Source organism: Camelus ferus, chromosome 1 (assembly GCF_009834535.1).
Source record: "Camelus ferus isolate YT-003-E chromosome 1, BCGSAC_Cfer_1.0, whole genome shotgun sequence".
Classification (NCBI taxonomy): domain Eukaryota; kingdom Metazoa; phylum Chordata; class Mammalia; order Artiodactyla; family Camelidae; genus Camelus; species Camelus ferus.
Genome location: NC_045696.1, coordinates 10,577,328 through 10,649,416, shown reverse-complemented (window position 1 = coordinate 10,649,416; position 72,089 = coordinate 10,577,328). Strand labels below are relative to the sequence as shown.

The 72,089-nt window shown below is 46.0% G+C and overlaps 1 long non-coding RNA gene and 1 other non-coding gene across 2 annotated transcripts; one reads left to right on the top strand and one right to left on the bottom strand.

Moving 5' to 3' along the window:
• The first annotated feature begins 43,480 nt into the window (after positions 1-43,480).
• On the top strand, positions 43,481-58,689 carry LOC116665504. The gene is made up of 3 exons (XR_004322273.1): positions 43,481-43,492; positions 58,453-58,457; positions 58,612-58,689. It is a non-coding gene; the product is annotated as an uncharacterized LOC116665504 (long non-coding RNA).
• TRNAA-UGC lies at positions 47,257-47,328 on the bottom strand. Its single transcript has one exon. It is a non-coding gene; the product is annotated as a tRNA-Ala (tRNA).
• Positions 58,690-72,089: the final 13,400 nt, after the last annotated feature.

Here is a 72,089-nt window from a genome sequence, read left to right as displayed (position 1 = left end):
AAATGCCTAACGTCCTTAGGGATGAGATTAAGAGATTTTGTTATAAGTTTACAATAAAATTCTACACAGCCATTTTAAATAATCTGAGTCTGAAATGATCTGAATGATCTGAAATAATAATCTGGGGCTCTAGTTCATTAGATAGATAAATTAGGGAAAGATGTCATAACATATTGTAATTTGTAGAATTTGTGTATAATATGACTTTAAGTATGTCTAATTGTGTGTGTGTATGTGTGTAAAGAAATGTTTGTGGCAATGTTACTGGTGTTTATATCTGGATGGTGAGATTTTGGTTGATTTTTACTTTTTTTATTTCTTGATTGTTTTTAACAATTAACAAGAATTACTTTTACAATCAGAAAAGAAATTCTATTTTTGAAAAATAATCATGTTTTTGAGAGGATTTGATAAACATTTTGGAAGTGATTTTAAGGGCAGAAAATGAGATTTTCAGAGCATAAGGAAATACAATACTCTGAGAAATTCTAGTAACAATAATAGTAGTGATATAGTTAGTAATCATGCTATATTTCTATTTTTTACAGTCTGGTTTAAGCACAGGACCCTTCTCCAGGGAGCTGGAAGTATTTTTAACTTACCCTAATAGGCCTGGAGATAAGGAAAAATACACAGCTAAGAAGGTCTCAAGAGATGGGGTGACTTCTTGGAAGTACACAGTCAAGACATAACCAGGAGCAGACCCATCTCTACTACATAGTTGGGTACCAGTCACCTAGGAAAATATGATGTTCCTCTGGCCTTAGGCAGGTAACACTCAAACACAGCCACTGCTTGGCGATGAGGGAGGTGGTGCACGCATGCGCACACAGACACACGCAGAGACACACACACACACACACACACACACACACACACACACACACAGGAGGACTGCAGTCACCCCGGAAGTTAAGAGTGAGGGGACCACCGTCCTGGCTTCTCTTACTCCCGCCCTCTCCGAAGGCTCTGTGACCGTCCCTGCCAGCCCCTCACCACTGCTGCACCCAGGGCGGGCCGACGGTTGTAATGCCAGCATCTGTGTCCTCACAGAAAGAGCAGGAAGACCAATTGCTGCACACAAAGGCCTGAAGTGCCCGTGTGAAAGGTCAGTAAGTACTGTCATCTGGGCCAGGGAGGGGCCGGGAGGCGGTGCCCAAGAGAACAACAGACCAGGGGCAGGATCTTAACCTCGGCCAGTGGCCTGGGCTGCTGGGGGTGGGGGGAGGGGCAGAGACTCTCAAGTAGGACTTGGGAGTGAGGACAGCCTATGGAATGAGAGGCGCCCCGCCCGGCCCACAGGCCTCCGTGACCCTGCTGGGAGGCGGAAGCTCTCATTCATTCCCCAGGCTGGGCAGGTGGTGGAGTGGCCCAAAAGGAGAGAGGAAGCAGGAGGACCAGCCCCCGGGACACTCCAGGCTCTGAGATGAGGCCCCACCCGTGCTCTTCCTACTGGGGGAAGTCAAGACTGTTCTCTGGGGAACCTCGTGAAACACGGTTTGATGAAATCTGGAACTACTCAACATACTATGTGGTATCGAGTTCAATACCATTTAATACCACATTTGAGTATATAAATAAGGCAAGGAATTAAGAAAAAGAAAACGGAAGCTGAAAATGTAAAATGGAACAAGGGGAAAGAGCTGCTCACTTGCCCAGTCATCTCAGGGAGTCGGGGGCAGGCACCGCCGTCTGTCATTTCCCTTACGACACTCCAGTGTAGCCCAACTCATTGAGCGCTCCAGATCCTTCCTCCCACCATCCTGGGTCCTCCCGCTCCTTCCCATCTCTGTGGATGGAACCACCACCCAAATGACTACGCAAGCCTTCTCAACAACCTTCCCTCACTCACCTTAGAACAAATTTGAAATGATCTCCCTGAGGCATTAAAGTTTCATTAGCCTTTTCCTTGTTTTGAAGAGTAGAAAGGATGCCATTTGTGTCTTAAGGCTTAAGAAAATTCCAGGGCTAATAGCATAGGATATAATTTGAATTTTTAATCAAATGTTTTGCATTTCCATGATAGAGATTCTGTTGGGGCCATTATCCAAGGACCTATCTTGATTTTCCGTCTGACCCAGGATTTATGGTATTTCTTGGATCTTGATTTAAATAGGAGGAGATAATTTATGGAAGACGCTTAAATCACTGTCAGCCCTAGGCCGCCTGGTCTTTTCAGGATATAACCAATGGGCCCTTACAATCTCTGCAAATATTAAACCACATGATAATTACTGAATAAAATCAGTAAGAATTTTTTGAGGTGGAAAAAATGACAAGGAGATACATGAAGTAGAATTCCTGGGGAAGAATAAAGCAAGAACTTTCAGATTTAGGGATTATTTTCATAGGTTTGGGTTTCTTTAAAAAACAAAATCTATCTGAAAAGATGTCACCAGGGCAAAGAGGAAGTAAAAGACATGATCAAGCCTTTCATAGATAGATAAAGAAAAACGTACATGAGGAGGGTGTAGCTCAGTGGCAGGTGGGTGCTTAGCGTGCATGAGGTCCTGGGTTCGGTCCCCAGTACCTCCACTGAATGAATGAATGAATGCATGAATAAATAAATAAGAATAATGTAGATGTCAGCTCTATGATAAATGGACTAAAAGAATAAAATTTACACCCTGCCAGGTTTTTCTTTATTGGGTCTATTGATCTTAAGGGGCTCTGGGCTGAAGACTGATCATTCTCTCAGCTGCAAAGAAAAAAACTCTGTTCCATCTAGACTCAAGCACTCAGTTCCTAAGTTATTGGAAAAGAACTTCAAGAAGAATAAGATTTGGGTATTTTGCCAAGATTTTGTACAAGCATTAGTCTCTTCCTTGAAATTTTTTTCAGAATTAACAGAGAAATAGCCACAATGTCGATATCATCTCCGAATGAGATACGGTCTAGAACCCATCAACCCAAGTTGACGATTCTTCCTTTTTGAAAGAGAATTAGTGTGAGGCAATGTGCTCCGGATTCTTGTTTTCAAATTTCACCTTCACTTCTTACTAGCTCTGTGACGCTGGGCAAGTTACTGAACCTCTCTGAATTTCCATTTCCTCATCTATAAAATGGTTACAGTTAGACCAACATCATAGGTGTATGGTTAGGATCAAGCGGCATCAAATGTAAAAGTACTTGGCATATCGTCAATATTAAATAAATCTTAATTTTCTTCTTAATTTTTTCTTTGATTATAGTATATAAGCTTTAATGATCATCCCTCTTGTAAACATTTTAAGAATAACATTGAAAATTTGCTAAAAGGTGCCCATAATGAAAGGAATCATTTAAAACTTCTACTATTTGCATGAGATTTTGCACATTCACAGCATTTCACAACTGCAGCATGCCCATTCTCTGAGGTCCCGTGGGTTTTCTGTAACCCCCTGCTGGCTTCATAGTTGAGTAAACTGAGGCATGAAGTGACATATAGAAGGTCGTCACCATTAACAACAGAACAGCCACCATGCATGCAGAAGAGCACTCCAGGGAGCCAAACCTATTAGCCAGAATATTGGAACCACTAGCTCCTACATATAAGCAAGACTGGACCAGCAAGAGCCAAGTGAATGCAAGACTGAATCCCAAGGATGTTTTTTTAAGTGATCAGTGGTCTAGCTTTATCATTGGACCAGGATTTATCACAGTCCTACTATGAATCTAAACCTCAGCAATAAACAAGAAAAGCATGCATTATGTCTCATGGAGCTTACATTTTAGCAGGGAAGACAGATATTAAGCAACTAGCTAGACAGTTAATTTTTTACTGAATTCCTATGTGATTAACTACCAAGACAGTGCACACACAGAATGGGGCAATTTCACATGGTCTGGAAGGTCTGGGGGGTGTGCTCTGGGGAAGCTGTGTTTGATGTAAACAATGAAGAATGAGTAGGGCTTAACTAGATAAAGTATGTGTGCTGTGCGGGTGCTGGGAGTAAAAGAGTGTTCCATGCAGAGGGCACAGCCATGCAGAGCCTCGAGGCAGGACGCAGCAGGGAATGCTTGAGGGACTGAGAGTCCCATGGGATGGATTTGAGATGAAGCTGTTGAGGGAGTTAGGTGCATGTCACAGAATGTGCATTTTTATCCCAAAAGTCACGCAGCCACAGTGGCGAAGCCAGAGCAAATTAATGCATCTGAGTACATTGGTCACGGAGAACTGGAACTCACTCCTCCCCAGGATAAAACATATTGGTTGGCTCAATTTTATTTTAGTAAATGGTTGCCCAGTTTAGATGAGCCACTAGTCAAAAAATTATGGCATTGGTGCAACTCGGATGGCCCTTGAGATCATTACGCTAAGTGGGTAAGTCAGAGAGAAAAAGGTGAGTAGTGTATTATCTCACTTATATGTGGAATCTAAAATAAAAACCAACCAACCAAACAAACAAACAAACCAGAACTCAGATACAGAGAAAAAGTTGGTGGTTGCCAGAGGTGGCAGGTGAGTGAAATAGGTGAAGATGGTCAAAAGGTACAAACTTCCAGTTACAAAATAAGTCCTGGGGATGTAATATACAGCATGGTGACTATAGTTAATAATACCACATAATAATAATGTAATGTATATTTGAAAGTTGCTAAGAGAGTAGATCTTAAAGTTCTCATCACAAGGGAAAAAATACGTTAACTATGTGTGGTGACGGACGTTAAGTAGACTTATTGTGATCGTTTTGCAATATATACAAATATCAAATCATTATGTTGTAAACCTGAAACTAATATGTCAATTATATTTCAATTAAAAAAAAAACATTATTAACTACCAGCCCCTTTCCCCCAGTAACTAAACTTTTTTCCGTTCTTGTTCACCTTGAATTCTGTATGTGTAAGTCTAAAGTTAAGCCCATTTTTCAGATGCTCACCATTGAGTAGTAGAGGCCCTAAACATCATGCAGAGCTGACTGTGGAGAACTCAGCTACTCAAACTTTGAGTCCTCAAACTTTGCTGCATATTAGAATATCAGGAGAGCTTCTAAAACTCAGATATCAGGCGCCACCCGAGGCTAATTAAATCAGACTCTTTGTGGGGTGGGAGCCTGGCATTGGTTTTTTTTGTTTGTTTGTTTAACTGAGTAGGTGATTGAACTGTGAAGCCAAATTTGAGAAGCTGTGAACCAAGAGGCCCTTCTAGGTGATTCTATCCTTCTCCCAAGTGGGAGGAAAAAAACAAGTAGCAGTGACAATCCCTTCAAAGGATTCAGGACTTTCTTTTAGCCAAAGAAAAAACAAATAAACGAAGGGCCAATAACCCACAAACCCCACATGTCTCTTCCAGGCTCCGCAATTCCTTTCCGCTGAGGGCATTTCTGGAGGCTGGGACAAGCTGGGCCCGGACAGGTCCTCACTCCCCCAGGCTCTGGTCCATCTTTGAGACCGGCGGGCCGCCGACTGCCTCTCTGGTAGGGGGAGGTGTGAGCTGCGCGCACCAGCAGGCGGCCCGCATCCCCACCGCGAGGAGGAGCCGGGTGAGCCCCGGTTCCCGCGCCCCAGCGCCCGCCACGCAGGTGCATTCGGGCATCTGCACGGTCCCTGCTCCGGGACATCTGGCTGAGCAGCGCCTCCCCCTGCCTACTTCCTCCGCCCGCCCGCCCCTCCCTCCCCACCCTTCCCTTGTTTGGGGCAGTAAGGTCAGAAGTGTTCAACAGTTCGACGTGGGAAGTCTCCCTGAGGAAGTGCCGGGTCATAAATTTCATCCAACAAGAGGTCCCATCAAGCTCAGGCGTTAGGAAACCTCCCAGCCACTAACCGCCAGCGCGGCTGCAGCGCTCAGGCTCCCGGGCGCCAGAGCGCAGGCGGGGCTGGGCTAGGGCCCAGAGCTGATGCAGGGTCCAGGAGCCGAGGGCCATGTTTGTGAGTGCCTGTGTATGCGTGTCCCTCTGCCTCTGAGTATTGGCTGGCTTTCTTACAAACCTTTCTTTCCACACATTGGAAGAGGGTAGTGGAGATTCTTCTTACATCGGACAGGTGTGTTAAACCTCATCTGGATGGTTTCAAGCCTCAAGTTCAGGCCATGTGTTCAGGAAAGAAAATACCTGAATGAGCATAATGATGTTGCATGCTGTATTACATACCTTGCCATCTGAATGTGATGATGGTACCCAGCCGAGGGTTAAAGACAGTTTCTAGTCCCAGCCCTGGCTGTGTGACCCTGAGCCAGTCACTGTCTCTGATCTCCATTCCCCGCTGTGGACCAAGGGAGTTGGAGGGTCAGGTGGGAGATTGCTAGGTCCCCTTGGGGTCTAAGCCTCATGGTCTTTGCCCTCCTCCTCCATGCAGCACCAGCAAGGCAAAGGAAGGGTCACATCACATTCAGCCTCCATCCTCCTGTTGTTTGCTCAAGGAAACCTGCCCTGGGATTGGCACTCTGGCTCTGCTGGACAGCTCGGGGTATCCTGGGGAAACTGATTTGGAGATTCACTCCTGGCACTTCCACTACAGTCATAAAGTAATGCTCCAGTCCCTTGAAGAGTCTGGAGACTCCCAGGGCGATCATACCCATTGCTATGATGTACGCTGTTCTAACATACAACGTAAACTAACTTACTTGAGCCTCACGATGGCCCTTGAGGTAGATACTAAGATTTGCCCAGCTTCACAGACGGGGAAACTGATGTGCAGGAGCCTTAAGTAATTTGCCTAAAATCATACTGCAGTTAAGTGGCAGAGAGGAGACTTGAACCCCTGCAGCCAGTTCCGAAACCTGTACTCCAAGTGGTGAGAGGCACAGAGAGCGACCTCGGACCCTCTGAAGAGACAACACTCTGTCTTGGGGACTGAGTGAGATGTTCGAGGCCTTCAAGAGAACAGGAAACCAGGCCAGGAGAGCAGGCAGGGTGAGGGCCCAGCTGGCTGCCTGGCTGGCCCTGCCGGAGAGGGTGAGTCCTTGGGGCATTACGTCTACTGAAAGTCCTTCGACTCAGATTTTCCATCAGGGCCCAGAAGGACCATTTGGGGACAGCTGACCCCTGGGGGGATCAAAGTTGCCAACCAGAGAAGCTTCACCCTTTAGACAGAAATGAAAAATCCCCTTTAGGGCCTGAATAATTTGGGGAAAAAATTAGAAATATAGGCTAATCCCAGATCTTAGAGCACACCAATGGGACACGTGGCTCATTATCTGTAAATATAAGGAACCCTTAAAAGAATAAGCCATTCTTGTCATGGGTGTTGAGTTTTGAAGGCTTTTGCCTGAAACTTCTGTATTCTTAAGACAAAATAATTCTTTTTGTGGGGTGCAAGGTCAAGACAGAAACCCTTATAAAATCAGAAGCAGCAGCCATATGGCCCGTCGTGTTCCGTGCACACTGACGCTGTTGCCTTGTGCACCATGCACAGGGCTCTATTAATTTGTCTTCTTACACCAAACTTCTGCCAGTTCCTCTGTTTTCTGTCTGCCCAGTCTGTCAGAACTGGCAGGGTTTTGCCCGGTTTATCTGGCAAAATTTGTGCAGATTTATTCCAAGTGGCCAAGCAAATGCAGCTGCCTCTGTGGCCTTCTAATAATTCAGCCACCTTTGAATCTTTAACTGGAAACATCTCCACTCCAAAGAACACCCGCAGTAGGTATCAAGCAGCAATGCCTCTTAAATGGTTCCTTGCAGCACAGAAGGGTAGGACCTCTGGTTGTCCCCATAGAGAAGTGTGGGTGGTGCATCAGCTCATCCCGGGGAGCCCATTTCTATCTGATGTGTGACTGAGTGGCTTCCAACCCTTAAACACTAGTGCATCAGCTTCCCTGCAAAACTGGGAACAGAAGATTCGCCTGAGCCTGTGTTTCCCTGCCTGGAATGTGGGGCAATGTAATTCTAACTGGGGGATGCTTTCTGTATGGAATAATGCTATATGATGACTTGCTAAACACAGAGAAAGAGAGAGGGAAAGAGAGAATGAATAACCGGGAGTAAAAATGCCACAATCTCATGGCCTCCACGCCAAACTGGTGCCGATCCAGTTTCTCCCCAAAATGAATAGTGAAGTTTCTGAATTCACTCTGGCTGCCACTGAAAGCCCCTGCTTTTCCCGTGGCTGCAGGAGGCTCCGGACCGGGTGGGGAGGGGTAGGGGTGGGGAGGAGTGCTGGGCGCTAAGCTCCATCCTGGCTTCACATAAAGGAAGCAAAATCAAAACCCAAGCCTGGAAAAAAAAAAAAACCCACAAAATTTAATTGGCTAGGAAACAGGATTCCTGGGGCCTCTGCTTTCTCAGCTTCCAGAGAAGGATTTAGGCAGGGGCACTTCCCCGCCCTCAGGATAAAAAAAAAAAAAGGATTAAATTCGGGTTTGGTCTGGCCAGAGCAAATTGCATGCAGAGCATACAGTTACTTTGCATATTGCATGTGCTTTCACGGAGAAGGAAGGGGGCGGGGGCAGGATACTAACAAGGAGGAAAAACTAAAAACAACTTGCTGTTTTCATATGGTGGGCGAAAACTGTTTTGTCTCTGTCACTGTGCAGAATGTCAATGGTGGGCACCATGTCGTGACAAGATTTTTTTTTTTTTTGCTTTAAGCTAAACTCACACCCGAGCCGCCGTAGCCCCCGAGGTACTGCAGCTTTAATTGTGTTCAGTATGATCTACCGAACAATATGTCTTGATCAATCTGAATGACCATCCAGCGCCTGGTTCCCCTTGGCATTGCTGCAAAGCCAGCCTCGCTTTAGTGAACCCGTTCAGGAATGTGGGTTAATTCGGCCGACCCTTTTTACCCCCACAGCTCTGTTTTTGTGAGGTTGGCAGAAACTGACACATTTTCTTTTGCTTAATTAAGTTGTTCAGTAGAAGGCTGGTCAAACAGTTGCATCTACGTGGGGAGTCTGCCCATACACAGAAAGCCGTGGGCGTTTCCAACATAAAAAGGGGGATTCTGTTATTGTTTGGGTGTAGACGGGTCATTTTTTCAAAGTTACTGCTGCCTGAGTGACCACAACCCTGCACACAGCCCTGAAAAGACATTAAAGCTGGTTAAATACAACTACCTTGGGTTCTGAAGTGTATTTTAAAAAGAGGGAGCAAGCCAGAGAGAAACCAAACTGTCGCATTTATGTGGCATTTTATTTCTTTCTGGCTTTCCCTTTTAAAAAAAAAAATGGCAAACGGTGGGCTCATTTAAATGAGAGATGCTGTACATTATGAATTACAGCTGGTATGAAGAAACGCTCTTTCCACTTGGTGAAAACTGGTGCCCAGGGAACATGCCTTGGCACTGAGGAGTGGGACCCAGTCACCTGTCTGCCAGGCGTTGGGGCTGTGAAAATCCATCCACGGCCTCCCAGCCGATGACATTCTGGCTTTCATTCCTCGCTGATGTTATGACAACCACAAACAATATCTGTCTCATGGAGATTCAGAGGAAGAGAAGACCCGCCCGATGGGAGGTTTCCCTCATCACATCTCCATCCCTTCTCAAAACTTCCTTTATTTCCAGTTTAAATCATCTTTATCTTTCATATACACATGCCCCGGATTCTGTGGATATCTGGTCCCACTGAGAGTTTTCCTTATTGCACGTATTATGTGATATAATTAACAGGAGATGTGGATGGATCTTGACCTGGGCTTGGGGGTCCTATTTTTAATGATGACATGACCCTGAGTGAGTTCTCCTCTATACCTTCTGGCCTCAGTTTACCCATAACAGCAGATGCCTAGTGCTGGGGACTTAGCAGGCATCTGATGTACCTTTCTGAGCTAGCTTGCCCTCTTTCCCTCTGCGATAAATCAGTCGCTGGAGAACCTCTGTTACCACAATCCCTTGACTTGACACCATCCTGCCGTTTGTTTTCAATACCAAGATGTTTATCAGTTACGCATCCCCAGCTCTAGGTGATCTGTCAGCCTCTTGGTTACGCATCAGGGTTCTGATCCAGGCCGCTCGAAGGATGTCAGTTGTCAGTCTCAGCACAGAGAACTCACGTCTGCTTTAAAAGCCACGCACTCATATCTTCCACCAGGTCCCAGAATAGCAGCTTTGGGAAAGCCCAAAGATACGCTTTTTCCTTTTAGAGAGGGAAAGGACTGGAGGGTCACCTTAAGAGTCTTCACTGGATTTTTTTTTTTTTTTTTTTTTTGCTTCTTTTCATAGACAAGAAAGGATGGGCAACTATTTGATGGATTGAAGTTGCATGAATGGCAAAATGATTCTTTAGGGGGAGAAAAAAACACTTTGGAGTCTAAATTTCTTGGATCAGCAGTCTACACCAACATCAGTTACTTGTTTGTTACGAGCAATGCCTGCTTACTCCCAGAGTGGTTCTAGACACCATGGTCTTGTGTTTAGGCTGTGTATGTTCAGGTGCCCCCCAATACACAAGAAGATGCCCGTATGTCAAAGTCCTTCTAACCTGCAAGCAGAGAGGGTGGGGGCTTTAGAAGTTCTTATTCATGCAACCATTCCCAAGATGACTTGTTCTTCTAGGGGATCAAAGTCCAGCTGCACAAAAAATGCAAAATGCTTTCCCTAGTGCTGGTGGCAGATGTTTAAGGACCACGTAGAACATCGGTGGGCAGTGTCCCTGCCTTACTCCTCTCTCCTGGAACAGCGTTCGTCCACCCGTCCTGCGCTGGTTGGGTCACTTTCCTTACCTTCAAAAAGGCCAAATTCAAAACTACACAGTCCCACATACAATCTTTCCCTAACAACTGACTGGCTGGCCCCAGCATCTCTTGAAGAGAGGGGTTGTCAGAGGCCAGCAGAGGCCTGAGCAGATGGGAGCCGAGATGGCCAGGCCGCCAGTGGATGGGAGAGCTGGGCCGCCTGGCAGTCTTCCCACAGTCTGGAGGTGGTTTGTGTGTGCCTGGCAATTCGGTTCCCACTCGAGGTGGCGGGCTCTCTCCCCCCTTTCCAATTCCCTGACAGCCCGGGCAGATTTTTCTTAAAATCCAGGACACACTACCGTTCAAAGTCGCCAAGTTCCAGCTGCTAGAGAGAGCCGGCCTTTCGCTCTGCTGCCCCAGCACCGACATTATGCCTTTACACCCAGGGAAACAGAAGGCCTTCCTCGAGGCGGGCAAGCCCACAAGAGTTCGGATGCTGCCACTTGGGTCCTGGAGACAGAGGGGAGGACTCACAAGGGCTGGCCCGGAGCCATCCCACTATCCCTGGCACTCACAGTTCCACATGGAGCTCTGCGGCTCTTCAGGACAAAGAGGAGCGTTTTTATCAGCCCAGCGTTCTGCTGACAAATGCATAATCAACTGACAGAAAGCGACCAAGCAGCATTTCAAAACCCCCAGTTACGGGGAGGCCGAGCCCAAGCGGGGATGGTCACTTTCTGCAGGTGTTCGGCCAGTGTCCCTTCATTTGCATGTATTTGCATAGACTGTCAAACAGTTGGCTGACAGAGAGTCTGAGGAGGTCTGGACACAGCCCAAACCTGTCAGTGGCTTTCTCCTTGCCAGTCAAGGTTGGCTTGGGCTGCAATTAAAGCAGGAAACGAAGACTTCTGACATTGCAATATACCCAGCCACAGCTGGGCGAAGTTAAACGGAAGCGTGTGCTTCATTTAGACAGACAAGATGCAGACTGGGGGTGGGTGAGGGGAGAGAAGAAAGAAAGGGAGGTGGATAGCGGTCAATGCTCAGAAAGCAACTTTCTAAATGCATTCTTCAAAAGGAGAGAAATCGGCTGTAATCCTTCTGTGTCGCCGTGCTGTGTTGTTTGTTGTTGTTGTTTGGAGTGAGCAGATTCTCCCACCTCTGCCCCGCCCCGTGGTGTGAGGCCATCAGCTTGTGAAAGGAGCTTGCCAGACACTGCACCTATCCTCAGCCATGGGGCATCATCTCAGGCGGCAGGGAGGGAGGAACCACATCCCGAAACTGCCTTTCCGTAGCCCGCTCTCTCTCATGTAAGGCTCCACTGTACTCTCCGGGGCTGACAAATAGGTGGCAGGACTTGGGAGGGGGTGAGAAAGTTGGAGGAGGCCAGGCACAGGCCTCATGTTGTTCCCCAATCTCGATGCCCGAGGATTACAGATCATATTAGCATACGGATTGCGGTGGGAAAGAAACAAAAATCAGAGCCTTGGCTACTGTAAAAAAGTCGATGGGGGCGGAGAGGGAAGAAAGCCATCAGAAAGGTGGCGGGGGTGGTTTTTAAGAACCCATGAGATTTATATTTGGGGAGGCCTGCATCCTTCTGAGATGTTGTTTCAGATTCTTTAAGCGAGACCTAACAATTTATTAAATACTTCATCTCTCAACAGTGGTGGGCACTAGAGTTTCATGAGCAGGAGACAATAGATTCTGTTTATTCACCAACAATACAGACACTGTTTAGCTCTGGACTGCAAGTGGCTGAGCCATCTGGCTCATATCTCCACAGTAAAACATTGTCTGTGACACAAAAAATGACTACATCCCCAGGACAAACTAGTGTGACCTCTAAATAAAGCCTTCCTCTGAAGCTATGATATCACACAGCACAGGGGACACCAGCACAATTGAATCTGGTCACCAAAAGCCCAAGTGAGATAGGACTATGTAAATGGAATTTTATAGGAGACTTTTTGTCCTCTGTGGCAAACCATCCAGATCCGTCCACAGCACTGAAACATCTTTTTCATTCACCCCCGGGACAACAGTGCGGTTCTATTTGGGGATTGGCAGCCCTCTTTCCCCAGCGCCCGACCCAGGAAGCACACGTCGTGTCCAGAGGCGGCACCTGCAGCCGCTGCTTCCAACAACATTTCACTGATGGGGGCCCCACCTGCACCAGCCTTTTTTTCTGGTATTTCGGAAACAAGCAGCCCTTTCTCCTCCCTGCCAGGGAGAGGGCCCAAGTTTGCCAGCTTCTTCACAAATAGCCGAACAAGTCACTCGCAGCATTGCGCCACCTGAATGCCCGCTTTACTGGGCAAACAAGTGCGCACACACACACACACACACACACACTCACTCCCCATCACCCCATCCAAGAAAGGGGCCGTTTCAATGGAAGACATGTCATTCTCCGGAAAAGACCCAATTCAATCTCCACAACCGAGACACTTGTGCTGCTGCTGGGTGGGAAAATTTCATTACAGAAATTGAGACGCGACGAAAAACAGACCCAAAAGCTGGCTTGGCTTAAGCATTCCACCTGTTCCAACCCCTGTTGGTTTGCTTTTGTTTTTTAAAGAAAGAAACCCCGACCCATTCCTGTGCATGGCACTTCTGCACAGAGAATGCCTCACAAAATAAGATCACTTTGCAGCCAGACTCACCTGAGGGCTAACACACGAAGCGCAGTGATGAAAACACCACGTTTGGGACTAAAGGGAAGAGAGTTGAATTCCTGTGTGAACTTCACCAGCTCTGTCATCCTGGGCAAACCACTTAAACTGTTGGTGCACATTCTCATTTGTAAAAAGAGATAGCATTTTTTTTCCCCACTGGAATTATATTTGGAAAATGTATGATACATATTACCGGGCAGATAGTAAGGGTTTATTTAATCACTGGTAGTTGTGACAGTAGTAATAACAGATAGTGGCAACATCACTTCTGTTACTCCTGGTTAATTTTAGTAGGAAGATAGTTTCCACGGTACCAGTCATCCACTTAAATGCACATTGACTCGATTCTTGATAATAGTGACATTTATTATTAACATTATTTAACATAAACCCAAATAATTTGGCGAAGTTGGATTACCTACTGCACTACTAGTTGGCTTATCCTCTGCCCTATTTCTGAATAGAACTTTCTTCATGCAACATGAAACTGGCCGTAATTTTATAAAAAATTATTCTTGTGACAGTCATGTTTTAAGAAGTAAGAAACCAAATGCACAACTGCCACATGTTAGGTGTAGGGTCACTGGTATTGGTTTGGTACCTTTAAATGATTCTATTTACTTTTGCTTTACTTCCAATTCCATCCCAAGATTCTAATTGCTCGCAATTAATTTTAGAGTAATCTTTGCACTTATGATGGGTTGATTTCTAGAAATGAAGTCATTTGGTTGAAATTATAAATGCTGATTTTTTTTTCTCATAGTTAAGAGGATCCACTCCAGACTCAGAGCCTCAGGTAAAATTCTTCATATTTATTAAATTAAATTAATTTATTAAATTAAATCTACCATATTTAACCAACTATACATTGAGTTCTGGACCCTTTAGTAACAGGTATTAGATCAGTTTAGGAGGCTGTAAGTCTAATTTTGGTTATTATCTTCATGACTCCTCCAGACATTTTCAGTACAAATTTAAAGTGTTCCCAGAATCTCAAAGCTAATGGAAATTTCCATATGGAAAAGCTTTCAACTTTATATCTTTAGAAGAATGTAAAATATTCAGTATATATGCACAAATCTCCACCTCTCTTTGGTTAGGGCTTTTTGGTTTTGTTCTGTTTTTTCATGCTTAAATATAGAAGCCATGGTGTAGGTGGCATTATTCCTATGAATCCTGGTTAACTTCAATAGGAAAACCGTTCCCAGGGTGACAGTCTACCATGCAAACAAACACTGACCCGGGATCACGGGACCCATAGGAAGTCAAGCTAAGGATAAATACAAACACAATTAAATTTATAATATACCTTTGTGATGGGAGCGTAGCATCAAGTCTTCTCATATGCTGTGGGTGGTAACTTTTTTTGAGAATAACTTGACAGCCTCTACCAACATATAAAATGTTTACACCATCTTATCCAGAAATTCCATTTCTGGGACTATATCATACTGAGCTATTCCCTCAAGTGTATGATAACATATGTACAAGGGGGTTGATTATGATAGTACTTGCAAAATTGAAAAATTGGAGCTAATGAAACATTCACCCACAGGGGACTGATGGGGTAACTTACAGTGAACCCAGTGGAAAGGATGAAAGGGAGCCACCCACGTGGCACGCTCTGTATCTGCATCTACATTGACACCACCTACATCGATACATTAAATTATCTAAAAGAACGCACACCAAGCCATTCAGAAAATGAACGATCGTTTTTATCACATGCCCTTTTTAACCAAAACCACATAATCCTTTGTACTTTAAAAAGCAATGCAAGTTAAAAATGTTTCCCAGTAGCAGTTCACTGTCAAGCTGCCGACTCTCCTTGGCCTTGGGGACAGCAACTACACAAGGGGGAAGGGACAGGGAAGCTGGCCAGCAAAACTTCCTGGACGCCCACTAGGAGAGGGGTCAATGCCAAAAGCTGAGGGAGTTACAGCCAAAGAGGAAAAAAAATAAACAATCTCTTTCCCTAAGGGACCTACCGGGCATGATTCTGTGGCTAAAAAAATATATCATGAAGTATGATTTGATTTAACCCAGCTGGAGGGTTTTAATGGCGTGTAATTATTTATTATTGATTCTGTGACAACAGCACAGGTCTGATAATGTAACACTCAGGAGTCCAGGCTCTCGGGTCAGAGTACGGTCAGCTGTCCTGCTTACTAGCTGTGAGACTTTGGTAAGCTACTTAGCATCTCTGGGCCTCAGTTTTCTCCCCTGTACAATGGGGGTAATTGTATTATCTACCTCACAAGGTTAATGTAAAGTACTTAATGCAAAGCCTAGTATCTACCAGTGTACCAGGCATATACCCTTAATTCAAGATTCATAAATCTAGCTATTATTAGTTTTGCTGCTATTATTATTTATTACTATTATTATTACAACTAATTTGGTTATCCATTCACTGCCCTTCACACAGAAAGACAGTGTGACACAGTCCACATTTCTGAGGATGCTCTGGCCACCATTAGTTAGGCATGAGCTTTGAGTTACTCCACCAACGAAGGAACTGGTACTGAACCAGCCGCACACGTTGCCCACATCTCTGATCCACATTTTCAAGGCAGCAGACTGGGGTGGGGGTCTGTGAAACAGAGGCAGGCTCACTTATGAATTCTGGCACAGAAACAGGCAGCTGTTTAACTAACCAAGATGTCATTTGCCCTACAGAAAAAAGAAGGCCTCCTCTGCCCACGGCCAGGCTGCCAGGTGACCCTGACCTACAGGATGGTGTCTCCTGCAAAAGATAAGGGTTTTCCAGCTCAGGAGCCTTTTTGTGGCAAAGCTGAAGCTGGTCTTAGTGATCAGACACTCTTGTTACCCCTGCCTCGCCCTACCAGGTGTGAACCCTAAGATGAATGTCAGGGAGTCCAAATCTACCTGCTTTGCCTGAGGATGGAATGAGGCAGGAAAGCATCAGGAATAGAAACTCACTTGAGTGACCCTGGGGAGAAGAGGCTCAGGGTCTGGAGACACTGAGACACAGACACAGAGGGCTGGGGGTCCCAGGCAGCCAGCCTGCCTTCCTCTCATGGTGTTTCTGCATCTTTCTGGGAACCCACCCCATACTCCTGCCTTCTTACACATGACCTTCACTGGCCACGGAGCCCTGAACCCCAAACCTCACATGCCCTTTTTGCTGCTTTACCTGACTTCACTTGGCTAATTCATGCTTTCAATTCCAAACCCCAAGAGAGCAATTAGAGGGTCCCACTCATCTTTTGCAAGCTAGAAAAACTAGTCAGAAATTTTGGGCTCAGGTCAGGTGGTGTAGACAACGATCACTTAAGCCTATTAGGGGGTTATCCAGTGGACAGGCAATGACTGACAGCTCCTGTAACCAATAAGACCTAAAGAAGAGACTCTTCTCCCTTCTCATTGGTCAGCACAGTGTCTCAAGACCCTGAGCTGACTAGAAGCTGTTCTAGTATTAAGAAGTGCAGGGGCCCAGGGGGCAGGTGTAAACCTTGGTTATCTTTTCTGTAATTAAAATACAATTCTGTTTTTCTGCAATCTAGAATGTACAGGACATTTTTTCCATAGCTATTTTCTTATCAGATGTAACCCATAGCAAGGATGACCCAACAGGTTATTTTTGCGAGATTCTCTGGTTTTTACTGCTCATACCAATGCTTTATGTACGAATAGTTCTTTACCTTTTACAAACGGCTTTCACATCTGTTAATGTGTATGGCTAATGTCCAAGGTGAGGCACAGCCTATTATCTCCATTCTATAGACAAGGAGACTACAGCTCAGAAAGGTTGAGTAATTAGCCCAAAGTCAAACAGCAAGAAAGTGAGACTAGGATTAGAACCTACGTTTTCAGGCCCCGAGATTAGCCTTCCTTACATGTTTTTGAACATTTTGTGGGATATTCAGAAGTACATATTTTTTTTGAATGAACTAGATCTCTCTTTTTCCCTCTCTCTGTTTTCCATTTTGGAAATCTTTCTACCTTAAGGATCATGATAAAGTAAAAAAAAAAAAAAAAAAAAAAGTAAAATTGCTTAACAAATAGGAAAAATTGAGAAAAGATATATGAATCCACCAATGAAACAAAAATCCGCTAGATGGGTCTGTCAGGGAGTGAGAAATGTCCCACATAAATTCTCTCTGTTGAGGGGACACCAGGTCATGGCAGTGGAGGGGGTCACATGTCTCAATCACATGCAGAGTTCAGCGCCCCGGGAGCCCTGTCCCTGCCTCCGCCCCCGCCTGTGTGCAGTGGAGAGGGCTGTGGGGCTCCCTTCCCCGCCGTGTCCCCATTTCCTAGGGGAAGACATCTGCTCCTCTGTGGCCTCTGAGCAGAAGTGGGTGACCCAAGTGACAGGTGGCCAAACTCCTCCTTGGCTAGCAAAAAACAGCTAAAACATCCTGCACGTGGCGACCTCAGTGGGAGTTGCACCCACATTCTTGCTTTCAGCCACATTTTCATGGCTCTGAAACTCATCACTGGGTGACAGTTTGCCAAAGAAAGAGCAAAGTGGGGCCAGCCTTGCCATGTAAACAAACACGTGTGTCTAGGCACGCTTTTCTGAAACACGGTAAAAGGGAAAGGGATTTTCTTATTCTGGAAAACCCTGAAACCATTCAAGGCAAATGACTTGCTCAAGAGCAAGCAGCTAACTGCTGACAGGGGCCAGGCCAAACAGAACCTCTAGATGCTTGGAGCAAAGCCCAGAGCTTTGATGAAGCCAATGCCAAATGATTCACTCACCCCAAATGATGCTGGCCGTTGGCCAATGATACAAGAGCCCAGATGCAGAAACTGTCAGCGGGTCCTCCACTCACCTTTCCAAGACTGGTCGCTAGCACTCAAGAGTCCTTTTTGGAACTCCTTCTGAAGCACGGACCTCACAGGGAAACACCCACAGAGTGAGTAAAAAAATGAACACCAACCAAAAAATAATGAAATCAAGGCACGGTGTCAGGGCTGGGGGTGGGAGGAAGGGGCTTAAAGATGTGTGGGTCAGAATTCATCCCAAACCCCTGTGTGTTGAGTCAGAAGACTTTTATACTGTCCTACACTCCTTAGGGAAGGATGTGGGAGAACGATGAGTGAGCCATGTTGGCAAAGAAATTGCCAAGGAGGGGAGCAAGGACGACAGGATAAACCTCTTTCCCAGCGTCTGGAATTCTGGAAGGTGCTCCTGCCTGGGACAGTGATCTCTGGTTATGAAAAGAGCGTGACAGTCCCTGCTGAAAACAGTCACTGGGATGGCATGATTTTCTGCAGAAACACAGCAGAGAGGCAGAATACCCCTTCCTTCCTCGGAGCATGCAGGGTCTCCCATCTTGAATAGCTATCTGTTTGAGGCAGGCTTTCTACATATAAAAATGTCAGGTGTCAGGGGCAGGGAGGGGCAGGAGTGGGACACCCAGTGCCTGACCTCGCGCACGGCGGGCCCTGGCAACCCCAGCAGGCCCGAGAGTACTCTCCTCACCTGACTTGCTTCAGCGAGGGCGGGACAGTGCCTCCTTGTGTTGGTGGCAAAGTGTCTGTGGTCCAGAACCACGGAAGCCTGTGCCACAGGCCTCGAAGCCACCCAGCCATCTGGTCCTGTGAGCCTGCTTCACCCTGTTCCCAGAGACCAGTGCCATGCAGGCCACCAGGGGCTCCCCCGACATTAGCAAATAAGAAAGTCGAAACTGGGGCAAATTTTTGTCTACTTTCCAGATTCACATTCCACATAGAAACGTAATGCATAAACAGTTCGACTAGTCACAGAGTAACGGCAGAGTTTGCAAACATTCTTTCCTGGTGCACCTCAACGCGACCCAGTGTTGGGGCCGAGAGCAAGCTGAGTCTTTTGCAGTCAGTCTGTCTTCTGAGACCAAATCTGGAGGCAGCCATGTTCAGGGGGAGCACCCAAGGGCTAAGCTTGAAGTCTGGAAGAAGGGGACCCAGGCGATGCCTCTCTGGGAACCCCCCTTTAATAAATCTGATGTTTCCTCCATGAACAGGTAAGTTCAGGTTGCCCAGAATCTGACTTCAGGGTGAGGGAAGCAGGAACCCTGGCTTCTATATAAGATGAATGAGTATTTAAAGCCACTTCCTCAGTACTTTGCCCCCTGGGGATGTGTAACCCAAGTCTGACATGGCTTCGTTTTCACTTTCAGTGGAAGCACATGGTACCACCTGATCCAGCCTCAAGGTCGCTCTGTCCTTCCATTCCTGGTTCTGTGCCTGAGAGGAGACTGGACTGCATACCCCAAGCCCCTACGATCCCCTTCGAGTCTCCCTGCTGCCCCACACCCACCCCATCTGGAAATTACCCAGTCCTTATGGACTTCTCTTTTTATTCATTCACAAAGAATGTAAGATTCCATTTTTTCAAGAACTGAATAGAAGCCCCCTCGTCACCATATCAGGGCGGCTGTTCCACGCCAACTCAGTAATTGCCCTGTTTCTAGTGCCTTTCTTCCCGCCACCAAAACCAACTTAAGCTGATTATCGCCATCTCAAACAACCTCGCTGGGCTGTAGATATATCCATTTAATATGGCCAAGACAAGCAGCCAACTGCTGTTTTCAAAAGACGATCTGACAGATTCTATTCACTTTCAAAGTAGCTCTCCAGGGCTGGAATAATTATCTTTCATTTCCCTCATTCTGACACCTTTCAATGATTTGTTGACATCTGAAGAGTTATGGGCAATCTTAGAAGAGGCAGCTGGACTTCCCACCCCCAAAGACACAAATACAGAAAGGATTCCCATACAGCATCTGAAATAACTCTGTGCTTTGCAAATGGATATCCGAATCTGCATGTTAATAGGGGCACTTTTATCTTCAAATATGACCTCAAAAAGAAAAAGGGGGACAGTTCTCATTTAACTGGTTCGCTGCCAGCTCTAAAGAAAACGCACCTTTCCTTCAAAACCTGGGTTGCCTCCTTTGATCGATGAAAACAAACAAACAAACAAAAAGCCAATATCCTGAGTTTTCAAACATCTGATGTTTGGTGCAGTCTCTGCTGAGGGAGACCAGCAGGAGAAACCCAAGGGAATGGCAAGACGCCTCGACTGTTTTATCTGCTGCCAACGGGGTTTTAAGTGAGCATCACTGGGATAATGACTATTAATAATTTGCACTTCTATAGCCCTTTCTTGAGGGCGTCTCTAAGTGCCTTCCCAACGCACACAAGTCTCAGGCTGCAGGAAGGAGCTGGCCACAGGGATGAGCCTCCTGCCTTGGGTCACAGCTCCAGGTCCTGTCTCAGCACAAGGAGCACAATTTGTTTTAAACCCGGACTAAATGGAGCCAGGGGAGTCTTTAAAAGGTTGTTATATATCATCCACTTATATGAATAGGTCCCGTCACAAGCAGGGTAGATATGCAATGCCAGAGTCCTTGGATTCTCTTCTCTCTCTTCTTGGCTTTCTCCCTCCCACAGTTGGAAAACTTTGGTGGCAATTCTAGTAGTCTGTCAAGCTGAGTGCTTGATAGATTCCAGCAGAGGGGACTAGTGCAGTGAGTGCATAAAGGGCAGGATTCGCCTGCCACAGCTCTCCAGGATAAATACACAAAAAGCAGCAGAAAACGGAAAAGGAACAAGCAGGCTGAAGTTTTCAGCCCAGAGCAGTCAGAGCAAGCCCATCTGGAGCCCTCCACCCTGTTTGGATTACAGAGGTGGCTGGACCAGGGAGGGGCGGCCAGGGAGGACTTGGCAAGGAAACCGGCCCGTGGGGATTGTTTTGTGTTCAGAGGATGCACAGCAGTGAGACTGCTGAATTTGAAGTCTCTTATTTGAGTCTTTCTGCTACCATCAGATCGCCCCCCTCCCCAAAGAGGGAAGCCTCCAAGGACCTGAGAATACAAACATCAGCTGGTCACTTCTCTTCCCCCGCTTCCAGCCACAGTCTCTCAATCAACAGCGCCCCTTACTGGCCAGTGGGCTGTAAACCCACACAGCTCTGGGGCTCCTCCCCAAATCGGCAACTTGGAACATACTTTGTTTCAACTCTGTTAATAGAATTTTGAGCACTAGGGGAAGAGCAGCTCTCAAAATCTGAGTTCAAGGCTCCTGACTACCTTTCTGTCTTGAACTCCGGTCTCTGCAAAGGCGGGTTTATCTGCAGGAGTCGTATCATCACGGGAGCTGCTTCTCCCAGGAGATCAAGAACCACAAACACACTGTGTGTGATCATAGCAGATCCAAGCGTCAAGAAGCTTTCATCAATATCAAACATCGTGGCGGGAGAATTCATGTTCCCTGCAAGCAGGATGGGTTTGAATTCTGAGTGGTTGAAGTCAGAGGGCAGTCATTAAAAACCAAAAAGGGCCTGGCACCTTGCTGAAGTTCTCCAAGGAAACCCTCCCGATTAAAGTGCACAAGGTTCATTAGCAAAACGTAGAGGGTCAGCTGATCACCAGAGAGACACGGAGGCTGGAGGCGGTGGCAACTGAGCAGGCAGGGAAAGCCGGCCTGGGTTATTCTGGGTGAGGGGTTTGGCGCCCAGGGAGTCAGAGAGATGGAGGGAGTTTATTTTGGTTGACGAACTTTATTTTGCTTTCTTGCTTGCGAGGATTCGATTCCCCTGGGTAATTTAAAGTTTGTAAAGAACCCTGGAATTCCTTAGAGGGAAAGCACCGTCGCAAATAAAATAAAGAGGTAACAGTGCTCGTGTTGGTGGAGAAGAGTGTCCAATGCCGTGCCTTCGGGTTCTCAGGTTTTTCGCTAACAGGGTTAGGTACGATTTTTACGCATCTTAGGGAAGCTGCTTCTCACGTTTGCGGGGATTGTTGTGTGTTTGGCAAACATTTATTATCCTGGGCACTGAGCTATGATTTTCCATCTGTTAATTCATTTAATTCTCACAAACAATTGAATGTATTAGTTAATTTATTCTGAATGCACATGTGCTTAATCAAAATAATTTTATCATGCCCACCAGCCTCCTTAGGACAAAGGGGGTTAGTCTAGCTGAATGCTCTGAGTCAGGCTTCTTAATCCCTCCCAAGGCCATTGTCAATATATTGAACCCTATTCAGGCATCAGCAGAGACTTCCCACGCCTGCTCTGTCAAGTCTGATTTCCTCCGCCTTCCCCACCAAACCTTTTATAACACTCCCCTTCTGCCCCCTCTTCTTCTAGCTTCTTCCCTACATCTCCAAGCAAATTTATAACCTCAGGAGTGGGTCCAGTGTCCCAGATGGGAGGGGGGGAGTGAGAGTCCATAATGTAAGTCTTGCCATCACCTCGTAAAACACATTGTGCCCCACAGAACATGCACACTATCTTTTATTTCAGCCATGGGTGTTATTTCCTAACACATAGAGAGTCCGCAGGCACCTGGGGGCGGGGGGCGGCCTCCCCTACAGGCAGGGACACAGTGTTTGTTCTGGACTCTTGGGCATCACTGTGCAATCATCCACTTGAGAAAACTGCACTCCCTGTTGTGAAAATGTGTTTGATGCTGGGAAATAAAGCAAAGGATGTTCCTTCAAAGCCAGGCTGGAGCCTGAACAGGCCCACTCAGGGTTATCACATTCTTGGGGGTAGTGCCTTGGTTGATCCACTTTTTAAAGTATGGCTGATTTACAATGTTGTATTCGTTTCTAGTGTACAGCATAGGGACTCAGTCATACATACATATGTATACACACACTCTTTTTTTTATTATAGGTTATCTAAAGGTATTGAATAGAGTTCCCTGTGCTATACTGTAAGATCTTGTCGTTTACCTAATTTGTATATAGTAGCTTATACCTGCTAATCCCAAATTCCTAAATTATCCCTTCCCTCCTTTTCCTTTGGTAACCGTAAGTTTGTTTTCTATGTCTGTGAGTCTGTTTCTGCTTTGTAAATAAATTCATTTGTATCATTTTTTTAGATTCATGTAAGTGATATCATATGGTATATGTCTTTCTGTCTGACTTACTTCACTCAGTATAATATCTCTAGGTCCGTGTTGTTGCAAATGGCATTATTTAATTCTTTTTATGGCTGAGTAGTATTCCATTGTCTATATATACCACAACTTCTTTATGTTTGATCCATTATTTACTATTAAGTAGGGCCCAGATTCTGATGTCACATGTTACCTTGTAGATTTTTTTAAAAATATCTTTCCTTTAATTTTTAAAGAATTTCAGAAGTATAGAAAAATTGCAAGAATAGTACAAAGAATTTTCTTTCCTGACTTATTTGAGAGTAAGTTGTCGATGTGCACACCTGAAACTAACATTGTAAATAAACCACACTCAATAAAAAAATTTTTAAAAGAAAGTTTATTATCAAACATCAACAACAACAACAAAAACAGAAAATACAAGGGTCAGTGAGGGTGTAGAGAAAAAAAGAAAAATAGTCCGTGGTTTTTCAAAAAATTAAAAATGAAATCACCATATGATCTAGCAATTTCACTTCTGTGTATATATTGAAAATCATTGAAAGCAGAAATTCAAAGAGATATTTGTACAACCATGATCATAATGGCATTATTCACAGTAACCGAAAGGCGGAAGTAATTCACGTGTCCTTCAACAGGTGAATGGATAAGCAAAATGTGATCTAACCATATGATGGAATATTATTCAGCCATAAAAAGGAAGAAAATTCTGACACATGCTACACTATGTGAACCTTGAGGAAATTATGCTAAATGTAATAAGCCAGGCACAAAAGGACCAATATTGTGTGATTCCACTTATACAAGACACATAAAATAGTCAAATCCATAGAGACAGAAAGTAGAATGGTGGTTGCCAGGGGCTGTGGGGAAAGGAGAATGGGGATTTGTTGTTCAATGGGTGTGGAATTTCTATTTTACAAGACAAAAAGAGCCCTGTGGGTGGATGGTGGTGATGGCTGCACAAAAATGTAGATGTACTTAATGCCAATAAACTATACCCTTAAAAACAGTCAAGATGGTAAACGTTATGTGTATTTTACTACAATTTTAAAAAACAAAAAACTTGTCTTTTCACCTGTGTGAATGAAAAATACTGCAAACCATATCAGTGAACAAAGAATGCTGAAGCCTTCAAGTCATCAGCGGCTGCCACCAGCCCCCAGGGAAGACAAGCCTGCAGTCCAGCCTCTGCAACCACTCACAATGGTGCACCCTGAGGGGACTCAGAATGAGAAAAGACAGGATACTGGCCCTAGAGAGCTAGGTGCTTGTCAAAGGAATGAATTCAATGAGCCCAAATGTTTGCTCCCTCCCATACCTAGAAAAGTGCTGAACTCTTTAACTTGAGATGCCTGGTTTTCTTTAGTTAACAAGCAATCTTTTAATGTTCCAACTACCTGGTCTTTGTTGTAAAGCTCCTATATATCCTAGCTCCTCCCCTACCTGTTTGGAGCAGTCCCTCAGAGCGATCTCAGAGGCTGTCATCCCGGCTCGAGTCCTCGGATTTGTCCACCAAACAAATAACTCTCAATTTTTAGGTTGTGCATTTATTTCAGTCGACGCCTGTAAGGTGGGGCGGGGGTGGTTGCAAAAATTAAATGAAATAATATACATAAGGCACCAAGTTCAAGGTTTGGTACATAGTAGGAGCTTAATAAATGACAAGTATCATTATGCTTTTACAAGGTGTTTAGGAAACATTGGGTGCATTGATTAATTCATTAAAAGGTACATTTTTTTTCTCCTTCAAGAAAAGTCTTCTGAGTTTTGTACAATGGGGAATGGAGTGGGAAAATGGGTATGTTGGAGGAAAGTGGCCAGACTTTGATGTAGCGGTAAATCGGGAGCCGCTGGCAGAGCACACGACTGACCGCATTGCAATGACCCTTCCCACTGCCTGCAGACTCAGTCCATTGGAGTCACTTCTCTGGCAAGAGCATCTCTCCAGCAGGCCCCACTGTAGAAGTACATATGTCAACCTAGAGGGAGAATCCATTAGCACCCTAATCCCCATTAGCAAGGAGTGTGTGGCCGGATTACCTTGCTGTCACCTGGCAAGAAACAGGATCCGGCAGAGAAGGACACCCGTTAGGCACACTGTGATGGGGGAGAGGAGTGGGAAAGGCCAGGAGAGTGGCATGTGGTCCAGAGGCAGTGCCCAGATGGAGGCTGCAGTCAGCTCCCAAATTCAAAGGAAAAGCCCGAGCTTCTCTCTTGACCACCTGCCCCAGCGCCATCCATGGTCACAGCCTCCAGCATGCATGTCTTGTTGATTCTTCTGACAGTTTTGTAAGGCAGGTATCATTAGCTTCATTTTACAGACAGGAGACTGAAACTCGAGGTAATTACGTGGCTTTTTGTAAACAACAAACAGCTAGCCAGAACTCAAATCTGGCTGTTCTGAGTTCCCCATTTGGCATTCTTAGCACAATCGGTGTCTGAACATTCCTGATAAAGAGCTAACATTAGCCATTACTATTATTATTATAACTGTTGTCACTGTAATGGGCACTGTTGGAAGCAGTTCATGTGCACAAGCCCATTTAATCTCCGTAACAACAGTTCTATGTAGGTATGATTATTATCATCCTCTTACAGATGAGGAAAGAAATAGAATTCATAACCACGCAGCCAGCGAGGGTGTAACCAGGCACCTGGCGGTCTAGATGAGACACCACACAAGGACATTCTCCATGGAAAAGTCACTTTTCCAGCCCTCCCATGCGGTTGCTCCAATGGACACCTGGGGGCTAGGCCCCCATTTCACCAGACCACAGTATCACAATTCCCAGTCTGCTGCTGCCCACCACCACCTGCCCCAGGGCTTCTGTGCAGACCTTCCCCCTGAGATGAGGCAGGCTCACTGTGGCATCGAGGGACAGCTGGATCTAAGCGAACTGCAGTACAGATCATCAGAAAATCATATTTGTCTCCTGGAAAGTTTTCTTAAAAGAAAGTGCTGTTTACTTTTAGGGGCCTTAACCTGATCATTATTTTGTTTTGTGCATTCCTTTTATTTTACTATGCATATATTGTTTATAGCTTATATTTATAGCTTATGTATTATAATAATATTCATATATTAAATATTACTTTTATATTTTTAAATTTTTCATTTTGTTTTTTGCCTTATCTTAGGAAACAACGGTTCATAACACCTAAATTATAGAGTTAATGAGCAGCTAAAGTTATCATTATTGGTTGTCATGTAAAGTTTTATTCTACCCTTCAACCACCCAGAAAATAAATTTTTTTTAAATTTTTGGATATATCATGTATATGTGTGTTATACATTAAACAGAATAAAATGTTTCAACTATTTACATAGAATATGAGGATTTTACAAATCTTGAGGCACCAGGGAGAGAGGGTACCTCATTGTCCAGATTTTACGGAACTGTGAATTCCTGGCATCCTATGGGAGATGCTTGGCTCCTAGGTTGAGGATTTGGTCAATTATAATTCCTGACTCAGCACCATAACCCACTGAATTGCTTTGGAATTACTGGAATGGAGCCTTCTATTTCAATCTTGGTTCCTTACACCCATAAGCCAGCCTGCCAGTGGGGTAGGGTGAAGAATCACCACTATTTATTATCTGTGCATGTGTGTGTGTGTGTTCATATACATAAATACGACTCTCCGCTTCCAAAGGAGAACTAGCATGTTCATGTGAATTTAACTAAAGCATTTCCTGGGGAGAAGACAGAGCCAGGTAAGAAGGATGCTGGCTAGGACAGATGCAGGTGGGTACCATGTTGTCCAGGAGCTGAGCTGGGACTGAAGTGCCCAAGTGCCCACGCCTTTGCTTCTCAGCTGCCACTCAAACTGGATTCCCACATGATGGGTACAGCCACAGGGGAATATGTCAATACGTTGTGACAAAATGACCTGCTGAGACTGTTTTGCTGGCCAAAACAAAAAATAGAACAGTAACATCAACCCAACAGTAAGTGCACATAATCTTAAAATTTAGGAACACTTTTTTTTTCGTTGGTTAGCTAGTTTTCAAACGGGTTAACTTCAAAAATAGAGGCCATTTCTGACAAGGGGTTGACAAATATGTGCTTGGCATGTATTCATCTGTGAGTCTGTGGACGTGGTTTTCACTGGGCTTGAAGTTCAGGACTCCTTGCAATGTGACCCGGGTCTACACAACACAAAAATCTTCACGGAGCCTAATTTTATCTTCGTCTGCACCTCATTACTGCGGGGTAGCTTGTTTCGTGCAAACAACTGCCAGTTACTAGCATAACAAGGAGGCCGTGGTGTCTGTATTGAACACATCCCTCCGAGAATGAGAAATCTCCAGCCGGGAAAGAGGAGATTCTTGTTAAGCCCTGGAAATAGGCTGAAATGCAAATCTGCGTTCCCTTCCACACATGCCTAATTGCCCATAAATGTCATTAAGTTGAGAAATGTTTTCCACCAAATTAACTTTGACTCATGATGTCTAATTAGCAGGAGAAGCTGGAAGATAACAATTTATCAGTCACTGTTTAAGAAAAACATGTTTAACGGGTGACTTTTGGCTAGCGGCACTGTTGAACCAGGTATTGTAACTGTCAAAATCAGGCGTGAGCCCAGCAATTAAGCACAATGTCTCTGTTTTGGTGCCAAGAATTTTACAATTCCCTCGCAGATGTTAAAAAATTGTGTGCGGTCTGCCTAGGAATCTATCGTGTCCCCAAACGAGGGGTTTGGAGTGGAAGGAAAGAAGACATGGGAGATAAACCCAAAACTCCTTGGCAGACAGTCTGAGGGCAGTGCCTTTTAAAGGATTGATTCTGTTTCCAGTCTTTCTCAAAACTTAAGGAGAAAAATCTCATTGGTGACTTAGAGCCAAAGTGCACACACAGTGCTTGCAAGATGCTCTGCCACCTATTCCAGCCTCCTGGCAACCCTACGAGGTAGATAGCTTTTCTGTCTCCATTCTGTCAGCAAGGAATTAGAGAGGTTAACAGAGCCCCAGAGATAGGATGCTTTCCCAGACTCATGCAGCCGCCAAGTGGTGGGGCTGAATGAGGATATATTGGAACCCAGCTCCTGTGACTCCAGAGGTGGACCTTGGTCCCCGCACCCGAGGGCCATGTACGAGTTTGCTGGGGCTGCCTCAAGTGAGTGACTTGAACAACAATTGTGTGTCTCACAATCTTAGAGGTTAGATGTCTGAGATCAAGATGCCATCAGGGACGGTTCCTTCCGAGGACTGAGGGGAAGAGTCTGTTCCACGCCTCTCTCTGGGCAAGCTTTGGCATTCCTTAGCTGGTAGAAGCATCACCTGGATCTGTCTCTGTCATCAATGGTGTTCTCCCTGAGTGTGTGTCTCTCTGTCCGAATTTCCCCTTTTTATAAGGACACTAGTAATTTTGGATTGGCAGCCAGTCCATTCCAGTATGACCTCATCGCAACTAACTGCATCTGCAATGATCCTATTTCCAAATTGAATTGCATTCCGAGGTCCTGGGGGTTAGGACTTCAGCAAGTGAATTTGGTGGCGGACCCAATTCAACAGGCTTCAGAGGTTGACAGCAGGCTTCATCCGGGCTCCATGAACTTAGAGGAGGAGAAATTACATCTTTATTTTCACTAGCCTCTAACTGAAATTTCCAATTTGATTACACATGTAGGGCACAGGCCACAGTGGTATTTGTCACCATTCAAAACTGCTGATATATTCAAGTCATGTCGCAGTTGTTGGAGGAATCTTAAAATACGCTTTACACGTCACTATTTCAAACTTTCACACAATGAGACTTGCTGCGGGGTCTTTCCTGTGTGTTTTTAAAGAAACACGTAATTATATGTCCCAGAATTGTTCTTTAAAAATATTTTCATCCCTGTATTTCACTGTAATTGGTTTCCTCTGTAATCCTGAGTATTTTATTTTATGTGTTTTAAAAGCATGATTCTGAGGAGTGATCCAGAGGCTTGGTCAGACCACACAGAAAAGTGGAAGCGCCCGGCCCCATGGCTGCTGGATGTCACAGTGAGAGGGAACTGTGGTCGCCCTTACTTGCTCCATCGCGGGCAGACCAGGCTGGGAAATCTGGGTGGAAACCATTAGTGGATGTGCTCTGGGATGTCTCAGGGAAGAAGACAAAACACTTTTAAAACATGAACAGAACATCCAGCCCTGACCCGGGTGGGGCCCCTGTTCGCTGATATATGAGGGGTGTGCCCTGTCTTCTCTGGAGGAGGGGAAGACTGAACACCTTCCTTGGCCCGGCCCATCATCAGTTCACCCCACCTCGCTCCTAGACGCAGTCTTCACCATTCACCCATGCACTGTCCTGTCCCCTAAGTTCGTCTAAGTAAGAGCAGCACAAGCGGAGAAGTCACCCCATCCACACAGACAAAGGCAGATGCAGATCTGCCCCCTCAGGTCTGGGAAGATGCACTCCTCCAACTGAAAGCTGCGGGGGAGGGCACCCCAAACCACAGACAAGGTGTGGGACTTCACACCCGTGCACCCACGTGCAGCCCTAAAACCACCCTCACCCGCCAGGCCCTGCCTCCTCGCTGTGGGCTTCCCTGCGACGGCAGAGGTGTTTGGTATTTGGGTTCCGTGACAAGCTGCCTTTCTCTCAGCCTTAAACCTGGCCTTTGGGAAGCTCTTGTGAATTTGGGAATCTGCCACCTAAGGGTGACAGCAGAAACCTGGAGGGTGCTCCGCAATGAAGGAAGAGGGGGAGGGTGTGGGAGCAGAAGCAGGAATATAACGGCACTGAAAACGTGTTTGTAACCTGGAGAGCTGCTGCAATAGTTAGTGGCTTTTGTTTTGTTTTGTTTTTGTTTTTGTTTTTGATCTTCTGGATGGGGACAGAAGCTACTTTGATGTACCTAAATTAATGGCTTCAGGATAGGAAAGGTTATTCTATAGTAAGTGCTGGTCAGCCTCACTGGGAAAGGACCCTGGGAGGACTGAGAGAGGCCGCCTCCAAGGCCTCGCCCTGCCCACCCTCCAGGGGAGCGGGGTGCGATGACTGGACATCCAAGTCTGCATGAGAAAGAAGGCTGAGGGAAGACATTGGAGAGTCCACTCATCTTTACAGCCCCTGGAATTACAGGAGCTGAAGGATGATCGCTTGGAGGGTAGGATTCTCCTTGGCACTGGACATTCTACTAAGGTGATGATCTTTAACCTGCTAAATGGTCACTGATCTCTTTGACAATCTAATGAAAACTCTGACCCTTCTCCCCAGAATAGTGCCCACATGCGTGCACACATCCCCACGCATGCTTTTGCCTTCAGTATCAAATGGTTTGTGGCACCCACCCCAGAACCCATCCTTGGAACCCTCTCCGAACCACATGTCAGAGATTTGGGTACCCAGTTTACCCAGGGGATGCTATTTCAACCCAAATGGCATTGCAAAGACCCAGCCCAAGCTCCAGTCAGACATCAGAACGCCTCCCCTCAGTCTGGGGCTCACAAGGGAGGTACCAAGGACTCTGTACATCGAAATCAGCAGGGAGGTGAAGGAGAAAGGCTGTATGTGACCCTCACAGCCTTTATTTCATTCTACTTATATCTGGGGACAAGGAATTGTCAATATTTTCTGAATTAATAAGATAATATTTAAAATATTTCATTTGTTGACAATTTCCAGATAAACGGACTCCAACAAGATTAATGAATGCGCTGTTAATCCATATTCTTTAGTTCAGGAAAGGAGGTAAAATACAAACATCTGAGTGATTGATGCTGAATAGAAAGACTGTTTAAACATGTGATTATTCCTGTAATCTTCTTTGCCCAAGGTCACACAGTCCCACAACCTATGAACTTAACTGAAGGAGACTGGCCAATATGGTTTATGGGATGCATACATGGTGCGATTTTACAAAGTGGTTGAAATTCTGTCCATTTGTAATCTTTCTTTTCTTGGGGAAACAGTGAAGAAACTAACATCACTGAAGTTTTGCAAAGGTGAACTGACCACCTGATTAGCCCCAAGGGGATATTTATACTATCGTTTAAAAGTGGATGTATCCGTTTTCCAGTTTTGCTGTGTGATGAACTGAAAACTCAGTGGTTTAAAACAACAACCATTTATTATCGCCCATGTCTGCATGTCTGTGAGTTGGCTGAGGTTGGGCTGGTCTGGGCTGGGCAGATCCCAGCTGCGGTGTGTGTCTCCCCAAAGGCCTGGGGCTCAGCAGGAACTGCTCTCCTCCACGTGTTTCTCCTCTGCCCTGAACCAACAGGCGGCCGGATGTGTTTTCTCAGGGTGTCGACAAAAGCACAAGGTGGCAAGCGCAGTCTGGCAAAGGGCTTTTCAAAGTCCACTGACATCCCATCAGCCAAAGTCACGGGGCCACCCCAACTTCCTGAGCCACACCTACAGTCAGAGGGCAGGTGACCATGGAGGCGGGGGGGAGGGATAAATGTTTCTAAACCATAGATTTCTCTTTTTTTTTAAATTTTTTAATTGGGGGGAAGTAATTAGGTTTGTTTATTTATTTATTTATTTAATTTTTATTTTCAATGGAGGTGTTGCGGCTTGAACCCAGGACCTCGTGCATGCTAAGCATGCACTCTACCACTGAGCTATCCCCTCCCCTACTCTAAACCATAGATTTCTAATCAAATCTACCAGGACAGGAGAGAGGGGAAGCTTAAGAGAAAGGGGACATTTGGCAGTGGGTCTCGGCTTTGTCTACATGTTGGAATCAACCTGCAGAAGTTTTAAAAATACTAATGTGTGGGTCCCACCTCAGAGGCTCTGTTCCAGGATGCAGTCCATGCATGAGGGTCTGGAGACACAGCCACGTTTGAAAACCGCTCTTGTAAAGAGCCCTCAGCTCCCTTTCTCAAGACCAGTGGTTCTCAGCCCTGGGCACACAGGATCATCACTTCTGGAGCTTTCCAGGGCCACCAGAGCCAGAGGCCGCCCCATGTACTGTTTTTGAAAGCACCCTGATGAGTCTTGAGTGCAGCCAAGGGGGTAGAACCCTGGCTCCTCCAGAGCAGCAGCAGCGCCCAGTTCTTTTATTCATTCCGTTCGTGCGCTCTTTCGCTCGTGACACAAATATTCATCGATACTCTGTGTCAGGCACTGCGCGAGTGCTCGTTGACACACTAAGGAGCCCAAATGGACACTTAGTGATGGAGCGAGACCATTAAATAACCACATTAAAGGATGAGCAGAGGGCTCCAATGGGAAAGAACACAGGTCTGTAACAGAAACAGCAAAGAGGTCTACACTGGGGGGAAAGCTCAGGAGGCTTCCCTGAGGAAGTGTCTGGGGCACGCGTCTGGCTGTAAACCCAACGAGCCAGTACAGATAAGCGCAAAACATGAGCAGCGTCACCTTCACATCCTACCCACATCCCAGTTGTGTCCCAGTGAACAAAGATATTTCTTGCAGAAAAACTTGGAGGGAGGTCTGGCACCTCTGCAGACATCTCTCAGGCTAAAAGAGACATCTCTCAGACATCTGACCTGAGGGCCCCTCTGTCACCACGTGGTAGGGGGGAGGAAGACCCTTCTTCTCTTCCCTTCCCCGGGGGAGCTGTCTGAAGTGAACACTTTGAAAGGACACTGGCCTGATTTAGAAGCATGAGCAGGGATGAGGGCCTGAGGATGGCGAGGGCGCAGAGAATGTTTGGCTGCCAGGGGGCTTTGGGATGGTAGATGTTCGAGGTTGGGAGATTTCCCAGTCAGGTGGGCATTTCAGCTGCTTGCGGACTGGAGTGGGGATTTGTGGCACTGGCTTTCACTGGCACAAAATGCATCTCTTCCCAACTCTGTGTTCAGTGATATTCTGTCAGAGGCTCAAAAAAAGGCCTGGTGGGAGTATTTACACCACGGAAATCGGTCAGTGTTTAAAATCAGAGCTCTCTCCACCCCCACCCCTGGAGAGGCAGCTGTTAAACCTTCACCCCACACCACTGGCTGAAAGGAACTTCTAGCCTGGGGAGTCTTTGATGTTGAGTTCTAGACCAGTCAAGTCAGGGTTCGGAAGGCAAGAGAAAGGAGCTAAGGCAGACTAAGATGTGGAGAAGAAGGCGGAGCTAAGGATGGATTGGGCATTCGGCTGGAAATCCACCTTGGCTCTAACTGGGAGGGACCTGGGAAAGTGGACAGAAGCACCCAAGCTGATGGGGCCATTCAGGTGTACCACATGCAGTAGGCCCTCTAGCAGGTAATTTTCTAGTCCTCACAGCATCATCTGTAAGATCAGGGAAATCCTTGTCTGATTTCAGGAGCAGGCATTTTTGAATTCCTTTCTAGTGCTAACATTCATGATTCTAACCATATACATACAGACACGGAACATTAACTAACAATATACAAGGAAATCCATAGGCACACACCACTGGTTCTGTCCACACACACAGTGGGTGAAAATGAACTGGATTTCTTCATTCATCAAACTCAGTTTTTGAGGGCTGCTGAAATGTGGCATCTCTCTATCTCTCAGCATTGCGTGCAGTTAAGAAGATTCACTGAAGCTCCCTCCCTCCCACCATCTCCCCGACTCCTTCCCCTCCCTGTGCTCCCAACACTTGCATTGCACACCAAAGGGTATGGAAAAGCAGAATAAATCCAGGTGAGGAATCTGGAAGTCAGGTGTAGCAGATGCTACCAGCATCCCATCAACGACCCCTATGTGCTGAAGATTCTGCCAAAAGCTGCTTCCTTAACTGAAGGCTTTCTTCTGACCTGGAGACCATGCTTGGCATGGATGTGCTGATGAGTTAATGCCCCAGGAAGCAGCTTCAACCAGTGAAGACGGGTTGCCCCTCAATTGGAATAACCCTGGAGTCCCCCCTAGAAAGTCAGACTGGTTTCTCACAGCGATGACTAGCTTAATAATGCAATTTTATCGCTTCCTTCCCTCCCGCAACTCACTTCCCCATATCTCCTACAATGTTTCCTGGGGTCAACTCTCAAACTATTTGCCTCGAATCTTTGCCTCTGAGTCAGCTTCTGAAGGAATCAGGATGAAAATTTCAAGATTCTAAAAATGTGCCGTGAAGCTTTAAGCATATTGCTGAGGCCTTCTTTCTTCTTCCATCAAGTGGGTGCCCGTCAGACGGTCCCCTGCCCCTCTCACAGGGGTGACAGGCCGGTGGGACAGGACGAGAGAGATGCATCAGCGCCTGAGAGAAGGTACAGCGCTCACTGGGGGAGCTTCTTAGGTTGGTTCGGAAGACACTAGACGTTTCTGAGGGACTGATTCCCTATGGAGTTTCTGGAAGAGCAAAGACATTTTGACCTAAAAAGTGGTTTGGGAGCTGGGTCCGGCCCAAAAAAGAAAGAATGAAAGAGAGAGGCAGGCAAGAAGGAAGGAAAGAGGGAGGAAAGGAAGGAAGGAAAGAGGGAAGGAAGGAAGGAAAGGAAGGAAGGAAGAAGGAACGGGAAAAAAGAAATTTGTACCATCTTCTAGTCCTACAACTGGTGTTTCTGGACTGTCCTGAAAGGACTTGGAGAATCCCTAAGTATACAATACTCAAGACAGTAAAAGGCAGAACTTATGCCACAGAATTTAAATAGAGAGTCTTCAGTTATCTAAGACATGAAGCCAGAACCATTTAAAGATAAAATCAACTTGATAAATAAACTTTGGTAAACTCCCCCTTTCAAAAGGAGAATCTTCTTTTTAGACATATGTGGTTATAACAACAAAATTAGAGAAAGGACAGAAACATTCAATTAAACGCTATCTGGATCAGAAACGACAGTAGGAGAGAAGCGTGGGGTGGTCCCCAAGGGGTCTTGGCTTACCCCTTTGTCTCTGAGCTCCGCAGCCTGGCACATATGGTTCATAATATTATCCAAACAAACATCGTCACACGTGTGGACAAACGGGCAGTCACAGCCCCGATTCTGGTTCTCTGCCTGATTTTTAAGGTGTCGGACCCTCTTCAAGACTCTTTGTGCTGCAAGAGAAGACAGAAGATAGGGAGGGAAGAATTGCAAATAACCAGTTTCAAATATGGTTCTAACCCACGCACTGGAACACGGGTTTATGGAGAGAGGACTGTGCACACACAAAGGCGTCTCTTGAGACTGCCCAGGGCACAAGCGGTGGCCCTGGGGAAACGCATGTATAAATCAGTGCCCTCCTTCGCTCGCCAGCAGGACCATGAGCACTCAGCTAACAAGAGATCTCGATTTGTTTCAAGTTTGTGAAAAACTGGGGAGATTCACGCTCCAGGGCAGGTGGGATAACTGAGAAGCCCAGAATTCCTCCAGTGATGCTGCCCTGCTAACACCTGGTGCCTTCTTAAAGTTCTGCGCTTCTTTTTTTAATCCTTAAAATCTCCCAGTGAGCCGGGCAGGTTTCAATCCTGTATAAGTTCAGATGATGAAATCACACACAACCTGGAAGATTTGCCATGGAAATGGAAATGGAAGTGAACTACAGCGCCCAATGTGACACTTGCTGCGTTATTTGGAATTCAAATTCCACTCAAGACAAAGGCCCTTTTCTACGTTTCTGACATCGTTACCTTGCCGTGTCTCACGTACCGTGTAACTCTTCGCTCACACACAATAAGGGAGGTGAATTGTGCTGGGAGGGGGCCACTCGGAAAGAGAAAATGAGCAAAACCAAGTCCCGCACTTGCCACACCCATGACGCCTGCTCCGCAGCCCCGGCTGGCCCAGAACAGCTCTTCCTGAGCCACGAAGCTCTGCCAAAAGGGCTGCCTCTGTGCCTGAGCCAGGAACCTGTTGACAGGCCTCTCCCCATCTCCAGTGCAAAGCCTCTGTTGCTGTCACTGACACATGCCTCCTGGCTCATCTGGGTGGCCCAGCCTCATTAGGAAGGGATTTGGTGCCTGTTAGTTAATTGAGGCCCGTTCCCGCCACCTGCCACTCGCGGGCCTCATCTGCACACTAACAGCTCCTAATTGTCATCATACGGCGGGGTCCCCGCAACAACTTGAGAACAGATCCCGGGCAGCGCACGCCAGCCCCACGATGGGCCGGGAGCACTGTAACAATTTATCAAGGGGCCAGATGTTCGGCGAGGAGAGGCACCTTGCACCAACAGCCGTGTGAACACTTGCTGTTTATCCTGGTCTCCGGGAGAGTAAGTGTAGAGATGGTCTTCTGGGGGAGACTTCACTTAAGGTAAATAAAAGGTTTCTGCTGGACAAGGACAAACTCAGTTGCAAACACAGTGCTGAGACGCCTGGCTTGCCCACCGTTTAGAAACAGCCCTGCTTGTCCTGCACAGCTGGAACCATTGTATGTGAATGACTTTTATTCAGAGACCGAGAGATGTTTAGGGTGTCAGAGCACCACCTATGCCCTGTTTCCAAAGAGTCTGAGTAAAAAAGGTGCAGAGGTGAGTACCAAAAGCTGAGCCACCCCTTAAGAATGGAAAGGACAGTCGGGGAGGAGACACAATGACACAGAGGTAGAAAATCAAACACAGAGACCAGTCAATGGAAGAGAAATAGGGAAATACATTCTCCTGCTGAGGAGTTGGAAGGGATTTTGATGTAGGTATAGGACATGCACCTAGCGAGAGATGGAAGCAAATTCTAAGACATCGGATGCAAGGATTATATGTTGAGAGAGCGAAAGCGAGGAAGAAAGGAAAAGACAGAGATTCTAGCATCATAGGAAATTACAGGATTTAAGGACTCAGAAATCCACATCTGTAAGGAACCAATCTGAGCTTAATAGAAATCAGACTAGGGAGAGCAATATGATTAGGTTTTTTGTTCCTTTGACTGTTTTTGTTTTGTTTTTTTTTGTTTGTTTGTTTGTTTTTTGAACTATAAGCACAACCCTAACGCACTTCCCTGGGACTCTGCGGTCCTAGGCTCCCGGGATGCCCCATCACTGGGGAATTTTCCAGGTCCCTGCACCCAGAACTGGGATGTCTTTTTAGTCCAGAGGTTTCTAAGTTGTCTCTGATGTATTAGTCCCTCCCTGCTGGATGAGAGACAGGAAAGGAAATAAGAAAAACCTGGAACGAATCCCACGAGGGACACGGCACTGAAGAAAAAGACAGGAGAATAGAAAAAGCCAAACACAAAAGCTTGACGATGGAAGGAAGATCAGAAGACACGTGGTTCTCACCACAGACTCAGCCACAGAGGCAAACTTCCCTCTGATCCCAGTTGCAGCTTTATCTCCTCGCCCCCATCTCCAGGCTTTCAGAAACAAACAGAAAGTAAAAACCTGAATTGGAAGGATTTTTTTTTAATTAATTTTTTTTAAAGTTTAAATTAAAGTTTTTTAATTCCCTCCTTCCTAACAAGAAAGAGAGTGAGGAACAGAGGGAGAGAGGGGGAAGCAGCCACCCCGCAGTGGAGAAAGACAGGCTATTTCAAATTGCTTCCAGATGAGGTTTAAGAATTGTTATCGGCCATGACCAAAGAGGGTCTGCTCCACCAGACTGCCCCACACATCAGGGGGAGGGCAGTTATGTTAATTAAATGCTCTGGAGACCAGGGAGAGCAAAGTTACATTTTGCCATAACACAATGTCTCTATCCTAAATACACCTATTCTCTTGGTTTCCTCCACAAATATATCAAGTGATTTTTAAGAAACTTGATACCACTGGCTTTCTTCTTAAGTTTTGATAAAGAACATTTTTAAAAGTATTCCCAGAGTTCACGTTTATACCTCGCAAGCAAAGCCTTAAAATGCCTTCCTGTGTAATTTGCTAACCACGGCCCCTAGGCCTCGTCTACACTTGACTCTGCCCACAATGCATAACCCAGAGCCTCTCTTTTCACATCTTGCCGCGCTCACTGCTGGCTCTCTCGCTCCCCCTCCAGCGTCCCTCTCTGGATGTCACTCACGGCTTTTCCCTGCTCGCTTCCTCCAGCCTGTGAACCCGAGGGGCCTAGTCTACGCTGCTTCCGAGAGCTGGCAGATTTCAGAGGAAAAAAAAAAAACACCCTAGAAAGAAAGAATGGCAGTTTGACACCGCACTGTCACAGTTAAAACGGGCCCCGCGCGTGACCCAGGCTTGGACACCGATGCCTCGTGCCCAATCACAGCTGAGGCTGCATCTGCCACGGTTCACGGGCCCGCCGCTCCATGCTGGGGGACCAGATGCCTCTGTTTATGCTCCCCTCCTCCCGGCCTTCTGCCGGACGGCAACAAGACAGGGCCGCTAGCCATCACTGGACTTCAGCTGTCTCCGCAATCTTGTCTTTCAGTGTATCCTTTCCTCCACCGCTTTCTGTCTCCACACTCCCTAAAATGCCCAGAAGGGGTATTTCTCTTTTTAAAGTTTGACTCAATAGGATAAAGCAGGATAAAAGACTAGCCAGGAGGACTTTGATTCCTGACACTCACAGGACAGCCTGTTCATTGTTCAAAGATCAGGTCAGGGGACCACCAGCACCACCCCCCCCCCCGACTCTGTTTTGCCATCCATTTCCGGCTTTAAGTTTCACTATGGTTGTTTAAGAATATCACACTGAAGAACCAACTTGAAATGCCAGCACTTGGCCTTATTTTTTTTTCAGTAAAATTGACATATGTTGCTGGAAGTTGAATTCTGGGAGCATGAGTGAGAGACCTGAAGCCAGTGATCAGCTGCCATTTCGTAAAGGCCCTCAACATGGGTTTCATTTAGTATTTTAAGTAAGTCATGCTTGACACATAAGCCGCCCTCTTTTCTCTTGCTAACCCTGAGGCATGTGATTCCCACAGAAGGGATGTTGGGGGTCCCTTTGTGACGTGGTGAGCTGAGCGCACGAAGTTATCACAGTTGTCCGCAATGGTGAGATCACCACGGAGTAATCTGTACCCAGAGCACAGAGCAAACCAGGTGCCCAGTGGCTGCCTCCTAACCTGCCCGCCCTGCAGCCCCAGGGAGCCAGGCTGGAGCCCTGGAGAGTCCATGTCACAGGGGCATGAGCAGAGCAGATCCAGCCCACCACTCCCTGGCTCCCGAAATACCACACATCCAACCAGAGAGGGAGACAGGTGGATTCTCACTGACAGCGCTTCCTCACTGTCAGTGGGCATCCTTGCTGAGGACACACATCCTCATCACCAGATCTAGAAACCTTCCCCTTGGTCACTGGGCCACTGTATTCCTATTGGAAACCCCTGGGATTTGCTTCCTCTTCTCACTTCCCCTCCCCAAAAGACCACTTCCATCCCCTCCTACCCTCTACGCTGGACCTTTCTCTTCCTGACATTGAACTTCAGAATGAGGTTTTGTCTAGGAGTGATATTACCCACGGTGGTAGGCTCTAGACATGAGAATTCAGCCACATCACAACTTGCCTCTGGGGTGGCCTGCAATTCTAACAAATATGTATATATTCAATTAAATATTTATTGAGATATAGCCAGGTTTCAGGTATAGAACTGGGTCTTAGGGATCCCCAGGCAGGTGAATCAGGTCCCCTACCCTCAAGAAGTTCACAGAAACACCAGAAAAATCATCACTAATTCATCAAAATATAAGACTCTAAGGATGTTGAGAGAAGAGCAGATGAGCTCTGCCTGGGGCCACCAGGCTTCACTAAGGTGTGACACTGGAGCCGAATCTTGAAGGGTTGGAGAGATGGGAGGGGGCATTCAGAGAGAGGGGTTAAGTGTCATTCTCTCCACTACCGAGCACATACTTCAAGGGAGACATGGTGCACAGGACCCAAAAGTGAGAGAGACTCCATTCCTGCCCCCAGGGGGCTTTCTGACATCAGCAGAAAATGGGTGTAATGGCCCTTATATTGAGAAATATGCTATAAATGCCACGTGGTGATCTAAGAAATGAAGTTTTTGAAAAACAACTCATTTATAACTGGGAAGTTGCCTACATATGAATGTCAATTACAGACATAGACTTTGCCAGGTTTAGTCCCTCAAGACCCCTGGGACCAGCATGATGGCACAGAAAACAGAAAAGATCCAAAGGGCAAGCTGTATAAGTAATCTAAATATTCAAATAATATTTGTCATGCGTGGAGGACATGTCAAGCATGTACTAAGAGTTCTTAGTGAATTCAAGAGGTATATGGATTTGGGGTATTTGAGTTTATACAAACCAATTTATCAGCACTTTATATTATGTTGTTTCCCAAACAAGACCTTGTCTGTAATAATAGTAATTTTAAATACTCAAGGCAAGTATTATTTTAACTCCTAAGTCTTCCTTTAGACCTGAGCAGTTTTTATTGGCCACAGCACCTTCAATGGGTTACTTGAAGATGTATCATATATTGGTAGATACCTGCAACCAGCCTGGACCAGGAGAAAAAATCTACTTCTTCAGAGCAAGAAGGAAACCAGGAAGCATCTCTTTACCTGCAAAGAATGAAAAAACAAAATTTAACTAAAAGCAAGGGCAAGACCATTCATATAACATCTAAGTTACCAGAAACAACTGATGGTCATAAGGTCTACTCTGAGTTAATAAAAACATAATGTAACTATCTGGTGACCTAAAAATCTAAGGATTTTACATTTCCTGATAGGTAATTTTATAGGAAAACTGATCCACTCGTATTGTGAGGCCCCCTATGACATATGAGCATTGAATTGGAATCGCATGAAACACCACTCCATGTCCAGGGCCTGGCACAGAGAAGGTGCCCCAGAAATCTTTGTTGAATGAATGAATGAATGCAATTCTAACTTCTCTGATGCCTATAAAGATAAATAAGGTACATCTAGTATTTTTAATGGAAAAGATATGGAGTAAATAATGATTGAATAAAGTTGAGCTGTTTAATCTACCAAAAAGTCTTCATATCAAAAAACAGGAAAGGCCTGTTGTTTAACATAAAGACTCAGTGTAAGAAAGGCAAAGCAGTTGTAGGGAAGGAAAAAGGGAAGGATAAAGAAAAGAAGGAAGGGAATTTTCTTAAAAATCCTATTGATGCCAATTCTCCTTGGATTTCCAACATATTTTTCTCAGATATCACTTTGCAAATTTAATTTTAATCTAAAATTTTTTAGCTAAAAATAGTCAACATATTTTGGCAAGATGTTATTCACATAGCACGAAAGAATGCTTTCAAGTGTGATAGTACAAGTACTGGGGCCCCACCACTCAGAAACCCTTAACACACACTTTCCCTTTTGAAAATAGTTTAGCATCTGAGTCACAGCTCCGTGAACATACTTAACTCAATGTGACTCCAAAATAAGGCACAAACATTGACTAATTAATCCCCATGACAACACAGGGAAGCCCTGAAAATCTATGGGCAGCACCCATCCCCTGGTCATCACCACAAATTTATTTTTAAGAATCTTGTTCTTTCTAGTCTTTATCTGATCAGCACATTGCCCCATCCACCCCTTCCAAAATACAAAATGAAACAAACAACAACCCAGGAATGTATCATATGTCAGATTTCTTCTCTCTCTGTCTCTCTGTCATCAAAAGCAGAGATGATCATCTTGGGTGTTGATTAATGGATTCCCTGCCTGTAATTCAGCACCAAGGACACCTCCCATGCCTTTGGGACATTCTAGTGACAGACCACTCTATTATAAATGAGAGTTTTGGTCTAAGATCAAGAAAAACAGCCCACTAAGAGAATTACCTCACCCCAGACATAATTCCAGCCTGCTCTTCACTGCAGCGATTTTCAGGCAAGAAAAAAATATATATAGGTATCTTAAATATAATCCATACTTAACCAAACATCTGATAAAAGATTTTCATTAGTAATCTAACATAAAAGACATAGATGTCCAAGTGTATGTGACCTCAGGAAGTGGTTGGGACCACATACTCTTCATTTCACAGGTGATGAGACTGAGTTCCATCAAGACAGTGCCACCTTCCTGGAGTCCAGGGACTAGGGACAGTTTTCTACAGACTACACCTTCTAAGCTTTCCTCAAATATTAGAAAATCAGCTTTATGCTAAAAAAAAAAAAAATCCTTTTCTCTCCTAAGAACTTTTCCCCTGTTGATAAATTTTTAAGTAAGTATGAGTTTGAAAGACCATCCCTTTGGGGATTTATTACAAATTAACAACTTATAAAACTTTTTATCCCCTTCTCCCAACCCCCACTTCAGCCTTAATAAGATCAACAGCTTTCATCTTTATGAACTTTCTGTGATGCTAAGCCCTCTTCACTCAGGGTCACACGAGTTCTCTCAGTCACCTTATAATGTGGGGAATATTACTCTTACTTCTACAGATGAGGAAATAAAGGCAAAAACAGCTAAGCAACTTGCCAAAAGCACACAGTTAATATATGGTAAAATAAGAACTCTCATCTATTCTGCCTTATTCCAAACCCCCCTCACTCCATGACCTATGAAAAGTCACTAACTGCACACATATCAGTGCCTAAAAGTGTCAGTGATGTATGAGGGAAAAAGAAAAATACTACTTTTTAAGTGTCTGCTATTTATGTCCCTTCTGCTTTGGAAGAGAACTAGTCTTTAGTTTTAAGAAACACTTTAATGAACCTCTTGGCTATGAAAGGTGAGGTCAAGGGCAGAGCAGGGAATGGGGAGGGTGAGACAGAGAGAACCAAATGGCTCTGCATATTCATAAAAGAGTGGATGCTTTCAGTTTTCTCTGGATTGACGCTTGGGAGTTTATTGAGAGGAATAATCTGAGGAAAAGGGAGGTGGACAGGGTCCCCACTGGAAGACAGCAATCCCAACAACCTAGGAATGATGGCCAATAAAGGATGACCTGTGATGCGTGTGGCAGACTGTGTTTCCCAAGATGGCCACAACAGTATTTCCATGCCTCCATGCTCTTCCAGAATCTTGTCATCCTTCATCAAGAGGTGGAGTCTATTTCCACTCCCCTTGAACTTAGGCAGGACTTTATGGGTGCCTCGACAAATAGAATGTGGTAGAAGTGGTCCTGCATGATTTCTGAGGCCAGGTAATAAAAGGTAATTTAGCTTCTGCCTGGCTCACTCTCTCAAGATGCTTGCCTTTCAAATACGGCCACCATGTTGTAAGGAAGCCGAGGCCTCATGGGGAGTTCATGTGGAGGTGTCCCAACTGACAGCCCCACCCAACTAGGTCTCTGCCAACAATCAGCACCAACTGTAAACATGTGAGTGAGCGAGCTTTTAGGTGGTGTCAACCTACAACATCCAAGCCGCCCTAACTGACACCAAGTGAGTATAGGTGAAGAACCTCAACACTGGTGATGGAAACCAGATTGTAAGTTTTTCATTTGTCTTTGCTATAATCACACTATGATACTCCCAAACCTTCAATAAAGATCCATTATATACTGAAAGTTCATTAGCATCGTGTTAGAGGTGCCTTGAGAAATAAAGGGGACTGTGTCCTTGGAAGAGGGCAATGACAATACAGCAATGAGAAAACCCTCAGATGTGATGGAGGAAAAAGCCAGGGGCTGGGGTGGGAAAAAGAGGAGACAAGCATTAACCAGTAGAATGTAAGCTCACCCCTGACCAACACAAGCACACGTACCAGGACTTCCCAGAAACAATGAGAAAGGCACTGAATTTCTTTTGAACGTGAGTTTTTTTTTTTTTAAATTACTGGTTTAGGATGCAATCTTCTGAAGGTTCCAGTAAAAAAGATAACTATACTGCTTGACAGGGGAAGCACAAAATAATCACTAAATACTCTGAATTATTTGAATGTTTTAGGGAGAATGGCTCTGGTCTGGGGGAATTAATACAAGCAGGTAAATTTTGAAGGGATAAAAGGAATCAACATATTAAAATTAGGTTGGTTTCTCAGTAAGAGACCTGGAAAAATGGCTTCCAGAGGATATGTTTCTTTCTGTCACATGAGACCCTGGAGTCAGGCATCCCTGTACTGGTATAGCTTCTCCCAATTTTCTGCTCTGCTGTTTCTGGGGTGTGGCCCTGGTCTTCACAGCCAGAGGAATAGGGGAAGGTGGGCTGAGGTACTTGGGCCAGTTGTCTCTTGAGGGATGTCCTTAGAACCTGTAGCATTTCTCTTCTATTTACATCCTGACCAATAGGACAGAAATTAGTCATATGACCACTCCTATCAGCGAGAGGCTGGGAAATGTAGTCTTAATTCCAGCAGCTCAGGTACCCTCTTGGAGTCAGGAGTTCTAAGAGTGGGATCTAGGCTTCTGAGCTCAGCAACTAACAGCCACTATCAAGGTGACCAGGAAGGTGTCTGCCAAGGCTCAAAGCAGGGGCCATTTAAAATGTCTGGGCGGAGTTACAGCTCAGTCCCCACCCTCCAAATCACATCTTCTTGCTCACCACAGCCAAGCAAACTCCTCGAGTCTCTCCTATTATTTCCCACACTCTAGAACTGGGGTAAGTTAATGGACAGGTGCCCAAATAGACCACCAGATCTCTCTGGAATGGCCATTCTCAGCCTTGGCTTTATAAAACACAGAGCATCTCCAAATTCCCTAAACAGCATAGTAAAATCAATAAAATATTTTCATAAGACAATGACATCAATGTTGCTTAAATTGAAACACAGACACATATACACATGCCATATAGATATATAGATTTTATATATATATAAAACATAGCTGGTTTAGAAATAGGGGGAAATGTTACAGTTCCATCATGGTAGGAATCACAGCTCTAGAGGAAAGCAGCATTTGCTTTGATCACTCACCCAAATGCCATAAGTCTGATCAAGCTAAATCTTTGCATTCAAAATTTCTGGTGGCCACTTTGATTTTGATTTTGATTTTTGTGAATTTTGATTCAGTCACCTGTCTTATTTGTCCTGTAGCACTGAAGCAAATTTAATGAAGCCAAGAGACAGTCTTAAAGACGCACATTTGCTAAGCCTATAGCTCTGCAAAACTGGTAAAATCAGGAACAACCAAAAGTCAACTCTGAGCTGGCCAGAGCTGTGTTAGTGGCCTTGCTCATTGCAGGATCATTGCAGGTCCCAACAATGGTTGTGGTTATGGTGGTGACTTCTTTATTGTGTCTACAAAGCACGTCTACCACTTCAAGGTTCTGCATCTAATTTATTTCATCAAAGTCACAGCATGTTTTATTTGCTTCTATTTCCATCAAGGAATGTGGACTCACCTAAAATTAGGTGAAATTCACTGAGATGATATTACTGTTGCCAGAAGTGTTATCTTGACAACATGGCTGTGACTCCTGAGGCTTGTCTGATAGGTTGACAAAAATATAAGAAGCATGAAGTTTAAAATGGTTGACAAGATAATATCAGAACAGTCCTAAAAACAAACCATCAAATTCTGGCTCAAAGGCATCCAAGGATCGAATCAAATAAATAAGAATCCAGAGGAACTTGTGGCTACTCTCCCACATTTACAAACTAAGAAAAGTCTCGAGGTTTTTAGGGACTTCAAAGTAAAACCAGTCTTTTCCTGGAGGGTTTCTTAACCAACCATGGGGAATTCAACAGTTTAGGAGTCTCATGCCCCAAATAGATTAACTGTAATAGATTAGAAAAGCAGGGTCCATCTTTTTGATTTCTTTCTACTTATTTAATCTGAGTTAATAAGATAAAAGAATAGGGTAAAAAAACTTTCAAACAATTAAAACAATTCATGCTTGGCCCACTTAAGCTTCCCTCCCATGAGTTCAAGGTTGAAATAAGAAGCCATTTGCATTCTTACTCACAGCCCATAGGACACATTTATACTCACTCTGGCTCATTCCGACAGAATTGGAAGGAACTGCTGTGAATTTTACAGAAGTCACTGCTCTGTGACAAAGTTCATGGCTCCCCATACCACCTGCCTTCCATTCCCACCAGAAGCCATCATCCCTGATTAAAGCAAACACTGTCAATTCGGCCGTGGCCCAAGGCCGTTCCAATCCCCTCTGAAAACAATGCCAAAACAGATTTCTGACTGGGTCACGTTAGGTCACAGTATCCACGGGTGGACGAAATGTGGTAAAAATTTTATGGGCCGCTTGAGATGTATTGGATCAGCACGGAGCAAGCACTGATCCAAAGAGCGCAGTTGGCTTCAAGTTCTTCTACAAACTCCTCAGCATATGGGAACTTGCCCGAGACTTCTCTGGCCTCCTCTGCAGCCCGTGGCCCCCATCAGTCCCCTGTCAGTCCAGACGGCCAACCTGTTCTCTTTCTTTCAGCTTCATGCCTCGCATGGAACAAAGGAAATTTCAAAGTGGGTCTCTCTCCTTTGTTAAAACCCCGCAAGAGCTCTTCAAGAAAGAGGGGGTGGGTGCTGAGGGTGGGAGAGCAGTGAGCCAGCAGCTTTTCCAGAAACTGTCGCCCTGCAACCAGTATGAATGAATTTTGAGGAAAGATACATACAAGAAACCCCATCATTTCACCCTCCCGGTGATATTGAAGGTGTGGGAGGTCAGCAGGGTACCGGGTCCTCCTGCTGGGTCTCTCCCTTCGCAGGCAGGCTTTGCGGGAGCACATCAGATCACAGACGGCCCTGAATATCCTGCAAAGAGACTTAAACTCCATCCTGTGTGTGCTGGGAGCCACTGCAGAGCTCTGAGCAAGGAAGCAAATTGCTCTCGGTTTTGTCTGAGTTTTGTTGGAATGTCACCAGCTCCCAGACGTGGCAGAATGTCTCCTAGAAACTGTGAATGGCTCCCCACCACCATGGCAATCACCTGATGGAGGCCCTCGTGTCAAACCAGAAAATCTTTTTGTTTCCACTGTGATTAAAAAAAAACACATGTAACATTAAATTTCCTCTTTTAACCGTTTTTAATTGTACAGTTCAGTGGTGGTAAGTGCATTCACACAGAAATTCTTAATCCCACTTAATCCCAGTTTTCTGTTATTGGGCTGGACCTTCGGTCTCTTCTCTGAATCTCAGTTTCCTCATCAACAAAACGGGAAGAAGTATGTCTTAGGCACTCATCCGTGTATAACCAAGCAAACGATTTTTTTGTTTGTTTTAGTGATATCTGAAGAAACACCATTTACGGCTTTGGCCTCAGAAATCATTTGACATCTTTTCAGAAGAATAAAGACTTCCCAGCTCCTCATTTTCAAAATGAAAATCTCCAAGTCCTTGAAAACAGTTCAAGGAAAGGAGACTTCCCCATCACTAACAGACTGACCAGCAGAGAAATTTTCTGTTTCTAAAACAATGTTTTGATTGAAGTTGTGGTATGATATACATATAGTCTCACACCCTGAATCAAATATATATTATATATATAATACACTATTTATATTATATAATTTATATATTTGTTCCAAGGTGACTGCAAGGACATCTTCTATCCCATGTGATCTTTTTTACCTCTGTTTGTTTTGGGGGGTGGGGATTAGGTTTATTTATTTATGTTTTTAATGGAGGCACTGGGGATTGAACCCAGGACCTCATGCATGCAAAACACACACTCAACCACTGAGCTATGCCCTCCCCCCTCCCCCCTCCCACATGATCTTCTATAGTTCATGACTTTGGCAGTCCTTCCCCTGCAAGGTAGGGCTCTGTGCCTCTCTTTGAATCTACACGAGCTTGTAACTCACTTGTAACCAATCGAATGTGTCAGAAGTGATACTGTGTAGCTTTCAAGGCTGAGTCATAAAAGGTGAAGGAGCTTCCGCCCTGTTCACGGGAGCACTTGAGCAGGGCCCTGAGCCACCTCGCCGTGAAAGGGCCCACGTGGCGGCCATGGTGTGAGGAAGCCCAAACACCCGCACACAGGAAGACCTCCTGGGGAGACTTGTCCAGACATTCGAAGAGAGAAGAAAGCCAGCTCCCAGCTGCTCCAGATCCCTGATGTCCCAGCTCCAACTGCCATCTCACAACAGCCACACAAAAGACCCTGACAAAACCACTCAGCTGAACCTTTCCTGAATTTGTGACTCACAGAAACTGTGACAGATCACAAAATGACTGTCGTTGTTTAGACCGCCAGTGTTTGGGGCGGTTTTCTCTACAGCAGTGGTAACCAGAATAAACGGCAAGGCAGCAGGTGGATACAAGGGCCTGGATTGTTTAGTAACTGAGGCTAGGGGAGTTGGGGGAGGGGGGTGCTTCCTGGTTCAGTCCTCCCTAAATAGCCACCAGTGCAGTGGCACACCCGCTACCCAACCTAGTACTCGGGCCTCCTACTTCCCAGTCACTTAAACTACTCCCCTGCTCCTCAAGAATCTCCTGACACCATCTTCTCCAGCCTACCTCCACCCCCAAGCTTAAAGTAATGGACCACAGGCCTCAGGGGTTGTAACCATCAGCTGCAATACCTCTGCCCGTCTCTGCCTCCACCGGGCTCTGACCCAGCAGGTTCTGACGGGAGCCAGGTTCTTCTGATCACAGGTGGAGAAATTAGTCCAAAGGAGACCAGAAAGCAGGATGGGATGCACCACTTTTGTTTGAATTCAAGCCTCTAATGCCCGGCAGCTCCCTTCCCCCTTATAACAGGGCTCTTTTTCTGGATTAATTCTAAAGCCACAAGCTTTAGGTCCCCCAGGAACAGGTTATCTCTAAAAAACCTGTTGGATGGAGGGCACTGTCTGGTGCTAAGCTGGCAGAGGCAAGAAAACTCAGAGCTGAGAGCATTCAACGGCTCTCCCAGGACATCTGGATATCTTTGGCTGAAACCTAGGGAAATGGGGTCACCAACTGCTCTGTCAGCCTGCTCCGGGTGGACCACCCTCCTTCCTGACCCTCACATGGACAACCCAACCCCTCTGGTCACTGTGCAGTGGGAGACTGTCGTGCTCCTGGGAGAACGATGCCCAGCAGTACTTACCACATTCCTATTGTTTGACCAATGCGTTTGCTCTTCTCTGTAGTCTGTACTCTCCCCCTAGAACTGGAAGCTCACATTCCCAGAGAGCTTTGTTTTTCCAGGTTTTGATATTATCTCCAAGTTGAAGTTAAATATCTTGATATTATATTTTTTGACATGTCAAAATGTTCACTTGCTCAATGTAAACATTTAAAATATCTTGTACTTTCTACAAGATCCTTTTAGCATTCTTCTCCCCCCCCCCCGCCCCTAATATGTCAGGGGCTTCAGAAAATAAAAGTGGCCCAGGCCTCCCTCAACCTCTGATCCAGAGATGTTTCATAACTTTAAATCGATTTGCCTTATACAGAGTCTTCCCTTTCCTTCTGAGATTTTGATCCTGGCTCCATCGTCAGGTGTCGGCTTGCTGAAGATGAGGTCCAGGACGCCTTTTTCCATAGCCCCCTCCAAACCGTCTTGTTCACAGCACCCATGGAGCTGGTGATGAATGACGCATGCCACAGGGAAGTCTTGTTTCTGAACTAGCCATGGGGCCTCTCTGAGCTTCAAGGTCCTCACATGTGAAATCAGGTTGGTAATACAACCTAGCTGGCAGGGTCGTGGGGGCGATTAAATATGATTTTATGCTCAACACACATAACACAATCCTGGACACATAAACATGTTCAGTGAATTGTAGTTGTTGTGGGTTGAATTTTGTGTCCCCCTCAAAAAGAGATATTAAAATCCTAACCACCCTGGCCCCTGTGAATGGGGCCTTATTTGGAAACAGGGTCATTGCAGATGTCATCAAGTTAAGATGGGGTCCTACTGCAGTATGGTGGGCCCCAAACCTAATGACAGGTGTCCTCATAAGGAGAAGAAAATGTGGAGATGGAGGGAAGAATAGCTCAGTGGTAGAGTGCGTGCTTAGCATGCATGAGGTCCTGGGTTCAATCCCCAGTCCCTCCAGTAATAAATAAGTAAGTAAGCAAGTAAATAAATAAATAAACCTAGTTAACTCCCCTCTCAAAAAATAAATGATAAATAAATTTTAAAAAAAATTTTTTTTAAAGGAAAAGAAAATTTGGAGACATGCAGACACACAGAGAGAAGACATCTTCTGGGACCAGAAGCAGAAACTGGAACGATGAAATTACAAGCCAAGGGACAGCAAGGACTGCCAGCAACCATCCGAAGCTGGAAGAGGTGAGAAAGGATTCTTTCTTAGAGCCTTCGGAGGGAACACGTTTCTGCTGGCGTCTTGATTCCGGACTTGTGGCCTACATGTGAGACAGTACAGCTCTACTGTTTCCAGCCACCCAGTCCGTGGTGCTTCGTCGTGGCGGCCCTAGGGAGCTAGTTCAGGCTTTGGTACTGGGAAGCAGAGCGCAGGTGTTTGAAGAGAAAGAGAGGAGCCAACCAGACAAGGGCTCCGGTGATGAGGGCAGCGTGCATGCAGGGCAGTGCACAGCCGGTCCCTGCTCTGCCCCTGCAGCCAAGGACGCCCTCCCCAGCTCTTCCTCCCAGCGTGTCTCAGCAGCCCGATGTCCTACAGGACCAACAACTATGAGAAATTCAGGCGACAGAAGATTTGCATCAATGGTGATTTAATTTAGCATTTAGTCTAAAAAGGTATTTCTTGTGCACTTGCTCTGTGCCAGGCACAGTATTAGTGGTGGCAATTTAAAGGTAAATGGATGTGGTTCTTCCCCAAGGAGCTCAGATCACAGAGCATTGCTCTGAGGTGGGGACAGCAGAGGGCTCTGGCAGGGGCCATGGTGATGTCCAAGTTAAGACTTAAAGACCAGGGGACGATTAGCCAGGCCAAGAAAGGTGGCAGCATTCAGGCAAGTGTATGAGCAAAAGCACCGAGGAATGGCCCAGCACAGCATGTGCAGGAAAACTAAAGCAGCTTGGAGTTAACAGTAAGCAGGAGAATGAAAACCACAGGCGAGGCTGGAGAGACAAGCAGGGACCAGGCCAGGAGCGTCCTGTGGTCTGTGCTGCAAAGCCTGGGATTTATTCTCTGGGCGCTGGAGTGCTTCTTAAGGACTCAAAGCAGAGGAGAGGCATAGTCAAATTCTCATCTCACATAGATCACGCTGGCTAAAATGTGGCCAGGTTCACACAGAACAGGGGTAGAGGCGAACTGAACACATGAGCTGCTGTGATTGGTCCACGTGAGCGATGGCGAGGCTGGGAGTAGCGGGGAAGTGGTACTGGATGGAAAGGGAGATCTCTGGGGGATGTTTAAAGGGTATCTAACTAGGGCTCCCCCAGAAGCAGAGCCTGTGACAAGGGCTTATGTGCAGGCAGTTTAGGAAATGATCCCAGGGGACAGCAGTGGGGGCTGGGAGGAGTGAGAGAGGGGAGAGGGGGTCAGGTCAAGGGGGCGTTATTGGGGTGGTCATCGCAGTGGGCAGTGAGGCTGGCTCCCCTGCAGACCCTCTGAGGAAATGTGTAGGGACCCCAGAGCTGTCCACTCAAGACATGGACAGAGGGGATATTTACCATCAACTCTCACCTCCGTTGGCCAAGGTTTGTCCAAAGGAATGTTACCTTCCTTGAACTTCCAAGTTTACACATACGCCCAAACAGCTAGGCAAGTCCGCACGGGCCCGTGCAGAGAGGAAGATGTGCCCACTGCGCTGCTGTCAGGCCACACCTGCCGGTGGTCGCAGCAACGCCCAGAGCCCCAGGAGGAGCCAAGGGGCTTCGAGGAGGGGCACCGAGGGGGAGGTCAGAAGAGCTGGTGGATGGAGGGTGGGGAAGGAAGACTCAGTTTCTGGACTCAGTTTCTAACCACATGGGTGGTGGCGCTCTGTCCTTCTGAGTGTGGAGCACAAGAAAAAGACGAGAGTCAGAAAGGTAAAGGGTTTCACTGGAGAAATGCCAGGTTGAAGGACTGTGGGACACCCCCCCACCGGGTGATGTTTGTGAAGCTTGAGAAGAGGTCAGGCCAGAGGTGGAGCTCATGAGACGAATGAGAGCCCCGGGGTGGGGGTGGGGGTTGTCAAAAACAAGGTTTCTTGTGACCCAAAGGCATGGTCCTCAGACACTGGGCTTCTAAGAGGGCAGAGGAGCTAATGAAGGAGAGTGAGGACAGAAAAGAAATGGAAAATGGGAGCAGAACCGTGTCACAGATGCTGACTGATTTAAATGCAAGGTATCGTGCCCTGGGAGGCAGGGAGGCTCATGTACAAGACCAAATACATCCTCTTTACTTTCGTCTCCCTTAAAAAAAAAAAAAAAAAAAAAAAAAAAGACCCTTTCTACCCTGGCACCCCTTCCCTGTCACGAAGTGCTGCCAGCCCCTCCCCTTTGGTGTCATTCATTCTTGCTCCCTCTTCTCTGTTCTCACTGCCGCCATCCAGGCTCAGAACCTCTCTACCCCCTGTCTGGACTAGCCCCTAAACATGCTTCCTGCTCCAGCCTCCCCTACTTCTCGTCAGCTGCTTGGTTTTCCTAAAGAAACATTCTGAACAGGCTACTCTCTGTTCTTTCTCTTGCTGGACCTCTCCTTGGCCTTTCTTCCCTCTCTGTTTCTCAACCCCTTCACCCCTGCTTCCTAGAGTTCCCCTGAAATAGACCACCTACACCCAAGCCCATGTCTCAGGCTCTGCGCTGGGGGACCCCAACTAGGAGGCCAGGATCTCCATAAACCATCCTCGTGGGGGCTGTGCCTGCACCTGACAAAGGAGGGCAGTGGCCCCAGGGTCTGCGGGCAGCACAGGGAGGGCTCAGCGGTCGCCAGGGGGAGCTGCCTCTCCCCCGTCCCCCTGCCCTCCCATCCCACCTGTCCCCACCTGTCCTGCAGGCAGAGTAGAGAGCAGGATTTACTAGATGGTGACATGAAGCCCCATGACAAGGCCCTTAGGGAGGGACCATCTCCAGGGAGAAGAGCAGGTGGGGGGGGGGCAGATTCTGCCTGGTCTGGGAGTCGGGGGTCGGGCGGCAGGGGGATGGGAGCAGCACAGCCTGCCGGGAACAGATGGGTATTCCCGGCTGCAGGCTAATTAACCAGCTCGGCAGCTCAGGGCCTGGGCCCAGGCATACTGGCTGCAGCCCCTGGGGACTGAGCATAGGCGGGAGCCCACCAAGCCTGGAGTCCAGCCCCAAGACCCCAGGCAGGAGAGAAGGAGGGAAGCAGGAGGGCAGGTCCCGGGAACAAGTCACGGCTCCAGTCCCCAGGCTGGAGGCCACTGCCCTCCCGGGGAGCAGCAGCTCCCAACGCGGAGCTGGTCTTACTCAGCAGGTACCAGAGCCCCAAGGAGAGGAGGAGAGGGAAGGAGGGCAGGGGGAAGAGTAAGAGACCCCTGCGTAAGGAGGCTGCCCCCCACAGCCTGCGCTAGGCCAACCAGGCCCAGGTGACGGAAGTGGAACTCTCAGGGATGGGGAGACTGGGGGGAGGGCGGTGTCACAGGCATCTGACAGCTTTTCAGTCACTTTATCTCCAAACCCAGGCAGCTGCCGGCACCTCCCACTACTTGGGGAGGCCCTTGGGGACTTGGTCCCGCTGAGGGCCCCGCCGGTGTCCGGCCTGCCTTCCCCCAGCCTTCCCTGCCACATTCCCTCTCTGGCTCTTCCCTCATTCCCAAGAACAGAATTCATTTCCAGCATTTCTGCTACCAAACCAGAGGCCCTGTGTGTGCTGTTGGGGAAGGAAGCTGGGGAGAAACAGGGCAAGCCTTTTCAGCAGAGTTGCACACGTCAAGAAAGGCATCTTTGGTCTGTTTATCTGTGATAAACCTATAGACACCTAAAATGGGCCGTATAGTATGCATCCCTAATTAACTAATCAGCAACACTTGAAATTTGACCAGGATCAAGTTGCATTTTTTCAATTGTGAGCAAGAGGAAGAAATCTCTCCCAGACACGAAGCAGCCCATACACACCTGTGCCAGAGAGCATGGTAGGCAGTATTTGTATCAAGGCTGATCTCCCAGCTCGGGGTGTTTTGTCTCTGAGTTCCCGGTGCATAGACCACTCCTGGCTTTTAGTAGGAGTCAGTAAATATTTGTTGAATAAATAAATCCTCTTTCAAAAGACAGTCCCAGAATAATCAAACAGAATAGCTAATGTATCTGCTTTTATGGAATGGAGAAAACATGTCCCAAGTAGCAGATCAATAGTGACAAAATAATGCTGGAATTAGCACCAGTCCACAAGCCAAGATGCAAAATAAATTGTCTTTGTTGTATATTGTTATACATTATTTTTCAAGTCCTTCCCTTTTCTATACTAATGTATTTATGGATAAAACAATCTAATGTCTGGATTTGCTTCAAAACACCCCAGCAGATTGAGAGTATAGATGAAACTAGGCTGGCCACGTGTGGATCACTGCTGGAGCTGGCTCTCAGGTATACAAGAATTGATGAAACTATTCTCTCTACTTTGGGCATTGAATTTCAGAAACATATTTGAAACGCCCCACTATAAAATGTTTTTACTAGCGCCTCCTAGGAAAATTTTAATTGAAACAAAGCAGAAGTTTTAGGAAAAATTAAGCATACAGTTCACAAGGTTGGTATCATACCCTTTTACAATACACTCACCCACATCGCCCCTCCGACCAGTCAAAGAAGCACTTATGCTCACAGCACTTATGTTCAAGGATGCTCTTTGCTGCTACCTTGATGCTCCGCAAATAAGAAAAGCTAAGTCACCAGAATGAGGAATGATAAATTACATTACTGCTTCAATGACTTCTTCAGCAGTAACGGATTAAAAAGAAAAAGACAGTAAACAACGCTGAAGACAATTTCAGTGTGTGGCTCCACACTGTGGGATATCATTAAACTCTCTTGCAAAACCATTTTCAGAAACAAATCTAACAGGGGACGTGAACAACCAATTTCTAGCAAATTTCCATTGCTTCAAGAAGTCTCACACAAAATGTGAAGCAAGGACAGTGAACACACACACTCTCACTTTTGACGATGCTGTTTTAGTGTTAAGGAGCGTCTTCCATGTTTGAGTTCATAAGATGCCTTCAGTTTTGACCATTTGTGAAGGTTTTTAATTCTATGTCTTTTCTGCTCAATTTGGAAATTCAGTTGTTAAAAGCCATTTCGAAGTACCATTTTTAAACCTTGATCGTGGTTTCAAAAGGCAATTAAGAACGTAAATACTGACTATCTAAATAATATTCAAATAGGTGCCATTCATCTGAACAGTAAATTGCCAGCATGCTTGGACATTTTAATGGGATCCCAAAATCTCTCTGGAAGATTCAAGTTGTCCTGTTAAAGAGATTATCAGCAGATTTCCAAAAGGAAGCACACCGCAATGTCACAAAACCCTTCTTTAACCTGAGATTTGAACAAGCAAAACCATTCCACAAATACTGAGACTGTATTTCCAAATACATTCCAGAATGACCTTGGATAGTCTGTGCAATGAATATACTATTTTTGGATCCTGGGAGATAGAATTAAGAAAAAGATAGTTACCAGGGGCTGGGGGCCAGGTGGGGGGTGGAGATGGGAGAGGTGGTGTTTAAGAATACAAATTTGCAACTGGAAATAAATGAGCCCTCGCGATCTAATGCACAATATAATGATTATAGGCAACAATATCGTATTAGAAATATCAGACTTGCTCAGAGACTGCATCTAAATTATTCCCACCACGAAAAAATAAATGATAATTATATGATGTCATAGAGGTGTCAGCTAACACTACAGTGGCAATCGTATTATAATATATAAATGTATCAAATCAACACATTGTACATCTGAAACATACACAATGTTACTTGTCAAACGTATTTCAATTTTAAAAAGAAAAATAGCACAGTCATATTTTTTATCACTGAGACAGAAGCAATGTGAAAAAGAGAGCTCAATTCCAAAGGATGGATCTAAAATTAAGTGTAGTTTTAAATTACCACCACATTACTCGTGTGAATGTGTATATATATATGTGTGTGTGTGAATATATATATTCGCAAATGGTCAAAACTGAAAGCATCTTATAAACTCAGACATATATATACACACACTTCCTAAACAAGCACTCAAGATGAATGACTCTGAAGGAGCGTTCCATAGACAAACCAAACATCAGTCTGATCAAAGCAGCTGATTTGTCTGTAGAGTTAAAGCCAGAGCAGTCCGTGGAAAGTTTCTACCAAAGACTGAAACAAACAGGGCTATTTAGGTAGAAACACAAAGTGGCAAACCCACCTGGGGACGCCCAAGCAGGACATGACTTTGCAGGACTAGCAGATGGTCCCTAAAAGGTCACTGCGGCCTTTCGCATCTCAGTGAGTGAGTGGCAGCTGTGGCTCAGGCCAAAACCAGGGGAGCATCCTGCTCTCCCTCTAACCCCACAACCCATCTGTTGGCAAATCCTAAACTTGAAAGGATATCCAGAATATGACCACTTCTCACACCTCTGTCTGGACAGCATCATGTAATGTCTGGATTCTTACTGTAGCCTCACCTGGTCTCCCTGCCCCACGCAGTCTGTTCTTAACACAGCAGCCAGGATGGTTCCTTAAAAACCTAAGTCAGATCAAGTCAGCTTGCTGCTCTGAATCCTCCAGGGACTCCTCTATTCTATTCAGAGTCAAAGCAAAGTCTTTACCACACCAACACCCTGACGCCCTACAAGATCCGCCCCGTCCCACACCCCATCGCCAGTCCCTCTTGGACCTCATCTGGAACCCGAGACCCTCCCCCTGGCTGACGCTGCTCCCTGCACACCGTACCCCGCCACGCTCCTCCAGCACGCCAAGGCTGCTTCTCTGCCTAGAGCACGCATCCTCAGACGTCCTCACCACTCCCACCCTCACCCCCTCAAGTCTTCGCTCAGACAGCACCTTCTCAATGAGCCTGCCTCAACCTCCCTACTTAAAATGGTAACCTCACCCATCCAGTGCTCCCACCCCCCAAACCCTACTTCACTTTACCCCACGGCACTTTTCACCTCCTTACCCATGACATCCATGACCTATATTTATCACATTTACTGTGTGTAGTCGGCCTCCCCACCCCAGCTCCCAAGACACACAAGCTCCAGGAGGACAGTAACATTTACATCCTGAGCACTTAGGACTGTGCCAGGCTCACAGCAGGGATAGTCCGTGAATAAATTAACAAGTGAATGGATGATCGGTCGTGAAAGAAAAACGAGTGGAAGATGAAACTTTCGAGAATCTTACTGTCTCCCGTCCCACCTCCTCCTCTCACTGTGACAAAGAAGTTGATCTGGGAGAATGAAGGACCTCCGATTTACCTGGGGGAAGTCACAGATCAGGACTTTCCCCCCAAAAAAATCTTTATTAATAGTAAAACAATAAAAGTAGACCTTTACCAAGGATCTTCTATGTCCCGGGAACTGCCTTTCCTACCTCTGCTTCTTGAAACTCAGCACTGTGAGGTGTTGGGTTTCATTTGTGAGTGTGCAACTTGATTTTTTGGTAACCCTTCTGACACCAGCTGAAATGTGGTCCTGGCTCAAGCACCAAGTTTCCCGCAGGCCCCTCGAGTCAAGGTGCGGCCCTCCCCCGGATGGCCCTCACCTCGACGCCAGCCACGCTCCCGGATTCCCAGGCCACCTGCACTTCTGACCGACTGGCCGCACATTCAGAGCCTCCCACAGCCCCCTCGGGTTTGATAATTCCCTAGAATGACTCACAGAGCCCAGGGAGGTGCTATAACTTACCATCACACTTTTATTATAAAGTATCTAAACCCGGACAACCAAATGAGAGCTCACACACAGCCAAGGTCTGAGAGGTCCCCAGTGCAGAGCTTCTGTGCCCCCGCCCCGTAGCATCAGGCACGTCACCTGCCTGGCACACGAACGAACGTGTCAGCCAGCCAGCCAGCAGTCTCCCCAGCCTCCACGTCCAGAGTTTTTCACTGGAGTTTCATTACGTCAGCATGATTGACTGACTCACCAGCCACTTGGCTGAAATAACCCCCCACCTCCCTCCCTCCCCCAGAGGTCAGGCTGGCCCAAACCCCAACCTGCTGATCACCTGGCTGGCTTTCTGGTGACCAGCCCCCATCCTGAATCATCTTATCTCTTAGGATAAACTCAGGTATGATCCAAGCGGCTCATGAGTAACAAAGACACTCCTGTTACCTGGGAAATTCCAAGAATTTGGAGGCTCCCTCTCATGAACCAGAAACAAAAGCCAGTCACAGGCTTTATTATACAACAGTAACACCACTTAAATTCTCCTTCAAGGCCTCACTCAGCTGGCAGAAAGGCATCTCAGTCCATTACTTGGCTAAATTTTATCCAGGACTAATTCCTATTTCGGGGAAGAGGGGCTCACCGGGCTCCAAGGCGACAGGGTGGGAGGCAGCACGCATCCGGGAGCGGGGCCCCTCTGTGCCAGCCGCCACACCTGTAGCTCTCAGCCTCCAAGGGACTCTGCGAGGCTTCTAAGGCAGAGCCTAGATCCCAGCTCAACCCGTGGTCTCATTTCTGTCTAGGCTGCTGCTGCTGCTTTAGAATCTAGAGCATGAGGCCAAGCCCCTGTACTCGTCCATCCCACAGACCACTTTTTTAACCCCAACTGGATTCAGTCATCAGTCAGTGGGGGAGAGGGGTACAGAATGCTTTTTCCCAGGGATGATGAATATTCATGCACCCACTTTTCCTCCAATCATCCTCTCCCCACAGCCTGGAGCATCCTTTTCTAATTCAGAAGCAAAGAGCCTTGTTCTTACATCATTATTCCTCTCCTATATCTGAGCTATATCTGCATCAGTTCCATTCCTCACCAAGGATTGGATTTTAAAATGTAAAGGCCTATCTTCTTTTTTTTTTTTAATTGAAGTATAGGTGATTTGCAATGTTGTGTTAGTTTCAGGTGTACAGCAAAGTGATTCAGTTATACACACACACACACACATATACATACACACACACACATACATACACACACACACACACACATATACATATATATTCTTTTTCAGGTTCTTTTCTGTTCTAGATTATTACAAGACTTTGAATACAGTTCCCTGTGCTATACACTGGGTCCTTGCTGTTTATCTATTTTATATATAGTAGTGTGTATCTGTTAATCCCTAAATTCCTAATTTATCCTTCCCTCCGCCCTCCGTCCCCTTTGTTAACCATAGTCACTAAATTTTGGAGCAATATGTTACACAGAAATACATCACACATTTTTTTTCTGTTGGAGACAACAGGAAACTAAGAGAATCCACTGCAAACAGCACAGAATCGATGTCTCTAGAGACACTCCATTAAAAAGCCCTTCCAGCCGGGCCGGGTCCATCTTGGGAGTAGATGTGGAGAAGAACAGTGTAGTCAGAGGTTCCCTGGTTCCTGTTGAACTAAGTGGCCCCCCATGACTGCTGGCCCTGCCTGAGCCTTCCCCAGGGGCAAACGCCCAAGTCCTCACAGTGGTCGGCAAGTGACACAGATGAATGGAACAGGTGGAGTGTTTGCAAATCACATAGGAATGAATATTCTTCACTTCCAACAGGACCAATGTTTTTCTTCCGTTTTTTTCTTGAAACAGGCAGCCTTCCGTGGGTGTTTTGTTGTCACCTCAGCTAGAGACATAGGTAAAATAGACACCATCTCTACCATCAGACAAACCACAGTGCAAGGGCAACTGCAAATGACAAGTGACACTGTTCTCAGGCTCAAGGAGGCAATGGAGGTGGGTGTAGTAGATGCTGTGGTATGCTGCCCGGATGTCCTGCAGGATGGGCATGCTGCTGGGAGTGAGTGAGCTGGTGGCTCTCAGTGGGGTCACTCTCTGGGGGAACTGGGCTCAGCTGAAAACAGCCATGTTGCCCAAGGTCACGCCTCTTCTTAGGAATCAGACCACGTCTAGCAGTGGTCAAAGTGGGATATAAGGTCTGGCTCCCTTCCCTTGAGACAGGACAACCTTGAAAGACCATCCTATCTCCTCTGGGATGGGCTGAGCCCATGGTTGTGACTGACTGACCTTGTCATGATTCAGTTTCGCCATCCAATCCTTCCTCCATTCTACACCAGTAATGACCCTGAGACCACGCCCCAAAACACGCCCGACTATAAATCCCCACGTGAGGTGGCTTCCCAGGGAACCCCACTGAAGACAGGGGGCACTAGGATGACCAGAAGTGGGCAGCTGCTGCTCCAGCCATGGCTCCATGTCAGAACTGAGCTAGCTCTTGCAATGTATCGAGAGAAGTAATAAATCTAGAATTTTTATGTGAAATCTTGTCATATTTAAATGGCAACTTGCTTTTTCACTGTCCCATTTGCAACCTCTGAATTCAATCCTTTTCACCAAAGTTGATGAGACCTAATCAAGAAATATATCTAGACTCTTGAATTCAGTAAGCAAAATCTACGTACTGCTACATTTCACATTATCCCCTAAAATTCTCAGATGATTGAACAAATATGAAAAGAGATAGTAACAGGGCTTATCTTTATGTAGGCTAGCAATTTTACTGTTTGCCCATTGTTATGAACTGACTGTTTCTGTCCCTCCTGCCCCTGAAGAATTTGTGTGTTGAAGCTCTAACCCCCAATGTGATGGTATTTGGAGATGGGAACTCTGGGAGGTGATTGGGGTTAGATGAGGTCATGAGGTTCGGGCCCTCATGATGGAATTAGTGCCCTGATAGGAAATGGAAGAGACACCAGAGAGCTTGTTCTCTCTCCCCACTTGAGCACACACACAAGACTGAGGTCATGTGTGCACACAGCAAGATGGTGGCTGTCTACAAGACAAGGAAAGAGACCTCACATGAAACCTACCTTATCTGCACCTTAATCTTCAACTTCCCAGCCTCTGGAATGATGAGCAATACATTTCTGTTGTTTAAGCCACTTGGTCTATGGTACTTGGTTAGAGCCTCCCGTGCTGACTAAGAATTGCCCGTCATTGTTCTGCATCATTACACTGTACCATTCAAGCCATGGGTCAGTTACCCACGTTGCATACACTGGAAGTTACCACATCAGAATCTCAGGTGGGTCACTGGGCCCAGCACCAGGACATCAGCTCCTTACGTGGTGAAGACACCCCAGCTTCTCAGCCTCACTGTCCAGCCCCCTTGCCTCGTCCTTGGTTGTTTGAACAGAAAGTTGTTCACCATGTTGATCTCAGCCAGTGAAACTCTAGAACTTTAGTTTTGTATTTTAACTTATTTCTGAAACTGTTGATCTGGGATCAGTGCACACATCTATGCAAATCAGAAGGCAATCGTCCTCCCCTCCAGTTGTCTGCATGCAGTAACTTACAGTTGCTCCCAAGAGCTGAGTGAATTGGAAACTTAAAGAGCACAATGAGCGTGCTCTGGCTAAAGGTCTGTGCCCATCATCAGACCGTCTTCGTTGCTCATGTGCCTTCAGTCAAGAGGCAATTTCACCTGCACCTGCTTCTTTCAGGCCATCGATCCAAAGGGCAACAGGAAGCATGTGTGTCATTCCCTTTCTGTGTGAAGAAATTCTGTTGGTCTTGTGTTTCCATAAGAGGAAGGTGACCAGCTGGATTTACAGCCCATTTACAGCCAAGGTAGTAACGCTTGAGCAGCTGGATGGCCCCACATCTGTGACTCTGGCCAGTTAGTGTTTGTCTCCACACTGCTGGCATCAAGTTGACACCTTGTCCAGACCACAGGGTAACTGGCATATCCATTGGAAAGAAAGCAGCATTCCCTTCATAGGTCACAGAAAAATGAACACTGCCACGCCAGCTATCCTTCTCATCAAACTGTGTCAGGACTGGAGAGTAAGGAGGCTCTCAGATAAATATGTGTGGAATGAATGAATGAGCATCAGTTCAGGCAGTCTCTGAATGATATCCTGGTATAATTCATTGAATGCTCAGAATTTAAATGTGGGCCCTTGACTTTGTACAGATAATCCTACTCCCCCCAGCCCAAGTACTTCTGATGTCCAACATTATGGTTGAACTTAAATTAAGTGACCAGGCTACTGAAGGCTGTCCATGACCTGCCCCCAACTCACCTCTTTAGCTTCATGTCTCTGTTTCCTCCAGCCTGTGCCCAGAGCTCCAGCTACATACAACCCCCCTACTCCTGCGAAGGCGCAGGCCTCTGCTTGCCCCTGGGCCTTTGCACATCCTGTTCTCTCTGCTGATGCGTTCTTTCACCAGCACCACCACCACTACCCTAATTCATTCATATTCATTCTTCAAGTCCCAGATTTGATGCCATCTCCCGAGGAGACCTTCCTCAACCCCCTCCTTCCTCTGGGTTAGGCGCCCCTCCTGTGTTCCTGGAGTTTCCCTATTTTACCCCCATTGCACTGCCTTGTAGCAGTCTCACTATATGCCGTACCTCACATCAGGCTGTACACACAATGCAGGGAAGTGTGTTCATTGTTGTATCTTCAGGGCCTGGCAAAGGGGCAGTACTTGTTAAACATGTGAGTTTGGGCTGCGTGGTTGAATGAAAAAGTTAATTGGCCATGAGAGCTCTACTCCTGTGTCCTCCAAGAAGCAGACAAGATGGGATTCAGAGAACAGCTCTGGAATCAGACAGATTTGCGTGTGTAGCCTGGCCCCGCCCATACCAGCTATATGAATGAGATAACAGACACAACTCCAGATAGCTTAAACCTCGGAGTTTATTTTAACCTAGGAGTTAGCTCACAGAAGCTCGGGGAAGGGAGGGAACCAGACAGGCCAGCTGTGCCCATTTCAAAACCTGTCTGAAAACTCTTGGACACTTGTCTCATCAAAGGTGGAATCTAACTGCTCTCCTTGAATGTGGGCCGGCCTTACTGGTTGCATGACTTCTGAGGCTTAGTGACACAGCTTCTGCTGGCTGTCTCTCTCTGTCTCCGTCTCTGCCCCCATCTCTCTCTCCGTTCACCCTTGGAACCCTGCCACCATGTTGTGAGGAAGCCAAGCAGCCATATGGAAAGACCACGTATAGGTGCTGTGGCCACGGCCCAGGGAAGGGCCCAGACAAGAGCCAGCATCAACCTACCAGCCATGCCGATGGGCAAGCCTGATGGTCCCAGCCTCCCCCACCAACCCCCCCACCATGCCTTCCAGTCATTCTAACCAATGCTGAGTGGGACAGAAATGATGGTCCCTGCCGAGCCCTACCCAAATTGCAGATTCATGAGCAAAATAAATACTGCAGTTGTTTTAAGCCTCTGGGTTTTGGAGTGTTGCTTACACAGTAATAGGTACCAGAACAACAGCTTTGTGGCCAAGAGTCTATGCCACTCCTGCTGGGCAGAGACCCCTGAAGTTCATACCAGGGACACTGGACACTGCGTTCAGTGCTACAACTTCTGCCATGGTTGCCCCCAAAGAGCTGCCCCCACCCCAACTAGGAGGGTCCATGCAGATGTTTCTTGCAGTCTGTCAGGCCTGAACCAAACTTCAAGGAGGGGCGTCTGACTGAGGGAGCCAGGTCCCATGTGGCAAGGGAGGCTGGGGAAGCAAATGTCTGGGTACTTCCTGGAGGAGCAGCAGACTCAAGAGACAGAGACTTCCCCAAACAAGGAAGGGTCTCTGAGAAACCCAAGGACCAGAGCATCCCTGTGGACATCTCACCCAGAGGCTCCAGCCAGGGACTTCACCTGCCTGCGATTCAGCACTGCCAAACCAGAGGACCACTGCCTCACAGGCCGTTATTCAGGGTGAAACGCAGCATGTGAGGAACAGCCTGGCCCCAGTGAACGCACTGCACATGAGACTCTGTGAGAACTGGCACTTGGGGCAGACCCAGGAGTCGGTAGTGACCGACCTCTGTGATTCTCACACCATCTATCTGCATTAAAGCATCCGGAGGGCTTGTTACAAAGCAGATTTTCAGGCCCTCCGGAGACCTGCTCATTCAGGGAGAGGCCAGAGGATCAGCATTTTAACACATTCTCCAGGTGATTCCCTGATCTAGGGTTAGGGCCCCTCCCTCCTACCCAGCATTCACTTACCCACTCACCCATTTATTCAACAGCCAACTTCCAACTGTGAGCTCAGTCAGGGCTGTGCGAATAGAAGGACCAGTAGCAGTCTCCTTGGGGTCGTGGGGAGCAGGGTTGGGGAGGTGCATTCAGACGTGCAGCATGGACGGTAGGAGCGGTGGAGAGAACAGGTGCTGGGGGAGGAGAGGGAGATGCTGGGGGGGTTGCTTCACACGGCTTCCCCTGCCCACAGCAGGAAAGGACCGTCACCAGCAGCCAGGTCCAGGGTCAGGTCCAGCCACCCTAAGGACCTGACTCAGCCCATTGCCAAATTCCTGGGGGAGCCCATCGGATTGGCCCACCTAGCGGAGGTGTACTCCCACAGCCGCAGAGAGCCCACCCCTCTGACTCAGCCCCCAGGGCTGCGCTGTGTCCGGCAGTGAGGCAGAGCCCTCAAGTCCGTCCTCTGTTGAGGGGTGAGGTCCCACCAGGAGGAAATGGCAGGAAGCTGCTGCAGGGGGAGCAACATAAACGGGGAAACGGGCCAGAGCAAACCACCTGGGAGAAGAGAGAACGGGAAGACCAGTGCAGCGGGAAAGGACTGACGCTGCAGAAGTGAAACCACAATCAGGCTGGAGGCAGATCATGGGGAACCTCAACAGCATCTTTGGATTTTATCTTCTGTAAGCACTCAGGGACCAGGGAAGGGTCTGAAACTGGGTGGCTGTGACTGGAGCCTATGTCAGGAGGACTGGTCTAGAAGCCCATGCAGATGCCAGCCGGGCCAGCAACCAGCCTGGGGGACTCCTGGAGGGAATGGAATTAGCATTCTGAGCACCTACTGGAGCCAGGCACTCATCTAGGTACTTACACATAACATTGTTTGGTTGAATCCTTACAGCAACTCTATCACGAGTCCATTTCACAGATAAGGAAACTGAGCGTTGGATTGTGACTCACTGGCCCAAAGGCACCACAGCCCTTGTCTGTTCCTCAGGATTATCCATCTGCATTACTATGTGACCCTTCCCACCAGCACATGCAAGTTGGGAATGATCATGGTGCCACTCCCCTGGATGAAAGGATCCTAGTAGCTTTCAGTCTTTTCCTTTTTTAAGAATATAAACGAGGCAGAAGTTGAGTTTTTTGATTCTGAATTCTAAACCAGAGAATACATCTCACATGTAAAGCAATGAGTCTCCCCCCAAATTATTCAGCACTAGAATGGAAAAGCATGCTTCCAGAAATGCCCAAGAGTGTTGTGCACCCAGGGAGAGCGTCCAAGTTCTACTCAACCCATCAAAGGAAACTGCCTTCTCAAAGGAACATGTAGGAGACAGAGTGAGCATGACTAGGTTGTATGTTTTCTCCCATATTTAGGGGGGAAAACCCCAAATCTGTCATTTCTGCACATATTCACCAAAAAGGACTCAACATTGTCTGTTTAGGAGGCAGTCCTAGTACCAGCTTCCGTGCCAATGAGCTGGTATTTTGAGGTTAGCAGGGTAGAAAGGATGCCCTTTTCATCAGTGTGTTTAATACCAAACAAGCAGTGAAAGTTAAAATAATTACCTGCGAACAACTGTGTACGTTTCTGTCATCTAATTAGGTAATCTGCCCAGGTGTTTAGCACCAAGGCCTCTATGCTTTAATTGGAAAAAGTCAAGGACAGAAACTAATTAGCAGCATTAATCCAAACCAGAAGTCTAATGATATTAACCACAAATCACCACTGCAACCAGGAGCCTTTATTCTAAAACATTTTTCGAAGCAGGGGAGGAGGGAAAGAAAACACAGCGTCTTTGACCTTTAGACTATTGACTTCTAACCTCCAGTTCCTGGCAACTTTGATCCACTCTCTCAAAGAAATTGAAAGAATTGTGATTAAGGAAAAAGGCAGTACAGAATAAGTGGATGAATACCGCATCCGTAAATTTTCTTTTAGGCAAGAAAGAATTAAATACCACCTTAAACTCAGTAACACCCAGTTCTGTTTATTCCCTCTTCCTCATCTCCTTCCTGAAGTCCCCTCCAAATAATAGATGATAATCCATCTGTACCCGGAACTTTCCAAGGGCACAGAGAGTTTTATGGCCTTAAAACTCTCCTAAAGGGGGGAGGGGTATAGATCAGTGGTCAAGTATGCGCTTGGCATGCACAAAGTCCCAGGTTCAATCCCCAATACCTCCATCAAAAGTAAAAATAAAAATACACTCTCCTAAAATTTCCCTTTCATTCATCCCAACTTGTACGTCAAAGTAAGAGGAAAATTGCTAAATTCCACCAGAAAAACCTCTAATTCCAAGGCGGCTAATGAGCTATTAGGTGTATAGGAAGAACCACCAGGTTGCTGTTCTTATGGCCATTTTCTGTTTGCATCTTTGGCTCTTTTCCAGAATTTCCCATCTCTTGCACCATTTATTTAGGAGAACTGGTAGTCTGAGAACACAGGTAGGAACAAAGCACCCAGTTTTTATTTGTTTTGGTTCTTCGTTTCTTTTATCAGCTAACATAAAATGGCATTAGAATAATTTTAGACTCCTTAGCACTCGGATGTTTTAAGTGATTGATTAGATAAAAAGCAAAATGGGATGAAAAAGCCCAATTTGGGACCAGGCTGAAGACAAAAGAAACCCTCTTCCAAGGATTAGGAAACTCAAAACACAATCCTAATTTGTTGTAACTGCATGTGCGTGCTCCCCACCCCTGCTCCACTCAGCTCGGACCTGGGTTTTGTTAGCGTTGCAGGCGGAATCCCTCCCGGTGAGTGCTGACTCACCCAATCTTGGGCCCTGCCAGGAAAAGGAGCTTGTACTGTCAATCTGAGACCCACTTCTACAATTTTCTGTTCCCCATTAATCACCATCACTCCCATCATGGCTCCTCCCCAAACTCCCCCCAAATAGACCAAAAGTTAAAAAAAAAAAAAACTAACTTTTCAAAAAAGAAAATCTAGAGATTTGCATAATTCTGTATATACCTTTTGGAAAAAAAATGTTTTAAGGTTTTCACTGCTTTCGCTCTGGAACGTAAATTGACTCTGCTTCGTGAAAACACCCCTGTGTCCCAAGCATTGGCCCTCTAGAGGTTGTGGCTTAGAAACCAGGGTATAAATAAAACCTGTGTATCAGGTAATGCTGCCAGCAGCTGCTTTGGGAGGAGTTCCTGGTTTGGGGGTGGGTTTTTTTGCTTTGTTTTTTTCATGCTCTCTTTGTTTGACACATGCTAGGTTTTTCCAAGCCAGCTATCAAACACAGCTGACGTTGAAGGGTTAAAATAATGGGGTCATTATTGGGCTATTCCCGAGGAACAGGCAAAAGAGACCCACGGCAGACTTGCTGCAGCTGTTAGGCGGCCCAATTGCCATCCACAAGGGAATTTGCTTATTTCTATATCACAATCTCCCACCTTGATAAAAAAGAAAAAAACACACCCATTTCATTTGGACTGTGTACTAAGAATAATTGCCACCAATATTGATTGGCCCTTGGGGACCAGGCTGAATTTAAAAACTGCAGACTGTGAAATCCCAGCTGATGTGGCCTCGCGGAGATTGCTGCTTATTTGTGACATGTTCCTATGTTTAAACTTATCTACGAAAACTGTGAAATTAATATCCTCACGTTGAGTACAATCTGGTGATACACCCAGCTGAAACCACGGCTATTTTTTTTTTCTTACTTTGCATGCTGGCTCTGTCCGCGCACCACTGAAGATCTTCCTGACAATGAAGGAGAAGTACATTTGTTTCCTGGAGTCATCATTTTTTGACTATTTACTTCCAGGGATTGGACAAACGTGCAAAGTTGTTCGCTTTCTTTTGCTGCATGATTCGTTGTAGAGGGTCAGTAACCCAGCAGGCTCTCGCGGTGGCCTCCAGCTTGGGGGTAAATGACTTTGCTGGTCTTCTGGATTTCTCCTTCGTCATGCATGCCTCTAACACAGGCGGCGTGAAGCTAGACATTTCTGTTAAAAGCAGAGAGGAAAATGCTTGACCACTAAATCCATGTCAGTAAGTTGCAAGGTTCCAGTGTGTCAAGGATGGAAGTTTCAAATGTTTCTGAAATGAATCACAACTTAAAAAGAAAAGCTGACCCTACTTACTCATTCTTACATAATGGAGATGTGTGCTTTTAGCCCACGCAAAAAATATAATGATGATGAAAATTTCAGGGTGCCGTGGACCGTTACATAGACGTAAATAAAAACAGCAGACAATGATGGCATTCTGCTCCCTATCTCATAGTGCTGTGTTTTGTCATGATTATCAGTCGTTGCCAAATCTATTCCTTCCTCTCCATTCCAGTCTCCTCCATTCTCATATACACAGATAGAATGACAGTTTTAAAAGAACCTGGGCAAGTTTCTTTAAAAAAAAAAAACAAATACAGACAGAGAAAAGAACCAGAAATATACGCACTAAAATTCACAGAGGTCCTCTCTGCCTGGTACAATTACCTGATTGTTATTTTTTTTCTTTTGCTTATCTCTATGTCCTAAATTTCCCACAGTATAAATGTATAACTTTTATAATAAGCAAAGAATTATATATAAAAATATACAACTGTGACAAGCAGCATGATTTCTATAGTTCATCTGCAAATTATATATAATTTCACTTCTAAGTGAACATGAAAACTTTATAAACAAGTAATTTAATATTACCATCAATCTTCCTACTTAAATGTTATGTTTAAAACTTCACTTGTATGCTAAATTTTTTTCAAATTCATTCTGATATAGCCCGGTGTAATATGTCCTGGTAAATATATCCTGGATAATTAAAGTGTAGCTATTCTTTCTTATTATTATGTACTTAATGGTTGATTGGTTGGTCAATTGCTTTCGTTTCCTCTTTGGTGGTGGCTTTCCTGGTTTCCACTTTTATCAAGCATTTTACTTTAGTGTCATCCTGAAGTTCCTATCAAAACGTCCTGGTTTTAGAAATCCAAGTCATAACTAATGAGTAGAAAAGCCTGCAGAATGTGAAAAATACAAATGCAACACACACACGCAGTCCAGTTCATGATCGCAAATTTTGCACATCCTGTTTTTTTTTTCCTTAAACAAAGGCACTGGGGGTGGACCCTAAGACCTTTTCACACCAAGCACATGCTCTACCACTGGGCTATACTCCCGACCCCCCGCCATAACCCCAAATTTTGAAAATAGTTTTTGAAATTGCAAACCAGCTGATTCAACAGAAACACTCTGGCACATCAAACAGCACAAAGCAAGTCTAAGCTCGTTTGCACCTCCAATAGAGCCACAAGTTCATTTAAACAGCAACTTAATTTCTTTTCAGATAGGCTGCCTCACTTTTTACTGAAAAGAGAGCAGAAGAAACAAAGATGAAGCGTATTCCTGATTACGTGGAAGTTTGTCACCTCCAGGGTACTTTAGAATCGATGTCTTTAAGACTGCTTTGAAGCTGAGTTCACAGTGTTGGTGTTCCTTGTCCAGAATTTTTCAGCAGAAATTATCCATTTATCTGGCCCACTCCAGCCCCAGCCCAGAATCTGTCACATCTGCAGCTCAGGATCTAGACTCAGGCTGCTGAGTCCCTCCTGCCTCCCGCTGCCACGCGGGGAGGTCCCAGGCCAGGAGGCAGAGAGGAAATTCTGTTTCTAACATCAGCTGTAACCACCTCTCATCGGAGGTGCTCATTATCATGGAAGGCAACTGAAGTTTGTTCTGTTGAGTGTTATTAATTCTTTCAACTTGTGACGGCAGGTGTTCGGAAGCACGAGAGAAGGCAGCCAAGCGGCCCCTCAGGTGAACTAAGTCAGGTCAGCTGTTCCCAGTCATCATCCCCCTAAATGAGAAAACACAAAAGCTGCCAGTTCTAGAACCTTCTCTTCAAGCTTGGGCTCTGCAAGAGGTGATCACTGAAAAGCCACAGTGCTGTTGTCCCCTCAGCAGCCATGTCCCTGCCAGTGGTGTGGTCTAACAAAGGAGGGGAGGAGGATTTCCCCTTATTTAAATTTGGAAGGGTCCTGGCTTGACTCTGAGCTCAGACAGACAGGCATTGTGCCCTAGACTCTTCTGGGAAGAGGCGGGAGGGGCCACACATCACAAACAGCACATAGCAACCTGCGAGTGGCACCCTTTGTGGGAGCTGCCTGCAAAATAAATCATGAGTTTCTCCCATAAATACGAGAAGGACAAAGGAATGGTTTGCATTATGCTTCCCACAGGTGACGTGTGACACATTCACTATACACTGCACAACTAGAGGTATTCTTAGGTGCTGCGGGGTAGAGAAGTGACTAGAAAAGACTTTTTAGGTGTTTCTAGCTCAGGAAATTCTTATCTGACTACAGAAGACAGATCCAGGGGAACCACATCCAGGCATCACCCGTTAGGATAACGCAACAAGGTCACGGACAGCCACTTCCTCCCAGGTGCCCCGGACCACGGCCCACGGAGCAAGGGACAGGTTGATGGAGAAGAGAAGCGGTGATTATGCAGATAAAGCCACCTCCTCCAGCCATGGTCTGCTCCGGGGCCATTGGTCACAAAGGAGTCGCCAGATAAAACGCAGGACATCCAGTCCAATTTGAATTTCAGATAAATGATGAGTTTTTTTAGTATAAATATCTCCCAAATATTGCATGGGATATACTAAAAAAAAATGTACTATAACTTAGTACACTTAGTAAGTGCTAACTCATGTATTAAATTATATATACATATACTATACTATTACAAGTCAGTGTATTATACCAAGAACTTATTGTAGATCTGAAATTCAATCTTAAATTCAAATTTAAAAATGCAGGACATCCTGTGTTTTTATTTGCTAAATCTGGCCACCCTGACACACAGTTACCCACAGAGTGACTTTACAGGAGGGGGGCAGAAGATTTCCCCACCCCCACATCTTCCTTCATTCACTTCTCTTCCATCCCTGCTCAGACCTTATGGCACTTTTCCCACACTTCTGTCCCCCTTAACCCACCTTATTTTCTTCCATAGCTCATCACTGTCCAACATGCTATATATTATATCCTTACACAGAAGTCTAGGTAGTTTTCTATCTCCCCCCATAAGCTCCATGAGGCCAAGGATTTTCACTTTTATTCTCAGCCCTTAGAACAGTGCCTACCGTATCATGGACCTCAATAAATATTGACGGAGTTGCGTGAATGGAGTGACTATGTGGGGAAGGATAAAACACTGATATGGAAACAGAGACTAAACAAAGGTAAACATTTCCCATCGTTCCAGCTCCCCTGGTGGATCCGTGTGTTCTCGTCAGCGCTCCTCTAACATCCAGGGGCGCACGACTCAGCTGGGGAACCCCAACTCGGCAGATGCCGATTCCGTAGGTCCGAGGTGGGCCCGAGAGTCTGCCTTCCCAACCAGCTCCCAGGTGATACTGAGGTTGCAAAGGGAATCATTAAAAGGAGAGTGGATAAAGATAAAATTAAAGAGCAGATCCCAACCTGAGGATTCTGCAGTTTTGTTATATCACAGGAAGGCGCTATGGGAAAAAAATCTAAGTTACTTGATAAACAATATTTTTCAGAAAATAGAAATCCAGTCTTTCTGAATCCAGTAGACTCACATCTCAGAAGTCATCTGTATTAGTCTCCCTTAGCTCTGAAAGAAGAAACAAACACAAGAATATTAAACACCATCTCTCCAAGGTGAATGCGGGGAAAGATGGCCCTATCACTGAGATGACGTCTTCTACTTCATCAGCATCTCCAGAAAAGTTTTAACTGGTGCCAAGAGCAGAGGTACAGGCCCTGTCTCTTTTGTGACCTTGAAATCTGTAAGACAGGCTCGGAACAGCTGGCGGACCTCACTGATCACGCCTTGACAAGCCCAGCGAGGATGCAGAACTCTCTCACCTTTCTCAGTTCTCACTCTCCCCGGAAAGTAAGCAAAAGCTTCCTTAAAAAAACAGAAAAAAATTCCAAAACAGAAACCTTCTAAAAGTTTGAATTTAGATTCCGTGCAGGCCTGCTGAGATGTTCCAGCCACATCCATTCGCTGACGTGCTCCACCCTCTACGAATTACAAAAGGGCTTAAAAAGAACTACCTTGGAATTGTTTTCATTATCAAGCTTCTGTCCATGAGCACCTTTTAAAAACCCACATGCTGTCTCAGTTGTAATCATTTTAAAAGAAATCACACATCTGTTTCTCAAAAAAGTCAATATAGAATAAAATTCCACCCATACCAATTATGTTCCTTCCTCCATTTGTATGGGGAAAAAAAACCAAATCATCCATTAAATCATAGACACATGAAAATGACTTTTATAATGAAAACCAAAACAGACAGCTTGAACCTGGCCTATGAAAAGGAATAATAGACATTTGAGATTCAACAATAGTTTAGTGCTTTGGAAACATCACCAGTTTAAGTATCAGTGATTCATTCGGTTTTGTTGTACACATTATTAATTGCGTAGTACCATTTAGGACCAGGAATCCCTTAGGGTAGAGAAAAATTACAAATGTTTATAATCTGAGAGACTAGCATCTGGTCTTGCCTTGGCAGTTTAGCTTCAGGCAAGAGATTTATATCTCTGGGTTTCAGTTTAT